Consider the following 56,926-nt stretch of genomic DNA (forward strand, 5'->3'; position numbering starts at 1 on the left):
TAGTCATAAAGTTATGAATGGATTAGAACCCAATTTGGTCCGAAACATCCTTGGGGGAAGGGGAACAGATTTTGCATCAATGGTGGCTCTGACCCCCGAGGGGCCAAAGGGGCAGGGCCAAATATGGAAAATAGAGGTAATTCCTTTGAATCGCTACTGGTCATAAAGTTATGAATGGATCTTAACCAAATTTGGTCAGAAATATCCTTGGGGGAAGGGGAACAGATTTTGCATAAATGGTGACTCTGACCCCAGAGGGGCCAAAGGGGCGGGGCCCAATAGGGAAAATAAAGGTTATTCCTTTAAATCACTGCTAGTCATACAGTTATGAATGGATTTGAACCAAATTTGGTCGGAAACATCCTTGGGGGAAGGGGAACAGATTTTGCATAAATGGTGACTCCGACCCCCGAGGGGCCAAAGGGGCGGGTCCAAATATGGGAAATAGAGGTAATGCCTTTAAATCACTGCTAGTTATAAAGTTATGAATGGATTTGAACCAAATTTGGTCGGAAACATCCTTGGGGGAAGGGGAACAGATTTTGCATAAATGGTGACTCCGACCCCCGAGGGGCCAAAGGGGCGGGTCCAAATATGGGAAATAGAGGTAATGCCTTTAAATCACTGCTAGTTATAAAGTTATGAATGGATTTGAACCGAATTTGGTCAGAAACATCCTTGGGGGAAGGGGAACAGATTTTGCATAAATGGTGATTCTGACCCCCGAGGGGCCAAATATTGAAAATAGAGGTAATTCCTCTAAATCTCTACTAGTCATAAAGTTATGAATGGATTTGAGCCTAATTTGGTCCGAAACATCCTTGGGGAAAGGGGAACAGATTTTGCATAAATGGTGATTCTGACCCCCGAGGGGCCAAAGGGGCATGGACCAGTGGGGGAAATAGAGGTAATTCCTTTGAATCGCTACTAGTCATCATACTATGAATGAATTTGAACCCAATTTGGTCAGAAACATCCTTGTGGAAGGGGAACAGATTTTGCATAAATGGTGGCTCTGACCCCAAAGGGACCAAAGGGGCGGGGCCAAATATGGGAAATAGAGGTAATTCCTTTAAATCACTATTTGTCATCAAATTATGAATGGATTTGAACCAAACTTAGTCAGAAACATCATTGGGGGAAGGGGAACAGATTTTGCTTAAATGGTGATTCTGACCCCCGAGGGGCCCAAGGGGCGGGGCCCAATAGAGGTATTAGAGGTAATTCCTCTAAATCTCTAATAGTCATAAAGTTATGAATGTATTTGAACCCAATTTGGTCAGAAACGACCTTGGGGGAAGGGGAACAGATTTTGCATAAATGGTGATTCTGACCCCCGAGGGGCCCAAGGGGCGGGGCCCAATAGGGGTATTAGAGGCAATTCCTTTGAATCGCTACTTGTCATAAAGTTATGAATGGATTTGAACCAAATTTGGTCGGAAACATCCTTGGGGGAAGGGGAACAGAATTGGCATAAATGGTGATTCTGACCCCCGAGGGGCCCAAGGGGCGGGGCCCAATAGGGGTATTAGAGGTAATTCCTTTAAATCACTACTAGTGTTAGAGTTATGAATGGATTTGAACACAATTTGGTCCGAAACATCCTTGGGGGAAGGGAACAGATTTTGCATAAATGGTGGCTCTGACCCCCGAGGGGCCAAAGGGGTGGGGCCCAATAGGGGTAATAGAGATAATTCCTTTAAATCACTACTAGTCATAAAGTTACGAATGGATTTGAACCCAATTTGGTCCGAAACATCCTTGGGGAAAGGGGAACAGATTTTGCATAAAAGGTGATTCTGACCCCCGAGGGGCCAAAGGGGCGGGCCAAATATGGGAAATAGAGGGCCCAATAGGGGAAATAGAGGTAATTCCTTTAAATCGCTACTTATAAAGTTATAAATGGATTTGAACCCAATTTGGTCAGAAACATCCTCGGGGGAAGGGAAACAGATTTTGCATAAATGGTGACTCTGACCCTAAAGGGCCAAAAGGGCGGGGCCCAGTGGGGGAAGTAGAGGTAATTCCTTTGAATCGCTACTAGTCATAAAGTTATGAATTGATTTGAACCCAATTTGGTCAGAAATATCCTTGGGGGAAGGGGAACAGATTTTGCATAAATGGTGGCTCTGACCCTAAAGGGGCCAAAAGGGCGGGGCCCAGTGGGGGAAATATAGATAATTCCTTTGAATCGTTACTTGTCATCAAGTTATGAATGGATTTGAACCCAATTTGGTCAGAAACAGCGGAAGAGATTTTGCATAAATGGTGACTCTGACCCCCGAACGGCCAAAGGGGTGGGGCCCAATAGGTGAAATAGAGGTAATTCCTTTAAATCGCTACTAGTCATAAAGTGATGAATGCATGTTCTATAAACAATTCTTGAGTTCTTTCAGACCTTAGAGAGTCTGGACTTCATTAATCTTTAGAGCAGTTTGGATTCCCACACTACAACCATATATAGCATTGTTAGAGTTTTACAAATAAACAAAATGAATATGAACATTATTTCGACATTTGGTCTAATCCAACCAGGTGAGCGATACAGGCCCCATGGGCCTCTTGTTTTTCGTTGTGTCTTCTGTAAATAAATGCTAGCATTCCAAAGCTCTCTAAGCCGAAAGTAACTGGCGGCCATTGTTTAACCTACAACACTTGGAGCTGTATTCCTATACTGACCGAATCACTGTAAATTGTAGTATACAGTCTCATGAATACAATTTGGTTTACTAACGACATATAGACAAATGCAACACAGAATGTAATATATATATATTATTAAGATAAAATGCAAAACATGGACAAGGAAGTATAATGCTTTTATTTTCATTACAGAATGGCAGGAACAATACCTTTGGCAAGTGATAAAGTCATTCCAGAGACCAAAGATGATGGAATGGCAGACTCCCCGACTGATCTGGACATTTGTGATGATTTAGAGATGATACCCATAGCTGGAGCTGCAACCATCAACACAACCACTTCCATAACAGGTATTTCGCCAAGTACCAATCTAGTTGATGACCCGCCAGAGAACACAGTTTGTTTGGAAGAAGCTGACAATTCTGTACATCCTAATCCTACCAGTGATGTTCTTAATGACATGGATCCAGTATTTTGCAGTATTTTGATATCAGTACAACTCCTTATAGATCAACGTGCCGATTTCAATGAAACTTCACACAATTATGGAGGACCATGCATGTGTAGATGTACATCTCACTTTCTTTTTCTCAAAATTATGGTTGCTATGGCAACTGGTCACTATATTACCGGTGTAGCATGGTATTTATTAACAGTTCCAATTCATCATTGACTCGTGCAGATTGCAGGGGTATTAGGCAGCCATTCTGGCGACAGTTCTAGTTATTTATAGATTAAACTGATCCATATTCAAAATGATGAATTATTAAATTTATTAAAAATGATTTTTTTTTTATTATTAATTGTCAATCTTTGTAGGTGTTCCTCATGGAGGATGGGTATACTTACATAATACCTGCAGCTTGGACCAGTTCCTTAATGCACTGTACCTGGTATGCCGGTTCACACCAATCCGAAATCAGCTAGAGGACTTAGCACACAGATTCCCTGAACCATACCAAGTATGTATTTTTTCTATAATAAGTTCATAACAAGCTATATTGTATTCTTTAACATTTATGCATTATTTACATGTAAATCTGTATTTTTTTCACTTTTTGTTTTCACAAATTATTCAGATGCAACATATGGTATCCAACAATACGTTTTACAATAATTGCACATTTATAACCCTACTTTATAATAGTTCCATTGTAATATGGCCACTGACCCATATATGATGCAATGTTAACTATTATATGATAAATAAACTGAGTTCATAAAACCCATTTTTATTGAAAGATGTACATGTAAATTGATCTGAAAGCAAAACTTTAAACAGCCAACATATACTGAAACGAAAAAGAAACGCAACATGGGAAATTGTGATTAATTTTGTATTAAATATACATATCTGTATAAAAATCGCGGAAATAAACATGCACCCTGCCTAACACCCATACCAATCTTCAAAATCACCCAAGTGTGACTAGAGACCTATGCACTTCCGGCGCGGTAAAAACATCAAAAACCGTGCCTGTACAAACATATGCGTTCTTTTTTCATTCAAACCAGTATCAATTCATCACTAACATTGAGCCACATCATCGCCAATACTTTTGCAAACAATAATTCCTTTTACAATTATGCCACGGTTATCAAAGGTTGATAGAGGACGTGCTATAGCGATGCTTCTGGCAGGGAACACGCAACTTCACGTCGCTCGACAATTCAGAGTTCACAAATCGACTATTAGTCGATTAGTTTCACGTCTTAACGCAACAGGAAGAGTCGGTGACCAGCCGAGATCAGGACGTCCACGCGTAACGTCGCGACGTCAAGACCGGGTTCTTAGGTTGGCACACCTGCGTAACAGGAGATTAACGGCCGCTGAAACGGCAAGGAATACGATTGGTAATCATAACCGTCGAATTCATCCCCAAACAGTGATCAACAGACTGCGTGAGGCTAATTTGCGTGCAAGGCGACAGTACGTTGGTTTACCACTAACACCGCAACGTCGAGCACGTCGTATGCAATGGGCAACGGCACATATGCCCAGACGTTTTCCTATGAGACGTTGGAGGTCTATGCTCTTCACCGATGAATCTCGATTCACGTTATTTCGAGCAGATGGCCGTCAACGTGTGTACCGGCGTCGAGGCGAACGTTTTGCTGACGCCTGTGTTTTGGAACACGACCGATTTGGGGGTGGATCAGTTATGGTTTGGGCGGGAATCTCCCATGGTTTGAAGACGCCTTTGGTGATAGTCAATGGGAATTTAACGGCCGTACGCTATCGGGATGAGATCCTTAGGCCCCATGTTGTGCCGTTTGTTAGGCAGCATCATCTAACCTTTCAGCAAGATAACGCGAGACCACACGTTGCAAGAGTCTGTAGAGACTTTCTTGCGACACAGAACATTGTTCCTATAGATTGGCCTCCATATAGCCCCGACCTGTCCCCAATCGAGCATTTGTGGGATGAATTAGACAGAAGAATTCGAAATCGCCGTAACCCCCCAAATACCCTCCCTCAGTTAGCAAATGCACTCGTCCAAGAATGGAATAACATTCCAATACGGAAAGTCAATGCCCTGATGAACTCAATGCAACAAAGAATTAGAGATGTGATAACTGTTCGAGGAGGACACACACGATATTAGGGCACGGTTTCAAAACTGCTGCCATTTCAACTTGGATTCACGTAGGGTACTACCAATCATGACCTTCTAGCAAAGTGACCTGTTCTTAAAAATCTCTAAACATTTAAAGGATGTTACATCAATATTCAATATTAACTATTACATATGAAATTTAAACATAATGCTCACAAGTATTATTTTATTAAACCTACAATTTGAAGTTGCGTTTCTTTTTCGTTTCAGTATATATATGTATGCTAACACAATGCATTTCACCAATATTTTGTTTTAAATATCTACCAAAATATCATCAAAGGTTGTTTGAAAGACGAAGATAGTTACTTTAACATTAAATTAAAGATTGTTTAACCGATCATTATAAATGTAACAGGGGATGCTATTTGGTATCCAAGTTATGTCATCAAAATAAACAAAGGCTCTGTATTTAAAACTAACCATTACAATCAAAATTAATTGAAACAATATACATGCACACTGTAACTAATGAGTTTTCCTAGTATCAACATGCAATTAAAGAATGTGTTCGAACTGTAACTTTGACGCAGCTATTTTTTTCTATATTTAGTGTCAAATGGCTGCATTAATTACATCTTTGCTATTATTGTGCACATTTTATGAATATCAAATTTATGTATCACCCAATCTAACTTGAAAGTCTTCCCATTTTTTTGCTCTCTTAAATATGAGTTACATGACTGATGTCAATGTTGTATATATGGATATATACACACAAATAGATCTGATCCTCATACCAACAAGAAAACTTTTCAGTACTGCTTGATTCCTTTTATATATATTTGTGTTTATTGTTTCGTAAATATTTTTTTCATTTGGAAATTGTGGTTGTCATGGTAACAAGGTCACTATACACAGTTTTGTGTAATGTCCAATAGCTCATCTTTTCTTATGTCAGTTTCATTTAAACTTGGTCACATGGTGTAATTTATTATATCTCCCCTTCGAATGAAGGGAGACTTATTGCAGTTGTTCTTCTCTTTCTCTCTCTCATTGGATGATTGCCTCAAGGTCAAAGGTCAAGTAAGTGCAAATTTTGTCTGGGCTATACCTTTTTAACCATTGAGGATATTTTTATGAAACTTGCAGTATATGCTTGTGTCATCTGAAACCGATGTGCAATGCACTATTGTTAGGTTACTTTGATGTCAATCTCAAGGTCAAAGTGCAAATTTTTCTAATGATATCTATCCAGTGATAACTTTTCAACTGTTAAAGAAGTTTTAATAAAAAGTTGCCGTAAACCTTTATCTATCCACTGAAAAACGGCAGTGCCAGCTTGATCTACAGGTCAAAGGTCAATTGATTGCAAAAAGAATCAATGCATAGTAATGAACAACGGGGGACATTCAATTGTTTTTGTTCACCAAAACAATCTCTGGTTCATGCCTATAATTTGATACATCAGTTGTTTCCAGAAACATAATAATGGCAATATAATCGACGGTTTTGATTGATTTGTCAAAATGAAGATATTGTCTTATTCAAAATTGGTATATATGTGTAGTAAAGGCTCTGAGGGATAGAAATACAATGGTACTATTTTCCAAAACAATAGATTTAATTTAGTTGCCATGATTGATAGCCATATTTTGGCTTACAGTTGCAGTTGTCTTTAGTGGAAGTTAGTGATGTAATTTTAGTGATGAGAACTGATTGACATTGTTTTACTTACAGCGTCTTTGGAGAGCACTTCTTCTGTGTGAGGAAGGACAATCCCCCAGTGCAAAGTTTGAGCTAGTGCCTAAGCTCGACTTGTACAATTGTGAAGGTCTTACGATAATGCCATTGATAGAAAGACAGCTACGTCATTGGTTTACATCATTTTGCCAAAGATGTGAAGGTTGGACTGATCCATCACAATATCTCTGTGATGTGCGTCTGTCTGAATTTAATCCGTAAGTTTATATTTATCATGTCATCTCTGCAGCGACATCTAGTGACAATAAGATGTAAATTAGGTATGAACATATTTTGTAATCATGTTTAGATGTTTAGCAGGAAGGAGCAGGTCAGAGGTTAAACAATCTTAATCTTGGTATATTAAACATCAGTATGGAGACAGGATTATGCCAAACTGATGCAAGTTGAAGGCAATCTTATTTTGGCATAAAATAGATTTGGATTTTGGCAAAGTGTAGGAAAATTTTAAGCAGATTATGGCATGCCGTCAGTTCTGCATACACTTTTGATTTCTGGAAATATCTTCCTACATTTTTCAGTCAAAAATCCAAATGGCTCAGCCCAGGTCAGGAGAGGAAGCATTCCTTTCTATAAGGAATGTAGGGAATCTTAAACAAAAATATTTATACAACCAGTGACAAATCTCTAGAGATTCTCAAAGAACCAACTTCCTGCTACATCCATGTATGACATCGATATTGCAATGGTAACATCCCCAGGAGGCTGGGATTCAAATTTATACAAATGATTGGGCTGACACCTCTCCCTTGGGGCTTAGCATCATTTCCCCATCCTTGAATACCCTTTTTTTTTTTTTGATCTGTGAAACCATTCAGATCCCCACCCCATAATCATATATAGCTTTGCTGGGCATCAAGAGATGAACACAATCCTGATGTAAGAATAGACCCAGGGTTCTTTCGCCACCCCAAGGGACTTATAGGTCCTTTAAATACAATCATGTTGAATGTTTACTTTGTTTTTGGGTTATAGCTTTGAAGCAGTTGAGATCCCCACAATATAATCATACATCAACAAATAATGCTATTAGCAAATGGAACATAAACATTATTTTGATGTTTGCTCAAATAAACCAACCAGGTGAGCAATACAGACCCTCTGGGCCTCTTGTTGGACTGTCAAGTTACTGTCTCGTGCACTGTTGACAACTGTCTGCTACTAGAAAACCAAAGTCGAAGTTAACGTTGCCATGTCAAACAATCCTGAATAATACAGTTGTACTTCTCATTGTGATTGCACGACTACATAGTACAGAGTCAGGGGCATGTATCAATCTATGTATTACGTAGATACTACACTTATTTGCTGTTACAAAATACCTACAACCTAATTACTCAAGTTCGAATAGACATAGGGAAATTATGAAGCAAACTGAACCATGATCTTTTGAACCATTATTTTGGTTAGCCGTGGTATTCCTATGGTTCATGTTTATTAGCTCACCTGGCAATAGTCCTGCATCTGTCGTTCTGGGCTGGAGGGGCGGGGCCCAATAAAGGAAATTCAGGTAATTCGTCTTAAATCCCAACTAGTCCTGAATGCCTCAATCAATTTTGATGAAATGGTCTGGAGCATTATTAGGCAAAGGAGATCAAACATTGTATAAACAGAGGGTGTGACTCCCCTGGGGCTGGAGAAGCGGGGCTAAATAGGGGAAGTTGAGTTATATCCTCTAAATCCCCACTTGTCCTCAATACCTGGATGGATTTTGATGAAATTTGGTCTGAAGCATTATTGACCAAATGAAATACATGTTGTATAAATGAAGGATGTGGCACTTTTGGGGTGGGAGACCAATAGGGGAAATATAGAAATATAGAGAATGTGTCAAGAATGACACAATTTGGTGCAAGAATCGGAGATCATAGTGATTACATTGAGGGTGTTGATCTCATTTCCCCTAAACAACACATAGATAATGTTGTCAATGGTTCTGGTGTTAAATTTCTGGATTTTTGTATAGATTGGCATATTTGTGCTCTTAATGGCAGAATTGGTTCAAATGACTACACATGTATCTCTACCAAAGGTAAATCAGTTATTATGAATGAGGAATCGCAAACTCTTTTAGCTCGGTCAATCTTCCTTTTTATGAAAAGGATGACGAGGATGGGGGTTGTGCAACTAGTCGGTAGGGATTGGCCGAACCACTCTTGCACTTCTCCCACCCTCGTATATAGGTTCTATATTTTGCATGTTCATGTACAATAATATGTTCTGGACCTTAAGTGTCTCGTAAGTCAGATTTGGCTGGGCATGTTTTACAAATATGTTTGTTATACCCCCGCAACGAAGTTAGGGGGGTATACTGGAATCAGGTTGTCTGTCCGCCCGTCCGTCCGTCCATCCGTCCATCCGTCCGTCCGTCCGTCTGTCTGTAGACGCATTTTGTCCGGACATCTCCTCCTAAACCAATGGGCCAATTCCGATGAAACTTCACACAAATATTAATGATCATGTGTAGATGTGCATGCCACTTTATTTTTCTCAAAATTATGGTTCCTATAGCAACTGGTCACTATAAACAGGTTTTCCGATAAGAACCATAACTTTAAGTTTGTCCGGACAACTCTTCCTAAACTAAATGAAACTTCACACAAATATAGAGGACCATGTGTAGATGTGCATGCCACTTTTTTTTCAAAATTATGGTTGTTATGGCAACTGGCCACTATATTACTGGGTTATCTTAGTTAGCCTCTAATTAACAGTTCCAATTCACCATTGATTCGTGCAGATTGCAGGGGTATTAGACAGCCATCTTGGCGACAGTTCTAGTTGAGTCCTGTGAAAAACATGTTGTAAAATATGTGTGACACGTAAATAAAACATTTTATTACTACTTATTATTTACTGATATGAGAGTATTTTGCCATGATTACTGAAATATCCAGATAAGCAATGCAGACCCTCTAGGCCTCTTGTTTATTCTGTGGTCAGTGGAATCAAAGGTGACAGTTCCAAGGTGAATTTGATTTTTTTTTCTGTCTCAAACTGGTAGACTTTATAAAGAGAGGGATCAGTACTAAAAACATACATGAAAAGTGTGAAGCATTAGGCATTCCAGACAAGTTTGTTAGTGTAAAATGTCTGTTACTCTGTATGAAAAGTTCCTTGAAAAACTAATTTAGATCTTGTTAAGGCCGTACTTGAATTTGGTTTCACTAGTTAGCTAGGGTATGTTATTGTTTGTGTTATTTTATACTCATTCACTTATTGTTGTGCACCCTGTTATATGATTTATTTTATATATATTTACAGGGAAGAAGGTCTCCAGGAAGCCTTGAGGTCTGCCTTTTCACGTCCAAATAGGACATGCAGTCGACAAAGGTATGTTATTTTTAGCTCAATGTCTCCCTTTAAACAACTTCTTCTCAATGAAGTCCAGAGACCTGATGTTCGGCCTGTAGCATGCTGGGGTGAAGGGCTATCGATTTTGTTCAAATGTACATGGTGTATTTTGAGACTGATCAGTAAAACAAGTCTGAGCTGATATGAGCATGTAATTCTAAGTTTTGAATATAGTGCTTAGTTTAATGTGCCCGCCGTGATGGTATACCCTGCCCTGTCTACATCAGCATTCTACGCCTCCAGAGTCTGTTTATCAGACCCAGGTGTTTTTAACCCACCATCATCAGATGGTGGGCTATTCAAATCGCCCTGCGTCCGTGGTCCGTCCGTCCCTCCATCCGTAAACAATTCTTGTTATCGCTATTTCTCAAAGTACTGAAGGGATCTAAAATTTCATATATAGGTTTCTCTTGGTTTCTAGTTATGCATATTGCATTTTGAGACCAATCGGAAAACAATATGGCCGACAGGCAGCCATCTTAGGTTTTGACAATTGAAGTTTGTTATTGCTATTTCTCAGAAAGCACTGAATTGATCTTTCTCAAATTTCATATGTAGGTTCCTCTTGGTGCTAACATTAGTTATGCATATTGCATTTTGAGACCAATCGGAAATCAAGAAGGCCGACAGGCAGCCATCTTGGATTTTGTCAATTGAAGTTTGTTATCACTATTTCTCAGAAAGTGTTGACGGGATCTTTTTCAAATTTCATAAGTAGGTTCCCCTCGGTGCGTAGTTATGCATATTGCATTTTGAGACTAATCGGAAAACAACATGGCCGACAGGCAGCCATCTTGGATTTGGACAATTGAAGTTTGTTATCGCTATTTCTCAGAAAGTGCTGAAGGGATCTTTCTCAAATTTGATATGTAGGTTCCCCTTGGTGGGTGGTTATGCATATTGCATTTTGAGACCAATCGGAAAACAATATGGCCGACAGACAGCCATCTTAGGTTTTGACAATTGAAGTTTGTTATTGCTATTTCTCAGAAAGCACTGAATTGATCTTTCTCAAATTTCACATGTAGGTTCCTCTTGGTGCTTACATTAGTTATGCATATTGCATTTTGAGACTAATCGGAAAACAACATGGCCGACAGGCAGCCATCTTGGATTTGGACAATTGAAGTTTGTTATCGCTATTTCTCAGAAAGTGCTGAAGGGATCTTTCTCAAATTTGATATGTAGGTTCCCCTTGGTGGGTGGTTATGCATATTGCATTTTGAGACCAATCGGAAAACAATATGGCCGACAGACAGCCATCTTAGGTTTTGACAATTGAAGTTTGTTATTGCTATTTCTCAGAAAGCACTGAATTGATCTTTCTCAAATTTCATATGTAGGTTCCTCTTGGTGCTTACATTAGTTATGCATATTGCATTTTGAGACCAATCGGAAAACAATATGACCGACAGGCAGCCATCTTGGATTTGGACAATTGAAGTTTGTTATTGCTATTTCTCAGAAAGTGCTGAAGGGATCTTTCTCAAATTTTATATGTAGGTTCCCCTCGGTGCCTAGTTATGGATATTGAATTTTGAGACTAATCGGAAAACAACATGGCCGACAGGCAACCATATTGTATTTTGACAATTGAAGTTTGTTATCGCTATTTTACAGAAGGTACTGAAGGGATAGAACAATCTGCCACAAAATATCATTCAAAACCTTGACATAACATCATTCAAACCAGGGCACACACACACGATAAAATCCTAAAACAATCACACAAGTGTTTTTAACCTGAGCTCTCTCTTATCTAAAAGCTGGTAGCTAGATGGGGCGCTACATCAAATGTATAAATATCTTTTCAATGGCTAATGATAATGATAATTTGTGAAGCGCTTATAGGCATGGGATCCTCAAAAGTTTGAAAAGAAAGGCCTCATTAATTTTACAGGTAATCTAGGACCTTCATATTACAGTCAAACCTCGATGATTCGAACTTCGTTGATTCGAATTTCTCGCTGTATCGAACTTTTTGCTTGGTCCCGAATTTTTTCACTATATAACACTACTAACGAAACTATGTATGATTCGAATTTTTATAAATCGAAGTTTTCGATGTATCGAACTTTTTTCATGACCCGTTAGCTATGATATTATAGGTAATTGACATCTCATGATTCGAACAAAAAATTTACCTGTACTGACCACTGGACAGGTGTTTGTCGTGACCCCTGCGGCAAGATTTCACACCTCTCCCCCAAATGCCCTGACTGACAATAGGGATAACGATAGCGTGTGTTGTCACTCTCGGTCATGGAGTTAATTAATAATCAGACCAAATTGATAGATAAAAGGTGTATTTAGAAGCCATGACATTTAATCACTCCGGTAAAACATTTCGGTAGTCGTCTCTGATAATCTCCGCCGCCATTGAAATCAGCGGTCGGTGAGTAAATTTTACGGAACTGTAAAACAACCGGACCAATTTTAAACACAAACAATTAGCGATAGCTTCACTCATATTCAAAGTGTCACGTTTCAAACTTATACATAAATATCCAAGTAAATCGATTATTTGTCATTCAATCATGCATTCTCCAACCGATCGGCATTCCGTATTTTATATGCACATAACGTAAACGCACGTGTCTTTAGCAGAAAAGCCTAATGACTTACGTAAGTGTGCATTGTACTTCTTTTGCTTTATCTGTTAAACGCGATATAACTGTTTTTTAACTGATACATATTTTGTTTAATTAATAAAATGCTTAGGTATAATTACTGATAAGAATTTTTATTTTGTTGTGTTTGAGGTAGATAAATTAACTAAACTTTTCGATGTGAGCCTGACAGGCGACGATCAACACGAAGACACTGAGGACATGTAACTTTAACTGATATGGTCATTATCAAGAAAACATCGATCTATTGTCAACCATGAATAATTCGAAGTCCCGCTGTTTCGAAGTTTTTCTGTTAGTCCCTTGAACTTCGAAACATCGAAGTTTGACTGTACATCTACAACTACGTATACATTAACCCATTGAAGATGTCAAATAAGATTACCTGAGTACCTATTCTGACAATTAGCTGCCAAGACGAACTTGCAATCAAAAGTAGATATGAATTTCTTTTCTTGCCAATATTTTGTCCTAGTCCTAATCGGGTATTGGTGATGTTCCATACAAAGTTGACCATGTCCCCACTAAACAAAAGCAGTTAAAATAATTTGTTTTCGTTTGTGTCTTCAGTACTTTCAGTACTTTGATTGTAAGTATGATATTACTGGTTGAATATGTTTTGTCTTGCTGGGATTATAGGTGTGGAGGTCGTGCAAACACCAGAGTAGAATTTGAATTGAGAAACCCTCCAATGTTCCTCGCCATCAATCTCTACCGTATCCACCACCTCATACCCAACTCAGGAAGCATCAATTTTACTGAGGTTGTGGAGCTGTTTGAAGAAAGGTATGGTTAAAATAAATTGTCATATTGGATTGACGAGGCCATAAGGATGTACTGAAATAGAAAATTGTTTCAGGTTGGTAGAAAATAGGGCAATGCAAGATTTGGGGTTTTCAGGAAAATGAGATCATGGACATTCATATGCTGTCCCTCAGTTGCTCTTGATACCATGGCAACCATCTTGAAAAACACATTTTAAACTTCTTCTCCAGTTCCACTGGTGCCATTGAGCTGGAAATCGGTGAGGATGTTAAGGACGGACAGCCAATAAAGTGTTGTTATTTTTCGGCTTCGTAAAACCTTTGACATGGCAGCCACGGCGGCCATTTTGTAACATGATTGCGCAATCATGGTTCTTCTAAACATCACCTATTTCAAACTTCTTCTCAAATTCCATCAGTGGGATTCAGCTCTAACTTACCAGAAATGATCCTGAGATGGTCCTGACCAAGTGTTGTCATTTTTCAGGTCGGTCAGAAATCCAAGATGGCCGCCATGGCAACCATCTTGAAAAACACATTTTAAACTTCTTCTCCAGTTCCGCTGGTGCCATTGAGCTGGAAATTGGTGAGGATGTTAAGGAAGGAGAGCCAACAAAGTGTTGTTATTTTTTCAGCCTCGTAAAAACTTTGACATGGCAGCCATGGCGGTCATTTTGTAAAATGATTGCGCAATCATGGTTTTTCTCAACAACACCTATTTAAAACTTCTCAAATTCCACCAGTGGGATAGAGGTCTTACTTACCAGAAATGGTCCTGAGATAGTCTTGATCAAGTGTTGTTGATATTTTTCGGGTTGATCACAATTCCAAGATGGCCACCATGGCCCACAGTGCCACTATACCTGCTACAGAGAATGCATACTACAATAGTATAAAGGTCTTTAATTTAGAGTCAGATGACCGTTAAGGCCCCTGGGCCTCTTGTTACATATCATGTCTGATTCTGTACGAATAGAGTGGAGACCATACAATAAAGGTCCTAAAACTGGCAAATATTAGAACCTCCTCATAATGGATGACTTTCTGTTTAAAGGTATATGATATTCCTCTTCACCCTGGCCCAACCAGAAGCCTTGGAAAATGGATTGTTCATCCCAGGTCACTACATGTCCTATGTCTTCCGACCAGAACGAGGTGGAGAATTTGGCAGAGATGGGAGACCAGTAGGAAACTGGTTTTTTTACCCCAATAATTTACATGGGGACATGGAGCCTTGGACACCTGGCCAAGCAGACCCTGCAGGAACCAATCCTAGTTATATTTACCTCATTCGGATTCCTCCTTCCTCTTCTGGAGGAGCCACTTCTGGTCAGGAAGAAGAGGGTCCAACAAGGTACGACAATTGCGAAACAAGTTACGGTAAACATCTGGTTAGTTCGAACAAAATTAAATAAATATTGACGAACCTGTTTGAATTAAGCGCGAGTCGAACTATCGGAGTCGATATCGGCGAAAATCTCGGCAGGGTGAAATCATTAGATACAAACACATCCATTGTAAATCTGATGTGTAAATAAATGTATATAAATATGTATATTTTCACAAAATGATAAGTGACGCTCACTGTGGGCAGAGACAAATATATACGATGGCCGATATCAGCCGTCACGTTACTCGCATTTATGTGATGCGAGTAACCTGACATAGTAAAAATCACATGACGGGTTACTAGCATGTGATGCGAGTAACCTGACATAGAAAAAATCACATGACGGGTTACTCTCATCAGGTAATTGTTCGCAACATTGAAGTAGGCGACAATACACATGCAAACCCATTAACATTCCAGGGTTAACACGTGTTTCACATCAACATAGCAAATTAATACTTACCTTTGATTTATGAATGTGTCAGTGTTTTCGTTGTTTTTTAATCCTACAAGAGAGAACAGACTTTACTTTTCTACAGTCGCCATGATAACCTCTTTTGAAAGGTGTAGTAAAACTATACTCTGGAATGTTAATGGGTTTTGTAAGTGTACAGTCATCTCATTCGCGACTGTGTACAGTTACACGCGTCACATGCTAGTAACATGCCATGTGATTTTTACTATGTCAGGTTACTCGCATCGAATAAATGCGAGTAACGTGACGGCTGATATCGGCCATCGTAAATATACGCCTACCATGTATAAAAACAACTGCCATATACTTAGCTCGACTTCGCTTGGTTGTGTAGGTTCTTTTTTCATCTAAGTTACAGGACGTACGCCGCTAAAGAGTTAGAAATGTCTCTCCAGTTTGTATTGGTATAATGAAAACGGTTTAGTATGATCGAGGTTAAGGGATTGCAAGTTTCTGGTATACTTTGTCCTTCCATTTCCCTCGTCCAAGCCTATTTCCCTCGTTCATACCTATATTTCCCTCTCAATGCTCATTTCCCTCGTTCACGCCATTTCCCTCGTCCATGCCTATTTCCCTCTCAATACCCATTTCCCTCGTCCGTGCTATTTCCCTCGTTCATACCTATTTCCCTCTCAATGCTCATTTCCCTCGTTCACGCCATTTTCCTCGTCCATGCCCATTTCCTCGTCCATGCCTATTTCCTTCGTCCATGCCTATTTCCCTCTCCATGCCTATTTCCTTCGTCCATGCCTATTTCCCTCGTCCATGCACTTCTTTCCTCTCTGTGCCTATTTCCCTCATCATTGCCGATCGACAATGCCTACCATATGAGGAGCGGAGACATGGGTAAAGATAGTAGTCTATGGACTACCACATCTACATTCAGGATAATTATAAACAAGAAATATCTTTAAAAAAGATAAACAGCATAGTTTTAATGCTGGTGGTTATAATGTAAAACTACTGGTGAAATAAACTAACGAACTACATTGTAATTAATAAATGCGCAGTTTCAGCACGGATAACAAAATTATATCAGTTTGAATCATTTTTGGTGATAATAAGACTGCAAATGTGTCATTTGAATAGATGCATCCACTTATTCAGTTCCAGTTCTTTCCAGTTATGTTTCTGTGCTGTCCCAATGTTCACAGCCAATCCCTATTTCCAGCTTGACCACTCGATTTAGTTGGGAATCCCCCTCTAAATTTAGCGCGGAAATTATTTTTAAATCATTACGTGACGGTTTTGAAACCGTGGCAACACAAACACACGATAGTTTACAAGGCGATATCTATATTCCATCTGGGTTAGTTGGATAACAATATTATACAGTGGTTTAAATGTTAAATAACACGTTCTATATATATTACGGCACACATATTTATGTGTAAATAAGTGTAAACACTGTTTGTACTGGTACCGAGTTTGTCTTAATATTACCGAGTTTGTCTTAATATTACAGAGTTTGTGTAAATATCACCGAGACTGTCGTGACCTAATATCAAACAATCAAGCAGAATACGAGCGGCGTCCGTATTACTGCTGTTTTCATGTTTGAACTGTTACAATCTATTGTACTGCTTCCCAAGTTTAATTCTAGGATTGTGTTTGACCCATTTTCTTATTATCCTCTTCATTGCGGAAGCTGTTATCGTTTCAACCGCAGTCGATTTATATTGAAAGCCACTTTTGTTTCCATGTGTTTTAGTTTGTTGTGCGCATGCGTTTATCGTACATGTCACAAAATTTGCATATTCAGAGTGATAACCTTTTAATAATTGATAATTGATGTTTTTATGTACATACATCATCAAATTCGAATGGTTATTGTTCAGAAGGTTATTTTTTTTAAAAGATATAACAAATAATATGATAAAAAATACAAAATAAAGATTGGTTTATCGTGAGGTCCCTTTAACTTTGTTTCGTTTTTAACTGTATATCTGCATTTTGCATTAACCGCTACATTGACCAATCACATACTTCATCTTGACCAGTAACGCCACCTGTCGCGTCATATCCGGGGCCAAAACAAAATTAGATGGATATATGCCGAAAAAGTGACAGTTAAGGGAGCTGACACGGTATAATGTCTATTGTCTTACTTGATTTGTCCATTTACTATACAATTTAGTTTGTCTAATATACACTGCTATTACGCAATGCCCGCCAAGTGTGCAATGTATTGATTGTTATATGTACTGACGAGCTTTGAAACTCAAAGTTAATAACATTCGGTAAAAATGACACCCCCCTGTAACTAATTCTCAAATATCACTCCTAAACGAGCAATGCTAAGAAAACTAATTTTCGATCAGAACAGTATAAGCAATTTGGACTGAACTGCCAGAACATGTAGTGTCAGCAATAAATACTAATTCTTTAAAAGATAAGTTGGACAACCACTGGAAAAATAAAGAATTTTATTTCAATTATACAGCTACAGTCAGAACGTTATATATGGTATCTAATATATTGATTTATTAAGTATCTTTATTTTGAGTCTGATATAAAGGACTTTATGTAATTATCTATATCTGTCAACTTTCAGAAATTGAAATGTGGGAGAAAGTGCGCGAACGACATTTTCGACCCTTCAGCTGACTTGTATATTGTATCGCGTCGCTCATTATTAAAATTAAAGTCTATTGGATAGTATTTTAACATAAAACAAGGACACAACAGTCTCTTAATGATTATAAAGTTTATTTAAAGGTAGATAATATGAAGTCAACACATCAAGAAATACTTGAGCTTATCAATGTATCATACCAATTCTAGATGAATGTCATTCAATAAATAATGAGATTCACATACTAATCAAACTTTAAATAAACTTAATTATGTGTTTCTAAAAACCTTTCTTTAATATGATCCATTATCTCTTTAACTATTGTTGTTCTTTCAAATTCTTACTAAACTTGTAACATTTCCTATCATATAATTATTACTCATATCACATGTACACGTCTCTGTCTCTATGGAATAATGGTGTAAATAGAGTGTCTACACACATTCCATTACGTTCATTTTTTTAACCAAAAATATTGCGAAGTTTACAAAACACCCCAGAAAACTACAACTATTCATTCCTACAGATACAGAGCATAGTTTGATCGTTTTTATATTGTGTCGTTTTTATAATTCACGGAGGAATAATTATATCTTCGATCATCTATGTTTGTTCTTTTAAAATAAACTCGGTTGAACAGATTGATTTGATTTTTATATCGTTATTTTTTGGGTTGAATAGGTCATTATGGTTGAACCATTCTGGAAGCCAGAGACCTATATTTAGTATAGGCCTAAAGGTCTATCTCTGATCACAGGTGCCTGCATGACTCTTTATAAAATATGCACTCTTATACAGTGTATGTTATTAAGGCAGGCCCCTGTGGCTGCATAACCCCTAGCTTGTTCTTCTTTGGCGGGGTAATCATCGTCAATAAACATGAATAGCCGCATAATTAACGTTAAACCTGAATAGCCGCATAATTAACAATAAGCTACATGTATCTTATGACATAACGTACGTACTTCCATTTCTCCGGGTAGCCATATGCATACGTACCTGGCTGTATTTAGTATAGCCTATATTAATACCGGGTATACCCTGTTAATGCCGGAGGTGTTCCGACTGCAAATTAACTTCCCTCGCTGGCCAGCCGCCTTGTAGGTAAAATATACCAGGAGGAATCAAGACCAAGGTAATTAAGATACACAGTGACACATTATCAGGTTGGGAAAACGACCAACTTGTATATTAGCGGTTAAAAACAATACCGAACAGATGCTACTCAGTAGGCCTACAGGAAGTCCATATATATGAATTCTTCTTCATCATTTTCCAATTCCATCAAAAATGACGATTACATTGGCAATCTGTTGGCGAAAAGGCTATAACATATTATCAGGTTGGGAAAACGACCTTCGCTCGTCGTTTTCCAATTCCGTCAAAAATGACGATTACATCACAGGGCATGTCATAGGTATTTCTGACTATTTTTTGTAATATAAAACTAGACATGCCCCTGTGATTACATTGGCAATCTGTTGGCGAAAGGGCTATAACTTTAACTATGTATACAGCGATTTATATATATTATTAAGATAAAATGCAAAACATGGACAAGGAAGTATAATGCTTTTATTTTCATTACAGAATGGCAGGAACAGTACCTTTGGCAAGTGATAATGTCATTCCAGAGACCAAAGATGATAGGATGGAAAATCATGTTCATGAGGGGATGGTAGAGTCCAGCCCACAACGTGAGGGAGTGATAGTAGAGTCCAGCCCACAACGTGAGGGAGGGGTGGTAGAGTCCTGCCCACAATGTGAGGGAGTGGCTCGGCCAGGTTCAGACAAGGAAGATCAATCACTCCTAGAAATCTCCCAGCCAACTTCTGTGAATGGGACAAGCAATAAGGAAAACTACATGGATATCATGTTGAGGCAAAAAAGAAGTCATTCTCCGATTAATAATGAGGATGTCATTCGTATCAGCAGTAATAATTGGATGACCAGCTCGACTGACATGGGCCCAGATAGTGATGAAGCAACATCATCAGAGGGTGAGGAACTCCAGTCAAACATTACATCCCGACCACCTGAAAACCGACCTCAAGGTAAATACAACAATTTTGGCAGTTTTACATTGGTATGATTTCCTTCTAGTGTTGTCTTTTAATATTAGTAATTATTCATAGATCAAACTCGTCTTTAATCAAAATAATAAATGATCAAATTTATTGAAATTGATATTTTGATAATTAATTGTCAATCTTTGTAGGTGTTCCTCATGGAGGACGGGTATACTTACGTAATACCTGCAGCTTGGACCAGTTCCTTAATGGACTGTACCAGGTATGCCAGTTCACACCAATCCGAAATCAGCTAGAGAAGTTAGTACGAAGATTCCCTGACGCATATGAGGTAATTCATGTTCTCGATAATTAGTTATAACAAGCTTATAATTGTGTTCTACGACATTCATACATTTTTTTACATGCAGGTCTTTTTTCTTTCTTTTTCATACTTTTTCATATCGATGTATTCAAAGATGTTAAATGCATTTTAGCAATATATACCCTTTTTTAATATCTAGCACAATATCCTTAAGTAGGGTTGTCCAATTGGATATAAACTACTAACCGGTTGATTGGAGCTTCGGTACAGTGTATGAACGGTTAACTGTTATGCGCAATCAGTATTTCATTCAATATGGAGGCAGAGCGAAATGTAATTTCTTCAGGACGCAAATAATTATTTGACTTTTTTTTTTAATTTTAAAGATAAATAAGAAGATTAAACTCTCAGAGTGTGGTAATAATGTCAAGTGTGTAACTTTTATTCTGAAGAAAAATACAGTTTATTTGTGTTTTTAATTGATACAAAATACTCTCTGTCCTAGGTGTAGCACCTTTAATTACAAACAATTGTGACTATGCCACTTGTAACTAATTCAAAGATTGGAAACGCGCAAGTTTTTATGTGATAGAGTTTAAGTTTATGCTGGGGAACCTCAAATCTTTTGAATAACATGAGATTAAAAACACAGGTAGATTTAGGTTCTGAGACACCCGAAAAAAACAAAACTTCACAGTTCTGGGTACATCAGTTCCGTTATAGAGCTTTTTTTCTGCTGCCGGTCTTATTGTAAACAAACTACGCAATCCTTTTTTCACCAGACCTTGTTGATCACATCATATTTCTAAACAGAAATTACATTCGAAATGGATGAATCATTTGATGATATGATTTTCATTTCGTTTGTTTTGGCAAGCGATACATGTATGGCTCATGCTTTTGAAGTTGAAATTTGAAAAGATGTGAGGTCACCAGTCCAACTACATCATGGGTTTTCCCTTGGTACTCCGGTTTCCTCTCACTGTAAGACCCCTCGCATGCTTCCCTCCTGGCCTATAAGCATGATTAATATTTATAAGTTAATTAATAACTTGTTTCTCAATTGCTATGAAATAAATAAAGTTTACAAATGAATATATCATCTAATTGAACTTAAAAGTTTTTACTTTTTTCACTCTCTTAAATATAGGTTATCAAAAAATGCTTTCAGTACAGCTTGATTCCTATGTTATATAATTGTCAAATCTCACTGTGTTGGATAGTTTGCCCATGTTAGATCGATAGATATATGCAAGAAAAAAATCTTTCTTGCATTAGCATTTCACATGCGTGGAGTATTATACGTTCAAGGAAGATAACTCTTACAACATCTCCTGCTTGTGTTCATATCTGTCAGCCGTCATTGGTGGTGGTGTAAGGTTTGAAATGTTGGACTTAATTGCAATTATATATATGTATTCTGTAAATACATGTATTGTACCAGCAAGATAGGATTTAACGATTGGACATTTAATTTAAGCCAAAATATCACTCCATTTGCTGCACAGGATTATTGTTACTAAACAGTGCAGGTTTGTCATTTGTCATTAAAATAATGGTAAAAACGAACCTCAAATAAAGGAATTAAAAAAAGTAAAATGAAGAAAATTGATGGTTGAGTTAATTGCCAGCAATTCGTTTGTGATATGAGAAAAATAGCCTTTCATGTGTAAATGCCATGGTTAAATGATAGATAGCCGGTGTATTATTTAGCCATTGGTTAACAGTTGCAGCAGGCTTCTGTTGAAGTTATTGATGTAATTTTAGTGATAAGAATTGATTGACATTGATTCACCTTACAGCTTCTTTGGAGAGCACTACTTCTTTGTGAGGAAGAGCGATTCCCTGAAGCAAAGCATGTGCTGGTACCCAGACTTAACATGTACAGCAATGAATATTTACAAATAAGGACATTACTAGAAGGACAGCTACATCATTGGTTTACATCATTATGCTGTGAATGTGAAGATTGGATATCTATATCACAAAATCTCACTGAAATATTGCTGAATGAATTTAATCCGTAAGTTTATATTTATCATGTCATCTCTGCAGCGACATCTAGTGACAATAAGATGTAAAGCTGTGAACATATTTTGTAATCATGTTTAGCAGAAATATACAGATTATAGCTTAAACATTCTTCATCTGGGTGCATAAAAATCAGTGAAAAGACAGGATTAAATTATGTCAAACTTCTTGTAGCTCATTCAAGTCACTTTGGTTTTTTAGCTCACCTGCCCGAAGGTGAAATAACCAAGAGGCCCAGGGACTTGATATTGGGCCTGTAGCATGCTGGGGTGAAGGGCTACAAAGTTTGTTCAAATAAATGACCTTGACCTTCATTCAAGGTCACAGGGATGAAATCGGCTTAAATCTGTAAACAATAATTTTGCGATAGCCAAGAGCCTGCAAGACCTGATATTAGGCCAATAGAATGCTGGAATGTAGGACTAGAAAATTTATTAATACGAATAAAACTAGCTTACTATGATATTTGAATAAAGAGGTAATCAACATAGTAGAGCCAGGTGAGCGATACAGGCCCATCGGGCCTCTTGTTTGGTTTGTTTTTGTTTAATGTCCTATTAACAGCCAGGGTGATTTAAGGACGTGCCAGGTTGTTGAGGAAAGCCGGAGTACCCGAGAAAAACCACCGACCTACAATCAGTACTTGGCAACTGTCCCACGTAGGTTTCGAAATAACAACCCAGAGGTGGAGGGCTAGTGATAAAGTGTCAGGACACTTTAACCAGTAAGCCACCGCAGACAATTATTTCATTCTGACCTATCTGTAACACTACATTCGTAAATGTTAACTTTCAAGTTATGCAATTTCTACATACATTTACATGTATATAAAACATAGAAATTCATTCCATTTATATATCACATCCTGATCAGACAATTCAATATATTAACACAAGAGGCTTAACTACTCCTTACAATGCAATGATCAATCTACAATAAATTAATTTAAACTAATAAAACTTATATTTTCACCGCAGCGATGAGCAGTGAAAATATAAGATTTTGAAGTGGAAATATAAGTTTTGCAGTGAAAATATAAGCTCTCCGTTTTTGACCCATCATAGCGGATCTTTATATTCAACTGGTTGAAACTAGCCGGTTTTTTCCTATCGAAGTGGAGATAGATAAATTGTTATGCATAACTTGCTGTATTTCTGAAATTTTCAGAATAGTTTTTGACTAAATACTCACTTGCAATTGACATAAGCTATTTTTGCACAGATTCTCCTATAACAGTAGAAAACGCTTAAATTGCATTGATCAGTCCTTTCAAAATGGCGCCATCAAATTGACGTGAAGTAACGTCACAAAGAGATGACGTCATTACTGATTCCCGCACTTTTTGACACTTATGATTTTTCGATGTTTTTAATTTTGTTTTGAAGTTATGTAATGCAATAAAAAGAAAATTGAATTGTTTTTCCGTTAAATATAACATATTTTACTTGTATGAGAGAAAATTTCGATATTTTTCACTAGTACTTCCCACTCATGAAAATATTGATATTCTGTCATACTCGTGAAAGATATGTTATATTTAACGGGAAACCATTCAATATCCTCTATATATTATATATCTTTTCAACAGTTCTGCTAAAAACAATATATTGAGTCCACAGTGAGTGCCTCACTTGGATGGTAGAAAGGGGAATTAATTAAAGGTTGGTCATGCAAAATCGAGCCTATACAGTCACAAGCTGTAAATAACTTATACTTATGTATAAACTTTTTGCATGTATTTTAAAAAAAGATGAATGAATTGAATAAATTTTTAGCTCCAGTCGCCATTCTCTTTGAATTAGGAATAGAAAGCCATCCCAGCTCACACCATTCGACGATATACAACTTGTAACAAGTTCTTTGCACCGGTATTGTAATACTGTATCTAGTCAATGGTGGGCACGTACACAATGATGTTCCTAACACCGTTCTTAGAGACATGACCACCATATGTTGTGAACATCACACAAAATCACTGAACCATAACAGATTTTGGTCAAAGCATGGATGATCCTAAGCAGACATCCGACTTCAACATTTGATCCCTCACTTACTACATTTCTCTAAAGCCTGACATAGCTACCAATGTTTTAAACCTTGATAATCTTTCTTTATTTGCCAAGTTTATAAGGTAGGCTATGTTAAACCCAAACTGGCATAATGCAAAAAATTGTCTTTGTGGATGACACATGGTTGTGTTCTGTATAATGCTGATAAAAGTTATATACGTAATAGTATATATACAGTGGAACTTCGTTAACTCGAAGTCGGCGGGACCACGAAAAAACTTCGAGTTATCCGAGTATTCGAATTAAGCGAGTTATCATTTTTGGTTAAAAGTTTGGTCAATATTTGTCAATGTATTATATAATCATTATAACTCCGCTCTGTCGCTCATCAGTTTAGTGTGAAGATTGGTCAATACATGTAAATATATATGTAATGTTTCGTTATGTCACTTGTAATTTGGTGTAGTTTTGCCGATATACAGTCACAATAAAGTTTCTTTCACTTAGTCACTTCAATAACGATCTGATGTGCAAGTCATGTTTGCAAAAGGTAAACGATAAAACGGAATTCGACAAAATAACAAGTTATTCATGTCAAATCAAATAACCGTTTAAGTTTAACACAGATTGCATGCAAAACGTAACCGAACCACTGCATTTTATTGGACATATAAAATACTGTTTGATCGGCCTACTTACTTTTAATTGATAACCACGCCATTTCCATGTGTATTAGCACCGGAAGTTGGGCTGCACATGTGCGTATAAAATGTTACTGTGACTGAGTTGGCGTTTTATCCGATTTAACAGACAGCACTGACCGTTACAATTGTACTCTGAACACCTCGGCAGTAATTACGCTATTGTTTCAGCAGTTTAAAGATTTAATAGGCGCCGGTGACTGTTTCATTTCTACACCTGTAAAAACATCAGCCGGGTAGATCTACCGGTGTGTCAGAGATTAGTTCCGCTTGAGTGAGCGGGTAGATGAGTTGTTGACTATCGTGTGTACTAATATTGGCGACCGCCTTAGGAAATTACATTGTACCTGATGTAAGAAAAGCAGTACTTTTTATCACCAATACTTGTTGTTATAAGATTCAACCGACAATTTCTTTTACGAATTTATGAAACACTTATAATAGCATGTAGGTTAGTAGTGCCGATATGTTCAGTATTACAAACGGAATTTAGCTCTTAAAAAATGTCGGCGTTTACCACCGATCGACGAAAATTATACTTCGAGTTATTCGTTCATTTCAAATAGGATTTTTATTGTTGGGACCGAATTTTCACTTCGTATTATCCGAGTTTTTCGAGTTATCCGAATTCGAGTTTTCCGAGTTTTTTTTACTAAGATAAAGAGAGAATTCGGCTGGGACCGACGATGTACTTCGAGTTAAGCGGGGTATTCAAGTTATCCGAGTTCGAGTTCCACTGTAATGGCAAAGATTTGTTAGCCCACCTGATTATGATGGTGGGCTATTCAAATTGCCCTTCGTCTGTGGTCCTTGGTCCGTCCGTCCGTCCTTAAACAATTCTTGTTATCGCTACTTCTCAGAAAGTACAGAGGGAATCTTTTCAAATTTCATAATATGTAGGTTTCCCTTGGTTCCTAGTTATGCATATTGCATTTTGAGACCAATCGGAAAACAGCATGGCCAACAAGCAGCCATCTTGGATTTTTAGCCCACCATCTGATGATGGTGGGCTATTCAAATCGCCCTGCGTCCGTGGTCCGTCGTCAGTCCGTCCCTCCGTCCCATCCGTCCATAAACAATTCTTGTTATCGCTATTTCTCAGAAAGTGCTGAAGGGATCTTTCTCAAATTTCATATATATGTTCCCCTTAGTTCCTAGTTATGCTGATTGCATTTTGAGACCAATCGGAAAAAAACATGGCCGACAAGCAGCCATCTTGTATTTTGACAATTGAAGTTTGTTATCTCTATTTCTCAGAAAGTGCTGAAACGATCTTTCTCAAATTTCATTTGTAGGTTGCCCTCTGTGCCTAGTTATGCATATTGGATTTTGAGACCAGTCAGAAAACAACCTGGCCAACAGGCAGCCATCTTGTATTTTTAGCCCACCATCATCAGATGGTGGGCTATTCAAACCGCCCTGCGTCCGTGGTCCGTGGTCCGTCTGTCCGTCCGTAAACAATTCTTGTTATCGCTATTTCTGAGAAAGTGCTGATGGGATCTTTCTCAAATTTCATACCTAGGTTCCCCTTGGTGCCTAGTTATGCATATTGCATTTTGGGACCGATCGGAAAACAACATGGCCGACAGGCAGCCATCTTTTCATATGTAGGTTCCCTTTGGTGCCTATAGTTATGCATATTGCATTTTGGGACTGATAGGTAAACAACATGGCCGACAGGCAGCCATCTTGGATTTTGACAATTGAAGTTTGTTATTGCTATTTCTGAGGAAGTACTGAAGGGATCTTTCTCAAATTTCATATGTAGGTTCTCCTTGGTCCATTGTATTGCATTTTTGGACCAATCTGAAAACATTGTCGACAGACAGCCATTATCGCCAAATCTCAAATTTCATAGATAAGTTTCCCTTGTTTCAAAAGCACTGGAGGGATGTTTCTCAATTTATACAGATTAGTAAGAGGAAAGGAGAACACATCGGCCGTGTTTACAAGTTTTCTGTATTTTACTTTTGTCTAGATTTCATATTATAATTTATATGCATGCACATCAGCATTCCTGCATACATATGTAATTCAGATATTGTGGATATTGTATATGCTAGTGATAATTTTGATGTATATCAATAGGGTAATTGACCTTTTTGAATATGTAAATTATTAATTAATTGTTGTACAGTTTATTAGCTCACCTATCCAAAGATCCAGTGAGCTTAAGCTGTGGTACATGGTCCTTGATATTTGAATAAAATTGTTATCAGCATAGTATCTGTAGAAATGACCTCAATCAACTGCAAATTTGCTGTAGAGCCAGGTGAGCGATACAGACCCATTGGGCCTCTTGTTCTCGGGGTACTCCGGCTTTCCACTATGGGCCGCCGTTTTACTATTTATTCCCATTTGGTGATATCCCCTATTCGAATAGGTGATATCACTTAATGAAACGAATAGGTGATATCCCCTATTCGAATAGGTGATATCACTTAAAAAAGTTCTTAAGTGATATCAACTATTCGAATAGGTGATATCACCAAATGGGAATAAATAGTAAAACGGCTCCCCATATCCACCACCTCCAAAACCTGGCATGTCCTTAAATGACCCTGACCGTTTATAGGACGTGAAACAAAATAAACCAAACCTTAATTGAATTTGGTTTGGCTAGTTAGCTAGTGTTGTTTCATACTCATTCACTTATTATTGTGCACCCTGTTATATGATTTTTTTTATATATATTTACAGGGAAGGTCTCCAGGAAGCCTTGAGGTCAATCTATTCACTTCCAAATGGGACATGCAATCAGCCAGGGTATTTTTTTATTTATTTTTCCAGCTTAATTACGCTGTGGTGCGGCATCCGTCGTCTGTCTGTTCAGCTGGAGGGTGTCTGTTTGGCTGTCTGGCATCAACTTTTCCCTTTAAACAACTTCTTCAAAGAAGTTCAGGGACCTGATGTTCTACATGCTCAATTTTGACACTGATCAGGAAAACAAATCAACGTACATGTATAGCCATTTTGAAATTTAACATTCATATTTTGTTATTGCTATTTTCAGAATGTTCTTAGATCTTCATTAAATTTTGCATGTAAGTTGACATAGTATCTCCTCCAGCATGTTAGCCCCAAACCAGGAACTGGGATGGGGAATAAAATGTTTTGTTGTGTTGTGTTCGGCTGTCCTGTCTGTCCTTCCAACTGTACTTCCGTTACCTGGTCCGGACTTTATCTTCTACACTTCTTGCCTCTAGAATCTCAAACTAATAATGGGTCGATCTAAGTGAGGCAGTGTGCTATATATAAAAAGTCACTCATTCATCCTCCTATATTTGGACCTAGCAAATGCAACATTGAATAAAAAGTTTGTCCAGGTTCTATCTCCTACATTTTGATGTATTTTGGGTGTGGTTCCACCTTATTTATTATGAATTTATCATTTTGCATTATTGGTATATATTTCACATCTGGTGTGGGACTGCAATTCATCGTATTGTTTTGTTTTAAAGAGGAAAAGGGAAAGACGGGGAAAAGAAAAGATCAGCCTTACATATAGAACCAATCAATATCATTCAATGTCGGGCACAAGATCCCACTGGGATCTCTTGTTTCAAAATTTGTGTGTATTAAAGTATGATATTACTGGTTGAAGATATTTTGTCTTACTGTGATTTTAGGTGTGGAAGTCGTACAAACATCAGGGTAGAATTTGAATTGGGAAACCCTCCAATGTTCCTCGCCATACATCTTAGACACCTCATTTCCAACTCAGGAAGCATCAATTTTACTGAGGTTGTGGAGCTATTTGGAGAAAGGTATGATTACAGGGTTTTTTTGGGGTTGATTTGGGGCTGAAATTCGGCCGACCAGTTAAAATTCCCAATCGAATGATCTATAAAAAAATGATGTCTTTAAAAATCTGGATGGTGCCGTCCCGTCTACCTTTTATCGGTTATTCTGGCCTGATAAAGGGAGATAATGCTCTAGAGTCTAAATAAATATAGCATAGATCCATATTTGTGTCTACTTGTTTGCTCACCTGGTCCGAAGGACCAAGGTGAGCTTACGCCATACCGTTGCGTCCGTCGTCCGTCCGTCCATCCTTCAACAATTGACTTCTTCATAACCACACATCAGAATTTGACCAAATTTGGTCAGAAGCATTCCTATGGGTAGGGGACTCAGAATTGTACAAATGATGGGGCTGACCCCCTGGGGGCCTCTGGGGCGGGGCCAAAAGGGGTCATTTTTGCGCTATTGATATAAACGACTTCTTCTCTGAAACCAAGCAATGGCTATCACTCATATTTGCCTGGTAGCATCACTATGGGGTGGGGATTCAGAATTGTACAAATGATGGGGCTGACCCCCCAGGGGCCTGAGGGGCGGGGCCAAATGTGGTCAATCTGGCTATATTGATATAAACGACTTCTTCTCTGAAACCAGGCAATGGCCATCGCTCATATTTGCCTGGTAGCATCATTATAGGGTGGGGATTCAAAATTGTACAAATGATGGGGCTGACCCCCCAGGGGCCTGAGGGATGGGGCCGAATGTGGTCAATTTAGCTATATTGATATAAACGACTTCTTCTCTGAAACCAAGCAATGCCTGTCACTCATATTTGCCTGGTAACATCACTATGGGGTTGGGATTTAAAATTGTACAAATGATGGGACTGACCCCCCCCCCCCCCCAGGGGCCTGAGGGGTGGGGCCAAATGTGGTCAATCTGGCTATATTCATATAATTGACTTCTTCTCTGGAACCAATCAATGGATATCTCTCATGTTTTACTGGTAGCATCACCTTGGGGTAGGAATTCGAAATTGTACAAATGACGGGGCTGACCCCCTGGGGTCTGAGGGGCGGGGCCAAAAGGGGTCAGTTTTACAGAATTGATATAAACGACTTCTGCTCTGAAACTAAGCAATGGATATCACTCATATTTACCTGGTAGCATCCCTATGGAGTGAGATTCAAAATTGTACAAATGGTGGGGCTGACCCCCAAGGGGTCTGAGGGGTGGGGCCAAAAGGGGTCAATTTTCCTCTCTTAATATAAACGACTTCTTCTCTGAAACGAAGCGATGGATATCACTCATATTTGCTTGGTAGCATCACTATTGGGTGGGGATTAAAAACTGTACAAATGATGGAGCTGACCCCCTAGGGGCCTGAGGGGCGGGGCCAAATGTGGTCAATTGGTCTATATTGATATTAACGACTTCTTCTCTGAAACCAAGCAATGAATATTGCTCTTATTTGCCTGGTAGCATCACTATTGGGTGGGCATTCAAAATTGTACAAATGGTGAGGCTGACCCCCCGGGGGCCTGAGGGGCGGGGCCAAGAGGGGTCAATTTGGCTGAATTGATATGAACAACTTCTTCTCTGAAACCAAGCAAGGGATATCGCTCATATTTGCCTGGTAGCATCCTTTTGGGTAGGGATTCAAAATTTTATAAAGGAAGGAACTGACCCCCACTCCCCCCGGTGTGCAGAAGGCGGGGTCAAAAGGGGTCAATTGGTTTAAACAACTTCTTTTCTGAAACTAAGCAATGGATATCACTCACATTTGTGTGGTAGCATCCCTATGGGGTTGTGCCAAAAGTTAATTTTATTTCATGGATTAACTCTTTCCGTACCGTTGTCGTATACAGACGACAGAAAAATGTGCTTCCTGGTCCCCGTTGTCGTATACAGACGACAGGAAAATGTGACGTCTCATCCCCGTTGTCGTATACACACGACAAGGGATGTTATGTTATCTAATTTATGATTAGCTGGCTGTAGCAGACGACAGATGAATTATCCAATAAATTTACACAAAAAAATGAATCCCTCGGTTCATAACAAAGATTTTGATAAGCGAAAAGTACACAATTTTCGTCATGTGACCCAATTTGTTCGAATTTCCCGGGAAATGTTATGGAATGTCATCACCAATGTAAACAACATGGCCGCGAGTGCATTGACTGTGAATGCTGATACTGAATCAGACGATGAAGAAGGGGCTGGGACCCAAGAATTAGACAACAATATCGGTGGATCCGATCTGGAATTGTCTGAGCTGGACTCTGAGAGTGATGATGACATTCCACTCGCCGATATCATCCCGCTAGCGGGCCTCGTAGACCGCGGAGGTGGAGATGCTGGACACGCCCACAACGATCGCCGCTGGACAGCTGATCTGAAACCTATACGTGTGAAGGATTTCGAGGATATAGCTGGCCCTACTACCGCACTGGATGCTGAGAAGAAAGAGCTGGATTTCTTTCACCTGATTTTCCCTGAATCCTTGTACGACAAGCTAGCCCAGCAGACCAACACCTATGCTGCTAAGCGGATCCGGGAAAAGGCAGACAGCTCGTGGCAGGCAACTTCGCCCACCGAGATCAAGACCTTCTTGGGGATTGTGATTTTTATGTCACTGCTGGACCTGCCAACTGCAAAGATGTACTGGTCATCTGATTGGATGTTTCAAACATCTTTGCCTACCATAATGACCAGACTCAGGTAAATCAAATTACTTGTATTTAATTTACAAAATGTACAGTACAAATGTAGACTCTACATGTATGACAGTATTTTGTTTTAGTGATGAGCAATATAAACTTCATTGGAGCCCTAATGGTTGAAATTGTGACCATATTTCTTTTCAAGTTAATCATTTAGTTATGTAACTTATGTGGTAAATAGCCTATCCTACTTGAAGTGGAAACAACTTGTAATTATTTCTTGACTAGGATGTTTACAAACAAACATCTAAAATGTTAAAGCAAAGTTATAAAATTCTTATTCAAATTTTAACTTAATTTTGTGAATTTAATCAGTTATAAAAGTAAAATCTATAGGCCTATATGCTGGGTACAGATTTAAATGTGGAAAATGACCAAGTATTTAACACTTGCTGTAATAATTTTTTCGAACTAGATGACAAATGGTGAATTTATCAATTTATAGTATATATTTTGTAGTTTCTTTTATTCTTTTGTTTTTAAACCAAGACATTTCTAAGGTTTGTCCTACAGTTTCGGGTGTCTTGACTTGTAGATTTGAGAAACTCGCACAGTATTTTCATCTGAATGACTCCACGACAAATCCCCCCAAAGGCAGCGACGGTCACGACAAGCTCCATCATGTCAGGCCAGTCTTAGATACCATCCAAGGCACTATAGCATCCCAGTACATGTTACACCAGGACTGTGCTATAGATGAGGCTATGATTGCATACAAGGGGAGGCTTAGTTTTAAGCAGTATATGCCAGCCAAGCCGGTTAAGTTTGGGATCAAGGTGTGGGAGCGGGCGGATTCCACCAATGGCTATGTCGACAAACTCCAGATTTACACCGGAAGAGCAGGTATGTTTATTCAGCATGATGTTCCATGTTGCTCCAGTCCGATAGATATGCCTCTGTTGCATCCATCATAAATAAAACTCCACTTCACTATATTTTGTAATTGTTTAATGACTTAAATCTTAATTATTCAGGAATAAAACATATTGACATATATTGTCTTATACATTGACTCAAGATCATCATGCAAATTAATTTGAGAGTCTTATTATTTTACCAAAATTATATAACACTGAACATTGTCAGTTATAACATAATACCTAGATACATTGTACAGTACAAGTACCATGGTGGTCGGGTGGCTCAGTGGTAACACACTGGCCTTTCACCTATGCGGCCGGGGTTCGATTCCAAGATCAGACGTGAAAAGGTATGGGGTCACCTGCCCGACCACGTGGGTTTTCCCCGGGTACTCCGGTTTCCTCCCACAGTAAGACCCCTCGCGCGCTTCCATCTGGGCCAACAATAGTGATTAATATCAGTTATTAACTTGTTTCGCAATTGTTGTAAAATAAATAAAGTTTATATTATATTATACATGTACCAATAAAGGCATTTTACCAACCATTTTCAGGAAATGAACAAGGCAAGAGAGAAGTTGGACTTGCTGCTCGAGTTGTGACCGATCTGTCCAGAGACATTGTTGGTAGCAGTCGCCACGTATATGTTGACAATTTCTTCTCCAGTCCCCAGCTGTTTTCTGACTTGCTAAAGGATGGTCTCTATGCATGTGGAACATGTCGAATCAATAGAAAGGGGTTCCCGTCTGGTATCAGTAAGGAGAATGTTAAAAAAAAGGGAGACTTCACAATGCTGCAATCAGGTAATTATAAAGTGCCAGGAATATTCAGATTGGTTTCAACTTATTGCTTATTCAATTTGTGTTTGCTCGGATAATAAATATTATTATGTCTGTAAAGTAACTTGTGAAAATGTAGCAAATTAGTACCTACAAGTTAAATACATTATACAGTACTGGGATATATTATCAATATTACTTTATTTAATACAATATCCCTCAGGTTACTGTATTGTGCAAGTTGCATTCATATCATAAACCATACTGTAATCTATTTGAAATTATTCTTGAATAACTTGATTCAAATATATGTACTGCTATATAAATGTAGCGGCAATTTATGTCGGCTGCGTCTATTATAATTGTAATTAATACATTGGTTTATCACTTCATAGTAAAATAATTATTGATAATCTGCTGATGAAGCTAATATACCTCTATTATATAAGTTACATGATGTATGTTGTGTTTACAGGAAACCTGGTGGCCAGTGTCTGGTTTGACAACAAGCCAGTGACATTTCTGTCGACAAATGCAGACCCTACTACACTACATGAGGTGCGTCGCAAAAATAAAGATGGTAGTGAGAGAGTTCAACTGGCCCCTTCTGTTGTGAAAATGTACGGCGACAATATGAATGCTGTGGATAGAGCTGATCAACTCCGTATGCAGTACACCTGTGCCAGAAAGTGCTACAAATGGTGGAAGTATGTTTTCTTCTTCTTGCTTGATACAGCCCTTGTGAATTCTTTCATTCTTATGAAGGAGTCTCCAAGTCACCAGAGGAAAACCAGAACTGGCAGAGTGAAGCATCTTACCCAGCTGGAATTCAGAGAAAGGCTATGTAAACAGTTAATTGGTGATACACGTTCTGTCAGAAAACGACGACGTGTGATACAGCATGATGTGGCAGGTCTTTCCTATTCTCATATGCCAGTTAAGGTAAAGGTGAACAGGTGTCGCCAGTGTGGAAAGGTGAAAATCAGGAAGGAATCGAGTTTTGGATGGCGACAATGTGGGGTAAACCTGTGCGTTTTGTGCTTTGAACCATTTCACAAGGATTTAGTCCCTGTCACACAGGAAGAGTAGACACCAAGACCTGTACTTACATATATATCATATATAATTGAGATTGTTTGTAAATTTATTTTGAAATGTTGGAAATTTGTCACATTCATGATTTTCAATATCAATGACAATATCCAGTATTTATAACTTGTACAGTATTTGAACTGTACTGTAGTTGAATATTTTCATGTTACAGTGGAGACCGCTTATTATGATATTCTATTTTCCAAAGAAAAATATTATAATAAACAGGATATTATAATAACCGAGCAAGCAATTATATACCACTTGAACCAGAAGTTAGGCCAATTTTCATTGTTAAATGTACTTTGAGGTCAATAAGTATAAGGATTTATATCATCACATGTATACAGAGTCATTTTCAATTTTATAAAGTTAACTCTAGATTTAAGTATTTTTTAGAGAATTTTTTCTCCGAAAAATCATATTAAAATAGAGTTTTGCAACATATTAAAATAATTAAACGGAGCGACAAGATTTTTCTTAATTAAAATTTTAATTGATTTAGAAAAATTGTGCAGATTAGATTTAAAGCCATATTGCTACACTCCTGTGATAAGGTGCACACAATAATCCGGTTCATTTTTGAATATTTGCATTGTTTATTTGTTATGTTATTCTTGGATTGTTTATTTGTGGTATTCATCAAATGATACTAACAAAAACATGTTGAATATAAAAGCTTGTTCTGTTATTCCATGGCTTTGTCATTTTTTTGTAATCATAGACTTAGTTAACATACATATTGGTGTATGTTGTAATGATTTACAATCATATCAACAGCTTTGATTTGATGATATAAATTATGACTTCCAGTTTCGAGTTCCAAGAAGAAAGTAAAATTAAATTTTCTGGAGGAAAATCTTCTGAAGCATGCCAGGAGTTGTTACCATACTTAGTAATATGACCAGTTTACATTTGTACCAGGTTTCTTTTCAGAAATTGGCGTACACCTTGGTAGAAATTGAACTCGCAGTCTTGGGTGTCATGCGAATACAAATTTTCTGCAAAAATGAACTTTGAAATGATTTTCCAAGATATTGCACTAACCAATAAGTGCAAACATAAAATATAACTATAAGTGACAAAGTGAAACTTCAAAATAAAACTACTGGAACTTTGAAACTGCTAAAAATGTCTGATGTAGACATTTGTTTGTCAAAATGTCTTATGTCTGGTGCTGGGGTCAGAGGAAACTTGGGGTATTTCCCCAAAGTCACTATTACATCTCACTTTCTCAATGTAGTCTTCCTATAAACCAGAAATCGTAGTTCCAGACATTAAAATAATCACATGTATATTACATTCTGTAGACTGTAATCCGAGTTTCCTCTGACACCTGCTGTATACCAGATGTTTGATGGTTTGATAAACTCATAACTTGTCTGATGTTAAATTGACATCTCTTTGTCAAAATAACTATGTGTGTTGCTTGGACCAGAGAAAACTCTCATTATAAACATGAATGGATGATGTCGGCATTACTATGATGTAGTATTATAAACGAGATCTGACAAATACTTTGGTATTTTTATTGTCGTCAATAATGTGATGTTTTCCTCACATCCATTAAAATTAAAAACAAGAATTAATTCACTGGGTAATGTATATAGGGTCATTCAAAAAGTTTCGTTGAAGGACTAATATTTGATGATCCTTGTTTCTCTCGATTCCTGCTGGGACACTCGTGCCCTGACAGGAATCGAACCTGTGTCTATCTCAATGCAAATTATGACAAAGGGTTATCAACAGTCAATAACATCAAAATGTGAGTGACAGATCTAAGAGTCCCACGTCGTGTAGTTTGTACACATAAATATTTGCTAGGACTCGCAGAATTTATGGAAATACTAAAACTTGGCATTGTTGGACTCGTTATATTCGGCAATACAATTAATAAAATTGAAAAGGATACATAAAAAAATAAATTGTAGGTTTATCAGTGAAAACTGTATTCCTACATGTACTTTTCATGCATGTGTACCGAAAACACTTCTACTATAACTTCTGTAACAGAAAAGGAAACACAATGACCACTTGAGACTGGCGAGCTTGGGATTTGAAAATTCCAGACAAACTTTCTAATTATTGAGTGCGACCTTTCAATGTATCGATGCATTTAATTGAACTTAAAATATACTGTTTGTTTGTGTTACAGTTTGTATACCAATACATGTACAGTATATATATATATATATATATATATATATACAGCACAATAACTGACAATCTGATCACACGAGTCATGAATATTACGTGTAAACATCAGCTTAGTATAGAAACATTTTAAATTTCTTGAAATTGAATCTGACGTCGTGCTGCTTCATTCTTCATATTATTATATGTAATGACCTGTCTGAACAGTACTAAATACTACAAAATTATTAGTGTGTGGTTTTTTTAAACAATCTTAAAATAACATTTTACAGTGTTTCATCATTAAATGCATATACAACATGCTGATATGTGCTGACAACTACACGGGATATTGTGGTATAATGCTTCGAATGTTACTAAAACACGTGCTGACTACATGTGTCCAATTCAAAACCTAGTCGCTCATACGTAATTATTTTCCAGATTTAATACGCCATGACCACCAACAACTATCATATAGAATAAACACAGACACTGAAAGAAGTTGTTCACAGTAAAAAATATATGTATTAAGGAAACCAACCAGCTGTGTAACCATAAAGAATCCTACTTTCCTCCAAATGCTACAAAACGGCCGTATGTAAAAGTTTGGTGAAGACAATAGATCGTAGTTTGTTTACGAAATCATGCCGATTTTTCAGTCGTTAGAAAGCTGTCAGTCAGATATAATGCTGCGAAAATGAAGATATATATCTATTTTAACAATAGACCAACCGATATGCACAATGGTTAACGATTACCTGCATTTTACTGCAGAAGATTCACCTCATCTGAAAAACACACAAGTAATCCGCCATTTTGCACATATGTGCGGGGGTGAGCCTAGTAACGACTTCCGGTACGGAACCCGGACCGGAATTACGGTACGGAAAGAGTTAATGCATTTTTTGACATCAAATCCTCACGTAGCCATATAAAATGCCTATGATATATTGACATAGCAATACCAGTGACAAATATACTTAATCATCTTTTTTGTTTCATATCTCATGAAATCCAGATGAGCGATACAGGCCCTCTGGGCCTCTTGTTATTTTTACCATTATGTCCATTTTTCCCAATTACCTGTTGCCGCGCATTTTTTACCAATCCCAAAGTCATATAGGCCCCATTCCCAAAGTAGTGAAAAAAAGCCCTGGATTAACATAAATTATCATATTGGATTGACAGGGCCATAGTGATGTACTGAAATAGAAAACTGCTTCGGGTTTGGAGAACATGACATTCTGTACATGTATACACCTGTATTTTTCAATGAGGTAGAAACCCAGGGGTTTTCTACAATTTTTCAACTCGGTCCAGGGTCCATTGAATTGGGAATTTCTACACAGCAAAATATATGTTGTGACATTGGGGATTTTAACAAAATACATGTAGTGAAAATATTACAAATCTCAGTTTCTCTTTGATGAATATTGCCTTAATATTATATTTGATTTCATTTTGTTATCTATAGCTATTTTTTATTTTTCAAAAGTAATTTAGTAGAGGTCTTTGTAGATAAAACTAAAACTTACTTAATCATTCAAAGGTGACTTCAAAATTGGGAATTTTTCAATGGCAAATTGGGAATTTTCACAAGAATGTTTTAGGGGAATGGGTCCTTTTAATTGACCCTATTTCTATTGTAGGAAAATCCCTGAAACCAGTTACTAAAAGATCAGACTTTACCTCAAATTCACTCTGTTTATTTAGTGATAAAACCAGCAAACAAACAAACCAGTTGTTCCCTGATCTGTAAGATGACATTTACAAAGCTAACTCTAGAATCATTCAAAAAATGTCACACATTTGGACAAATATTGCCTTTTGCTATAGAACAGTTTTCATTTTCAATACATTCATGTTTTAAGGGTAATTAAAAGTCTGAATCTCTGATTTCAGCATTTCTGGAACATAAATGAAAATTGTGATTCTATAATAATATAGTGGAGACCATAATATATACAATCAGAGACATATATATCTATATATCTATATATGTCTCTGATACAATGTAGATCCTTAAATGACCAAAACTTCAGATGGTTTCATAGCACTAATAATACTTTTTTTAGGACCATTCTGTGGAAATTGTTTGAAAACATTATAGAGTGTAGTCATTGATAGTGTTTAGCCTTCTCATAATGGATGACTTTCTGATTACAGGTACTTCCTGTTTCTCTTCACCATGATAAGACCTCCTTCCTCGGAAGGTGAACTTGGGCATTTTATGTCCTATGTCTTCAGACCAGATGGGGGCACAGAAATAGGCACAGATGGGAGGCCAGTAGGAGCCTGGTATTGGTTTCCCAATGATTTTGATGGGACGCTAGAGCGCAGGACACCTGGCCAAGAAGATCCCGAGGGAACCTTTCCTGTCACTGCTTACTTAGTCCAGATTCCTCCTTCCTCCTCTGGAGAAGCCACTTCTGATCAGGAAGAAGAGGGTCCAATTCAGAAGGGAGATGATAATAAAGAATAGCTAGTTATCCATCCATCAGCATAATATATCAAATTATCCAAAACATATATACAGTTCGTGTATGTCAGATATCTTTACTGTTTTGAATTGTTGATGAACTATAGAACAAATACAACAAAACAAGAGACCCATGGGCCTTAAAGGTCACAATGACATATTTTATCATATCTGACCCCTGTGACCTTGAAAGAAGGTCAAGGTCATCCATTTGAACAAATTAGGTAGCCCTTCATCCCAGCATACTACAGGCCCAATATCAGTACCATCAACTTTCTGGTTATTGAGAAGTCGTGTGAATGTAAAGTTTACACACGGCGGTCTGAAAGTGATCAGAATAGGTCACTTGACCATAGCTCAGGTGACCTAAAAAAGTATTTAGTGTATTAACAATTATTACCTGATGACATTGCTAATGCGTGTTGTGCTAATTTATTTTGATATAAATGTCACTGGGATACAATGTATATATATATAATATAGGTATTAGTTATTTTGTATGGCTAAGTACCTATGTACGTGGTCCAAAGTTTACTGTCAGTGTCTTGTCTGTTTAGTATTCATTACTGTTCGTACGTTGATGTGTATTACCATATACAGTATGTTACCACCTGTCGGTAGTGTCCGTGTGTGTCTATATTTGGTAGTGTTGTGTCCAGGTGTCATAGGTGAGAATGTCGTGCAAAAGTGCGTTTGTATGTTAATAAAACTTGTATACTTTCGCGGTAAAACGTAGTCGGCCGGTAGAGAGCAGCCAAGACCTATCCTCTAGATCTGGGGTCCTTTGCTCATATATATACATACTATATGTGGAGATTTCGACACAACTATAAAGAATATTATGAGTCGCAACTCCTTATTCATGGTATGAACCGTAATACTCGTTATTGTCATTATACCGAGGCCGTTTTTTCTGTATATTTCAGGGTTTTTTTTTATGTGTCTATCTTGTTGTCTCGTCAATGTCGGGGAAAATAAACGGATCAACAGCAGTGAATGCGTATTGTGTTATTCATTTGGCTGTGACATATATATATATGTATGATTATTTATATTTCATGTTTTACATATAAACCATTATTTATGTGTGGTATAGCCTTCTGTATATAAGAACAAGAGTGCCTTTTAGTGAACCATTGGATCTAGTACAGTGTAGTGCAATTTGTATTTATTTATAACGGTAGATATAGAATTTGTTTACGATGTCAGATAACAATAAAATAACTTGATTTTTGTGTCGCCTGAAAAAGGCGACATATAGGTATCACTGTTGGCGGCGCCGGCAGCATCTGCACAATGGTTTCTATGCGATAACTCTAGTTCCCTAGGGCCAATCAAACTCAAACTTTATACAGTGCTTACTTTCCAAAAGTGCTTACTTGGGATTGCTTTTTAGGTTTGAAGGTCAAAGGTCACTAACTGTCAATAGAAAATTGGTTTCCATGGATAACTGGAGTTCCCGTGGGCCAATCAAACTCAAACTTTGTATAGTGCTTCCTTACCAAAAGTGCTTGCTTAGTATTGCTTATCATGTTCGAAGGTCAAAGTTCAAAGTCACTTATTATTAATAGAAAATTGGTTTCAATGCAATAACTGGAGTTCCCGTGGGCCAATCAAAGTCAAACTTTGTAAGTATTTTCTTATCAAAACTCTTTGCTTGGGTTTGCTTTTCAGGTTTGAAGGAAAAATGTCAAGGTCACTGTTATATAAATAGAAATTTGTTTCCATCTGATAACTCGAGTTTTCCTTAGCCAATCAGGCTCAAACTTCATACGGTGCTTCTTTACCAAAAGTGCTTGCTTAGATTGTTTTTCAGGTTCAAAGGTCATTGTTACTATAAATGGAAAATAGGTTTGCTTGCGATAACTTGAGATCCCTTGGAAACGGAAACTTGATGCATTGCTTTCTTACAGGAAGTGCTTACTTTTGATTGCTTTCAGGTTTGATGTTAAAAGGTCAAAGGTCAAGGTTACTAATGCTGTTAATAGAAAATTGATTTCCATGTGTTAACTCGAGTTCCATTGGGCCAATCAAACTCAAACTTTGTGAAGTGCTTCCTTATCAGAAGTGCTTGAATGGAATTGCTTTTCAGGTTCGAAGGTTAAGGTCGCTGTAAATAAATAGAAAATCTGTCTAGTTCCCGTGGGGTCTATTAACCTAAAACATCATATAGCGCTTACTGGTTTCTGTATGAAAACCATGCACTTAAATTTTGCATGAAACTTCTTCTGATTTCAGGAGTAGATCAGTTTGATTGCTGCGCAGGCGACACATCTACTTCCATGGAATTCTTGTTTGTTTTGAGATTTGATGAGAGATACAAAGGTCTCTTAATTACACCAATGAAAACTGTTGTCATCATTATCAACATTCTTTTAGTATATCTACTTTAAATACAATCTGCACTACACTGTACTAGAGTTGGTGGTTTACTACAAATATTTTGTGTTGAGATATGATGAGTGATACAGATTCAGTACACAGGTCTCTAAATTAGGTCTTTGAAAACTCTTGTCATCATTATCAACATTATTTTTGTATAAAAGACATGTTTGGCCTACAAACTGGTAAGAGTTTTGTCAATGGCATTTCTCTAACCTTATATGGCGTATGTCAAAGTGGTCATCTATTATTAAGTGGATCACAAATCCAATATAAGTGCCATGACGTCATACCTAAAAGGTTTAAAATGGCCTTCACTCAAAAAGTATTCATTATACAAAGGTCATGTGATTATGTTATTGGTAGAAAATGTCTGGCGTTAACTTATTCATGTGTACAAGTTTAGGATTACAGGTCAAATGAAAAAGCTTGCCAAGGGGTGAAATTGTCTTTTTTTTTAGAAAATATTCATTTTTTCAACATTTTGGAAAATTCTTTCATAGATCGATGCAATTTTTTTGTTATTCCAATGTTTTTTTCAACATGTTTGGAAAATTATTTCATTGATCGATGCAATAGATCTATATCATTCCAATGTTTTTTCTAACATGTTTGAACAATTCTTTCATAGAATGGAAAATTCTTTCATAAATCGATGCAATATGTCATTCCAATGTTTTTTTTCAACATGTTTGGAAAATTCTTTAGATTGATATAGTCTTCATAATAAGTACATAAAAAAAATATTTGTACAAGTACATGTAAACTTATAGAGTCGGTACCGTAATGTTACCATAGTAAATAGGATTTGTCGTTTTTGCATCAAAACCCAAGTAGAGAATGAGTTCCATTTTATTTTTAACTGTCCACACTGTGTATATCTGCAAGAAGTGTTGCCGGACAAGAACAAAGGACAATCAAAATAAGTCAATTGACACTTCATCAGGTGACCCAAAAATCTTTAACAGATCGTTTATTTACCAGAGTCCATCTATACATAGAATGTTTTACCTGAAGATGTCAGAAATGAAACTTCCATTTTTATGGACTCATATTTTCTTATACTTATGTATGGCAATTTTCTTTTGCGATTCTTTGTGATATGTAAAATTTGTGAATTCTGTATATTTCATGACAACTACTTAACCAAAATTAAGATGATCGAGTCTCTCACTCATTTTGTTATCAAGTATAAATAAAGACTTTTATCATAATTATTATTGTTTATTATGTTTTTAATCAAGAATTTGATACAATTTACCAGTGTGAACTTAAAGGTAGGTCAAGGTTATTCAATTGAACAAACGTTTCAGTCAGTTATTATCTCATCTGCCTTAAGGAAAAATCAGCTTCAGCTGTACGTGTTGCAGTTTCCATCGTCAGTCCTTCCATTTGGCATCAACTTTTTATTCTTTAACAAGAGATCCCAGAGGGATCTTGGCGCCCACCATTGAATGATCTTCATAGGTTCCATGTCAGATTGATCTTTTCTCTGCTTTTCCCTTCATTTTACTAATCTGTGCAAATTGAGACATCCCTCCAGTACTTTTCAAACAAGGGAATCCTAGCTATATAAGAAATTTGAGTTTAACGATAATGGCTGTTTGTTTGCCAGGTTGTTTTCAGGACAGACTGGTCCAAAAATGCAATACAAGGGACCAAGGGGAACCTACTTATGAAATTTAAGAAAGATCCATTCAGTACTTTGAGAAATAGAGATAACAAACTTCAATTGTCAAAATCCAAGATGGCGGTCTGTCGGCCATATTGTTTTCCAATTGATCTCAAAATGCAATAAGCATAACGAGGCACCAAGGGGAACCTCCATTTGAAATTTGAGAAAGATCCCTTCAGTACTTTCTCAGAAATAGCGATAACAAACTTCAATTGTCAAAATCCAAGATGGCTGCCTGTCGGCCATGTTATTTTCAGATTGGTCTCAAAATGCAATAAGCATAACGAGGCACCAAGGGGAACCTCCATTTGAAATTTGAGAAAGATCCATTCAGTACTTTGAGAAATAGAGATAACAAACTTCAATTGTCAAAATCCAAGATGGCGGTCTGTCGGCCATATTGTTTTCCAATTGATCTCAAAATGCAATAAGCATAACGAGGCACCAAGGGGAACCTCCATTTGAAATTTGAGAAAGATCCCTTCAGTACTTTCTCAGAAATAGCGATAACAAACTTCAATTGTCAAAATCCAAGATGGCTGCCTGTCGGCCATGTTATTTTCAGATTGGTCTCAAAATGCAATAAGCATAACGAGGCACCAAGGGGAACCTCCATTTGAAATTTGAGAAAGATCCCTTCAGTACTTTCTCAGAAATAGCGATAACAAACTTCAATTGTCAAAATCCAAGATGGCGGCCTGTCGGCCATGTTATTTTCAGATTGGTCTCAAAATGCAATATGCATAACTAGGCACCAAGGGAAACTTACATATGAAATTTCAGAAAGATCCATTCAGTACTTTCTCAGAAAAAGTGATAACAAACTTCAATTGTCAAAATCCAAGATGGCTGCCTGTCAGCCATGTTGTTTTCTGATTGGTCTCAAAACGCAATATGCATAATTAGGCACCAAGGGAAAAATTACATATGAAATTTGAGAAAGATCCCTTAAATACTTTCTCATAAATAGTGATAACAAACTTCAATTGTCAAAATCCAAGATGGCTGCCTGTCGGCCATGTTGTTTTCAGATTGGTCTCAAAACGCAATATGCATAACTAGGCACCAAGGGGAACCTCCATTTGAAATTTGAGAAAGATCCCTTCAGTACTTTCTCAGAAATAGCGAAAACAAACTTCAATTGTCAAAATCCAAGATGGCTGCCTGTCGGCCATGTTATTTTCAGATTGGTCTCAAAATGCAATAAGCATAACGAGGCACCAAGGGGAACCTCAATTTGAAATTTGAGAAAGATCCCTTCAGTACTTTCTCAGAAATAGCGATAACAAACTTCAATTGTCAAAATCCAAGATGGCTGCCTGTCGGCCATGTTATTTTCAGATTGGTCTCAAAATGCAATATGCATAACTAGGCACCAAGGGAAACTTACATATGAAATTTCAGAAAGATCCATTCAGTACTTTCTCAGAAAAAGTGATAACAAACTTCAATTGTCAAAATCCAAGATGGCTGCCTGTCAGCCATGTTGTTTTCTGATTGGTCTCAAAACGCAATATGCATAATTAGGCACCAAGGGAAAAATTACATATGAAATTTGAGAAAGATCCCTTAAATACTTTCTCATAAATAGTGATAACAAACTTCAATTGTCAAAATCCAAGATGGCTGCCTGTCGGCCATGTTGTTTTCAGATTGGTCTCAAAACGCAGTATGCATAACTAGGCACCAAGGGAAACCTACATATGAAATTTCAGAAAGATCCATTCAGTACTTTCTCAGAAATAGTGATAACAAACTTCAATTGTCAAAATCCAAGATGGCTGCCTGTCGGCCATGTTGTTATCCGATTGGTCTCAAAACGCAATATGCATAACTAGGCACCAAGGGGAACCTACATATGAAATTTGAGAAAGATCCCTTCAATACTTTCTCAGAAATAGCGATAACAAACTTCAATTGTCAAAATCCAATATGGCTGCCTGTCGGCCATGTTGTTTTTAGATTGGTCTCAAAACGCAATATGCATAACTAGGCACCAAGGGAACCTTCATATGAAATTTGAGAAAGATCCCTTCAATACTTTCTCAGAAATAGCGATAACAAACTTCAATTGTCAAAATCCAAGATGGCTGCCTGTCGGCCATGTTATTTTCAGATTGGTCTCAAAATGCAATAAGCATAACGAGGCACCAAGGGGAACCTCCATTTGAAATTTGAGAAAGATCCATTCAGTACTTTGAGAAATAGAGATAACAAACTTCAATTGTCAAAATCCAAGATGGCGGTCTGTCGGCCATATTGTTTTCCAATTGATCTCAAAATGCAATAAGCATAACGAGGCACCAAGGGGAACCTCCATTTGAAATTTGAGAAAGATCCCTTCAGTACTTTCTCAGAAATAGCGATAACAAACTTCAATTGTCAAAATCCAAGATGGCTGCCTGTCGGCCATGTTATTTTCAGATTGGTCTCAAAATGCAATTAGCATAACGAGGCACCAAGGGGAACCTCCATTTGAAATTTGAGAAAGATCCCTTCAGTACTTTCTCAGAAATAGCGATAACAAACTTCAATTGTCAAAATCCAAGATGGCTGCCTGTCGGCCATGTTATTTTCAGATTGGTCTCAAAATGCAATATGCATAACTAGGCACCAAGGGAAACTTACATATGAAATTTCAGAAAGATCCATTCAGTACTTTCTCAGAAAAAGTGATAACAAACTTCAATTGTCAAAATCCAAGATGGCTGCCTGTCAGCCATGTTGTTTTATGATTGGTCTCAAAACGCAATATGCATAATTAGGCACCAAGGGAAAAATTACATGAAATTTGAGAAAGATCCCTTAAATACTTTCTCATAAATAGTGATAACAAACTTCAATTGTCAAAATCCAAGATGGCTGCCTGTCGGCCATGTTGTTTTCAGATTGGTCTCAAAACGCAGTATGCATAACTAGGCACCAAGGGAAACCTACATATGAAATTTCAGAAAGATCCATTGAGCACATTCTCAGAAATAGAGATAACAAACTTCAATTGTCAAAATCCAAGATGGCGGTCTGTCGGCCATGTTGTTTTCCAATTGATCTCAAAATGCAATAAGCATAACGAGGCACCAAGGGGAACCTCCATTTGAAATTTGAGAAAGATCCTTTCAGTACTTTCTCAGAAATAGCGATAACAAACTTCAATTGTCAAAATCCAAGATGGCTGCCTGTCGGCCATGTTATTTTCAGATTGGTCTCAAAATGCAATAAGCATAACGAGGCACCAAGGGGAACCTCAATTTGAAATTTGAGAAAGATCCCTTCAGTACTTTCTCAGAAATAGCGATAACAAACTTCAATTGTCAAAATCCAAGATGGCTGCCTGTCGGCCATGTTATTTTCAGATTGGTCTCAAAATGCAATATGCATAACTAGGCACCAAGGGAAACTTACATATGAAATTTCAGAAAGATCCATTCAGTACTTTCTCAGAAAAAGTGATAACAAACTTCAATTGTCAAAATCCAAGATGGCTGCCTGTCAGCCATGTTGTTTTATGATTGGTCTCAAAACGCAATATGCATAATTAGGCACCAAGGGAAAAATTACATGAAATTTGAGAAAGATCCCTTAAATACTTTCTCATAAATAGTGATAACAAACTTCAATTGTCAAAATCCAAGATGGCTGCCTGTCGGCCATGTTGTTTTCAGATTGGTCTCAAAACGCAGTATGCATAACTAGGCACCAAGGGAAACCTACATATGAAATTTCAGAAAGATCCATTGAGCACATTCTCAGAAATAGAGATAACAAACTTCAATAGTCAAAATCCAAGATGGCGGTCTGTCGGCCATGTTGTTTTCCAATTGATCTCAAAATGCAATAAGCATAACGAGGCACCAAGGGGAACCTCCATTTGAAATTTGAGAAAGATCCTTTCAGTACTTTCTCAGAAATAGCGATAACAAACTTCAATTGTCAAAATCCAAGATGGCTGCCTGTCGGCCATGTTATTTTCAGATTGGTCTCAAAATGCAATAAGCATAACGAGGCACCAAGGGGAACCTCAATTTGAAATTTGAGAAAGATCCCTTCAGTACTTTCTCAGAAATAGCGATAACAAACTTCAATTGTCAAAATCCAAGATGGCTGCCTGTCGGCCATGTTATTTTCAGATTGGTCTCAAAATGCAATATGCATAACTAGGCACCAAGGGAAACTTACATATGAAATTTCAGAAAGATCCATTCAGTACTTTCTCAGAAAAAGTGATAACAAACTTCAATTGTCAAAATCCAAGATGGCTGCCTGTCAGCCATGTTGTTTTCTGATTGGTCTCAAAACGCAATATGCATAATTAGGCACCAAGGGAAAAATTACATATGAAATTTGAGAAAGATCCCTTAAATACTTTCTCATAAATAGTGATAACAAACTTCAATTGTCAAAATCCAAGATGGCTGCCTGTCGGCTATGTTGTTTTCAGATTGGTCTCAAAACGGAGTATGCATAACTAGGCACAAAGGGAAACCTACATATGAAATTTCAGAAAGATCCATTGAGCACATTCTCAGTAATAGCGATAACTTCAATTGTCAAAATCCACGATGGCTGCCTGTCGGCCATGTTGTTTTCGGATTGGTCTCAAAACGCAATATGCATAACCAGGCACCAAGGGAAACCTACATATGAAATTTCAGAAAGATCCATTCAGTACTTTCTCAGAAATAGTGATAACAAACTTCAATTGTCAAAATCCAAGATGGCTGCCTGTCGGCCATATTGTTTTCCGATTGGTCTCAAAACGCAATATGCATAACTAGGCACCAAGGGGAACCTCCATTTGAAATTTGAGAAAGATCCCTTCAGTACTTTCTCAGAAATAGCGATAACAAACTTCAATTGTCAAAATCCAAGATGGCTGCCTGTCGGCCATGTTATTTTCAGATTGGTCTCAAAATGCAATATGCATAACTAGGCACCAAGGGAAACTTACATATGAAATTTCAGAAAGATCCATTCAGTACTTTCTCAGAAAAAGTGATAACAAACTTCAATTGTCAAAATCCAAGATGGCTGCCTGTCAGCCATGTTGTTTTCTGATTGGTCTCAAAACGCAATATGCATAATTAGGCACCAAGGGAAAAATTACATGAAATTTGAGAAAGATCCCTTAAATACTTTCTCATAAATAGTGATAACAAACTTCAATTGTCAAAATCCAAGATGGCTGCCTGTCGGCCATGTTGTTTTCAGATTGGTCTCAAAACGCAGTATGCATAACTAGGCACCAAGGGAAACCTACATATGAAATTTCAGAAAGATCCATTGAGCACATTCTCAGAAATAGAGATAACAAACTTCAATTGTCAAAATCCAAGATGGCGGTCTGTCGGCCATATTGTTTTCCAATTGATCTCAAAATGCAATAAGCATAACGAGGCACCAAGGGGAACCTCCATTTGAAATTTGAGAAAGATCCCTTCAGTACTTTCTCAGAAATAGCGATAACAAACTTCAATTGTCAAAATACAAGATGGCTGCCTGTCGGCCATGTTATTTTCAGATTGGTCTCAAAATGCAATATGCATAACTAGGCACCAAGGGAAACTTACATATGAAATTTGAGAAAGATCCCTTAAATACTTTCTCATAAATAGTGATAACAAACTTCAATTGTCAAAATCCAAGATGGCTGCCTGTCGGCCATGTTGTTTTCAGATTGGTCTCAAAACGGAGTATGCATAACTAGGCACAAAGGGAAACCTACATATGAAATTTCAGAAAGATCCATTGAGCACATTCTCAGTAATAGCGATAACTTCAATTGTCAAAATCCACGATGGCTGCCTGTCGGCCATGTTGTTTTCGGATTGGTCTCAAAACGCAATATGCATAACCAGGCACCAAGGGAAACCTACATATGAAATTTCAGAAAGATCCATTCAGTACTTTCTCAGAAATAGTGATAACAAACTTCAATTGTCAAAATCCAAGATGGCTGCCTGTCGGCCATATTGTTTTCCGATTGGTCTCAAAACGCAATATGCATAACTAGGCACCAAGGGGAACCTCCATTTGAAATTTGAGAAAGATCCCTTAAATACTTTCTCATAAATAGTGATAACAAACTTCAATTGTCAAAATCCAAGATGGCTGCCTGTCGGCCATGTTGTTTTCAGATTGGTCTCAAAACGCAGTATGCATAACTAGGCACCAAGGGAAACCTACATATGAAATTTCAGAAAGATCCATTGAGCACATTCTCAGAAATAGAGATAACAAACTTCAATTGTCAAAATCCAAGATGGCGGTCTGTCGGCCATGTTGTTTTCCAATTGATCTCAAAATGCAATAAGCATAACGAGGCACCAAGGGGAACCTCCATTTGAAATTTGAGAAAGATCCTTTCAGTACTTTCTCAGAAATAGCGATAACAAACTTCAATTGTCAAAATCCAAGATGGCTGCCTGTCGGCCATGTTATTTTCAGATTGGTCTCAAAATGCAATAAGCATAACGAGGCACCAAGGGGAACCTCAATTTGAAATTTGAGAAAGATCCCTTCAGTACTTTCTCAGAAATAGCGATAACAAACTTCAATTGTCAAAATCCAAGATGGCTGCCTGTCGGCCATGTTATTTTCAGATTGGTCTCAAAATGCAATATGCATAACTAGGCACCAAGGGAAACTTACATATGAAATTTCAGAAAGATCCATTCAGTACTTTCTCAGAAAAAGTGATAACAAACTTCAATTGTCAAAATCCAAGATGGCTGCCTGTCAGCCATGTTGTTTTATGATTGGTCTCAAAACGCAATATGCATAATTAGGCACCAAGGGAAAAATTACATATGAAATTTGAGAAAGATCCCTTAAATACTTTCTCATAAATAGTGATAACAAACTTCAATTGTCAAAATCCAAGATGGCTGCCTGTCGGCCATGTTGTTTTCAGATTGGTCTCAAAACGCAGTATGCATAACTAGGCACCAAGGGAAACCTACATATGAAATTTCAGAAAGATCCATTGAGCACATTCTCAGAAATAGAGATAACAAACTTCAATTGTCAAAATCCAAGATGGCGGTCTGTCGGCCATGTTGTTTTCCAATTGATCTCAAAATGCAATAAGCATAACGAGGCACCAAGGGGAACCTCCATTTGAAATTTGAGAAAGATCCTTCAGTACTTTCTCAGAAATAGCGATAACAAACTTCAATTGTCAAAATCCAAGATGGCTGCCTGTCGGCCATGTTATTTTCAGATTGGTCTCAAAATGCAATAAGCATAACGAGGCACCAAGGGGAACCTCAATTTGAAATTTGAGAAAGATCCCTTCAGTACTTTCTCAGAAATAGCGATAACAAACTTCAATTGTCAAAATCCAAGATGGCTGCCTGTCGGCCATGTTATTTTCAGATTGGTCTCAAAATGCAATATGCATAACTAGGCACCAAGGGAAACTTACATATGAAATTTCAGAAAGATCCATTCAGTACTTTCTCAGAAATAGTGATAACAAACTTCAATTGTCAAAATCCAAGATGGCTGCCTGTCAGCCATGTTGTTTTCATGATTGGTCTCAAAACGCAATATGCATAACTAGGCACCAAGGGAAACTTACATATGAAATTTCAGAAAGATCCATTCAGTACTTTCTCAGAAAAGTGATAACAAACTTCAATTGTCAAAATCCAAGATGGCTGCCTGTCAGCCATGTTGTTTTCTGATTGGTCTCAAAACGCAATATGCATAACTAGGCACCAAGGGAAACCTACATATGAAATTTGAGAAAGATCCCTTAAGTACTTTCTCATAAATAGTGATAACAAACTTCAATTGTCAAAATCCAAGATGGCTGCCTGTCGGCCATGTTGTTTTCAGATTGGTCTCAAAACGCAATATGCATAACTAGGCACCAAGGGAAACCTACATATGAAATTTCAGAAAGATCCATTCAGTACTTTCTCAGAAATAGTGATAACAAACTTCAATTGTCAAAATCCAAGATGGCTGCCTGTCGGCCATGTTGTTTTCCGATTGGTCTCAAAACGCAATATGCATAACTAGGCACCAAGGGGAAACCTACATATGAAATTTGAGAAAGATCCCTTCAGTACTTTCTCAGAAATAGCGATAACAAACTTCAATTGTCAAAATCCAAGATGGCTGCCTGTCGGCCATGTTGTTTTCAGATTGGTCTCAAAACGCAATATGCATAACTAGGCACCAAGGGAAACCTTACATATGAAATTTCAGAAAGATCCATTCAGTACTTTCTCAGAAATAGTGATAACAAACTTCAATTGTCAAAATCCAAGATGGCTGCCTGTCGGCCATGTTGTTTTCCGATTGGTCTCAAAACGCAATATGCATAACTAGGCACCAAGGGAACCTTACATATGAAATTTGAGAAAGATCCCTTCAATACTTTCTCAGAAATAGCGATAACAAACTTCAATTGTCAAAATCCAAGATGGCTGCCTGTCGGCCATGTTGTTTTCAGATTGGTCTCAAAACGCAATATGCATAACTAGGCACCAAGGGAAACTTACATATGAAATTTCAGAAAGATCCATTCAGTACTTTCTCAGAAATAGTGATAACAAACTTCAATTGTCAAAATCCAAGATGGCTGCCTGTCGGCCATGTTGTTTTCAGATTGGTCTCAAAACGCAATATGCATAACTAGGCACCAAGGGAAACCTACATATGAAATTTCGAGAAAGATCCATTAAGTACTTTCTCAGAAATAGTGATAACAAACTTCAATTGTCAAAATCCAAGATGGCTGCCTGTCGGCCATGTTGTTTTCAGATTGGTCTCAAAACGCAATATGCATAACTAGGCACCAAGGGAAACCTACATATGAAATTTGAGAAAGATCCATTCAGTACTTTCTCAGAAATAGCGATAACAAACTTCAATTGTCAAAATCCAAGATGGCTGCCTGTCGGCCATGTTGTTTTCAGATTGGTCTCAAAACGCAATATGCATAACTAGGCACCAAGGGAAACCTACATATGAAATTTCAGAAAGATCCATTCAGTACTTTCTCAGAAATAGTGATAACAAACTTCAATTGTCAAAATCCAAGATGGCTGCCTGTCGGCCATGTTGTTTTCAGATTGGTCTCAAAACGCAATATGCATAACTAGGCACCAAGGGGAACCTACATATTGAAATTTGAGAAAGATCCCTTCAGTACTTTCTCAGAAATAGCGATAACAAACTTCAATTGTCAAAATCCAAGATGGCTGCCTGTCGGCCATGTTGTTTTCAGATTGGTCTCAAAATGCAATATGCATAACTAGGCACCAAGGGGAACCTCCATTTGAAATTTGAGAAAGATCCCTTCAGTACTTTCTCAGAAATAGCGATAACAAACTTCAATTGTCAAAATCCAAGATGGCTGCCTGTCGGCCATGTTATTTTCAGATTGGTCTCAAAATGCAATATGCATAACTAGGCACCAAGGGAAACTTACATATGAAATTTCAGAAAGATCCATTCAGTACTTTCTCAGAAAAGTGATAACAAACTTCAATTGTCAAAATCCAAGATGGCTGCCTGTCAGCCATGTTGTTTTCTGATTGGTCTCAAAACGCAATATGCATAATTAGGCACCAAGGGAAAAATTACATATGAAATTTGAGAAAGATCCCTTAAATACTTTCTCATAAATAGTGATAACAAACTTCAATTGTCAAAATCCAAGATGGCTGCCTGTCGGCCATGTTGTTTTCAGATTGGTCTCAAAACGCAGTATGCATAACTAGGCACCAAGGGAAACCTACATATGAAATTTCAGAAAGATCCATTGAGCACATTCTCAGAAATAGCGATAACAAACTTCAATTGTCAAAATCCAAGATGGCTGCCTGTCGGCCATGTTGTTTTCGGATTGGTCTCAAAACGCAATATGCATAACCAGGCACCAAGGGAAACCTACATATGAAATTTCAGAAAGATCCATTCAGTACTTTCTCAGAAATAGTGATAACAAACTTCAATTGTCAAAATCCAAGATGGCTGCCTGTCGGCCATATTGTTTTCCGATTGGTCTCAAAACGCAATATGCATAACTAGGCACCAAGGGGAACCTCCATTTGAAATTTGAGAAAGATCCCTTCAGTACTTTCTCAGAAATAGCGATAACAAACTTCAATTGTCAAAATCCAAGATGGCTGCCTGTCGGCCATGTTATTTTCAGATTGGTCTCAAAATGCAATAAGCATAACGAGGCACCAAGGGAACCTACATATTGAAATTTGAGAAAGATCCTTCAGTACTTTCTCAGAAATAGCGATAACAAACTTCAATTGTCAAAATCCAAGATGGCTGCCTGTCGGCCATGTTATTTTCAGATTGGTCTCAAAATGCAATATGCATAACTAGGCACCAAGGGAAACTTACATATGAAATTTGAGAAAGATCCCTTAAATACTTTCTCATAAATAGTGATAACAAACTTCAATTGTCAAAATCCAAGATGGCTGCCTGTCGGCCATGTTGTTTTCAGATTGGTCTCAAAACGCAGTATGCATAACTAGGCACCAAGGGAAACCTACATATGAAATTTCAGAAAGATCCATTCAGTACTTTCTCAGAAATAGTGATAACAAACTTCAATTGTCAAAATCCAAGATGGCTGCCTGTCGGCCATGTTGTTATCCGATTGGTCTCAAAACGCAATATGCATAACTAGGCACCAAGGGAACCTTCATATGAAATTTGAGAAAGATCCCTTCAATACTTTCTCAGAAATAGCGATAACAAACTTCAATTGTCAAAATCCAAGATGGCTGCCTGTCGGCCATGTTGTTTTAGATTGGTCTCAAAACGCAATATGCATAACTAGGCACCAAGGGGAACCTTCATATGAAATTTGAGAAAGATCCCTTCAATACTTTCTCAGAAATAGTGATAACAAACTTCAATTGTCAAAATCCAAGATGGCTGCCTGTCGGCCATGTTGTTATCCGATTGATCTCAAAACGCAATATGCATAACTAGGCACCAAGGGGAACCTTCATATGAAATTTGAGAAAGATCCCTTCAATACTTTCTCAGAAATAGCGATAACAAACTTCAATTGTCAAAATCCAATATGGCTGCCTGTCGGCCATGTTGTTTTAGATTGGTCTCAAAACGCAATATGCATAACTAGGCACCAAGGGGAACCTACATATGAAATTTGAGAAAGATCCCTTCAGTACTTTCTCAGAAATAGCGATAACAAACTTCAATTGTCAAAATCCAAGATGGCTGCCTGTCGGCCATGTTATTTTCAGATTGGTCTCAAAATGCAATAAGCATAACGAGGCACCAAGGGGAACCTCAATTTGAAATTTGAGAAAGATCCCTTCAGTACTTTCTCAGAAATAGCGATAACAAACTTCAATTGTCAAAATCCAAGATGGCTGCCTGTCGGCCATGTTGTTATCCGATTGATCTCAAAACGCAATATGCATAACTAGGCACCAAGGGGAACCTACATATGAAATTTCAGAAAGATCCATTGAGCACATTCTCAGAAATAGCGATAACAAACTTCAATTGTCAAAATCCAAGATGGCTGCCTGTCGGCCATGTTTTTTTCGGATTGGTCTCAAAACGCAATATGCATAACCAGGCACCAAGGGAAACCTACATATGAAATTTGAGAAAGATCCATTCAGTACTTTCTCAGAAATAGTGATAACAAACTTCAATTGTCAAAATCGAATATGGCTGCCTGTCGGCCATATTGTTTTCCGATTGGTCTCAAAACGCAATATGCATAACTAGGCACCAAGGGGAACCTCCATTTGAAATTTGAGAAAGATCCCTTCAGTACTTTCTCAGAAATAGCGATAACAAACTTCAATTGTCAAAATCCAAGATGGCTGCCTGTCGGCCATGTTATTTTCAGATTGGTCTCAAAATGCAATATGCATAACTAGGCACCAAGGGAAACTTACATATGAAATTTCAGAAAGATCCATTCAGTACTTTCTCAGAAAAAGTGATAACAGACTTCAATTGTCAAAATCCAAGATGGCTGCCTGTCAGCCATGTTGTTTTCTGATTGGTCTCAGAACGCAATATGCATAATTAGGCACCAAGGGAAAAATTACATATGAAATTTGAGAAAGATCCCTTAAATACTTTCTCATAAATAGTGATAACAAACTTCAATTGTCAAAATCCAAGATGGCTGACTGTCGGCCATGTTGTTTTCAGATTGGTCTCAAAACGCAGTATGCATAACTAGGCACCAAGGGAAACCTACATATGAAATTTCAGAAAGATCCATTCAGCACTTTCTCAGAAATAGTGATAACAAACTTCAATTGTCAAAATCCAAGATGGCTGCCTGTCGGCCATGTTGTTATCCGATTGGTCTCAAAACGCAATATGCATAACTAGGCACCAAGGGGAACCTTCATATGAAATTTGAGAAAGATCCCTTCAATACTTTCTCAGAAATAGCGATAACAAACTTCAATTGTCAAAATCGAATATGGCTGCCTGTCGGCCATGTTGTTTTTAGATTGGTCTCAAAACGCAATATGCATAACTAGGCACCAAGGAGAACCTACATATGAAATTTGAGAAAGATCCCTTAAGTACTTTCTGAGAAATAGCGATAACAAGAATTGTTTACGGACGGAGGGACGGACAGACGGACGGACGGACGACGGACGCAGGGCGATTTGAATAGCCGACCATCTGATGATGGTGGGCTAAAAATGTACACCATCTCAATAACCAAGTGGCCCTTGGGACCTGATATTGGGCCAGTACATTTTAGCATGCTGGGGTGAAGGGCTAACAAGTTTGTTTCAATGAATGACCTTGACCTCCATCCAAGGTCATAAGAGTGACATATCTAAAATCTTCCAATGATGACTTCTCAATAACCTCTTATATAGTCTTATACTTCAATACTCTTATAATAATGTTTTAATTAGAGCAGCAAAGTTGCATTGAAGCAAGTGAGAAATACAGGCCCATTAGGCCTCTTGTTAAGAAACTTTAAAGAGTTTAACTTATGTAACATCTATGACCTTGAAAGTACATTCAAGCAGTTTTCTTTGATAGACTTTCATCACGGTATGAAACTGGCCAAATATGTTTGTTGAGAAGTTGTTTAAAGAGTTTAACACAGTTGATCCGTGATACCTTGAAAGTCAAGATCATTCATTTGAACAAACGTTTTACCCCTCCTTCCAGAATATTACTGGCCCAATATCATAACCCTTGGCCCTTGGTTATTGAGAAGGAAAGGCGATTGGAAGTGGTCAAGTGTTGACCATATTATTATTTAGTCAGGGGCCGAGTGGTTTAAGGTGCCCCAACACTTTATCACTAGCCCTCCACCTCTGGGTCACGAGTTCGAAACTCGCATGGGGCAGTTGCTTGGTACTGACTGGGTGCTCGGTGGTTTTTCAAAGGGTACTCCAGCTTTCCTTCACCTTAAAAAGCCTGGTAGTCCTTAAATGACCCTGGCTGTTAATAGGATGTTAAACATAACAAGTGCAATCAATGATTGTGAAAGCTCACCGGTGGTAGCAATCACACTATGCATTCATTTTGACCTCTGACCTCTATACTAGGAGGTGTGACACCCTATACTATATGGATTCTGGTTTGTATTGCCTAGGCCTACATTTAGGTATGTATGTGTGCTCATTGAGTCAGACGTTTTCTTTTCATAAGAGACCCAAAATATTTCCTATACAAATACACTATGTTACCCAATGCAAAACTGTTTGACCTCTGACCCCTATACTAGGAGGTGTGGCACTCGTTACTATATGGATTCTGGTTTGTATTGCCTAGGCCTACATTAGGTGTGTATGTGTGCTCATTGAGTCAGACATTC

General features: G+C 37.7%; 2 protein-coding genes across 3 annotated transcripts; both read left to right on the forward strand.

The window, feature by feature from the left end:
• Positions 1-2,836: 2,836 nt before the first annotated feature.
• LOC117326603 lies at positions 2,837-39,184 on the forward strand. Its single transcript, XM_033883360.1, has 12 exons — positions 2,837-3,122; positions 3,463-3,605; positions 6,942-7,162; positions 10,230-10,298; positions 13,589-13,735; positions 14,768-15,067; positions 19,744-20,207; positions 20,372-20,514; positions 22,290-22,510; positions 27,929-27,994; positions 28,858-28,995; positions 38,732-39,184. The coding sequence occupies exons 1-12, from the start codon at positions 2,837-2,839 to the stop codon at positions 39,045-39,047; spliced, it is 2,514 nt and encodes an 837-aa protein (XP_033739251.1). The 3' UTR covers positions 39,048-39,184.
• Positions 31,122-35,120, forward strand: LOC117326315 (piggyBac transposable element-derived protein 4-like). Of its 2 annotated transcripts, XM_033883012.1 has the most exons (5): positions 31,122-31,696; positions 32,234-32,541; positions 33,113-33,361; positions 33,813-34,047; positions 34,078-35,120. In XM_033883012.1, exons 1-5 carry the CDS (start codon positions 31,137-31,139, stop codon positions 34,424-34,426), a joined length of 1,701 nt encoding a protein of 566 aa, XP_033738903.1. In that variant the 5' UTR covers positions 31,122-31,136; the 3' UTR covers positions 34,427-35,120. The 2 variants fall into 2 exon arrangements, with proteins under 2 accessions (XP_033738903.1, XP_033738901.1); XM_033883010.1 differs by having other exon boundaries at positions 33,813-35,120.
• Positions 39,185-56,926: the final 17,742 nt, after the last annotated feature.

The sequence above is a fragment of the Pecten maximus genome, chromosome 4, assembly GCF_902652985.1.
Source record: "Pecten maximus chromosome 4, xPecMax1.1, whole genome shotgun sequence".
Lineage (NCBI taxonomy): Eukaryota > Metazoa > Mollusca > Bivalvia > Pectinida > Pectinidae > Pecten > Pecten maximus.

Excerpts from the sequence above, each read along its gene's own strand:
- LOC117326603 (XM_033883360.1), top strand. The coding sequence starts at position 2,837 with ATGGCAGGAACAATACCTTTGGCAAGTGATAAAGTCATTCCAGAGACC. Across the intron at positions 3,606-6,941 it reads GATTCCCTGAACCATACCAA|CGTCTTTGGAGAGCACTTCT; the intron begins GTATGTATTTTT and ends TTTTACTTACAG. Across the intron at positions 27,995-28,857 it reads GGGACATGCAATCAGCCAGG|GTGTGGAAGTCGTACAAACA; the intron begins GTATTTTTTTAT and ends CTGTGATTTTAG.
- LOC117326315 (XM_033883010.1), top strand. The coding sequence starts at position 31,137 with ATGGCCGCGAGTGCATTGACTGTGAATGCTGATACTGAATCAGACGAT. Across the intron at positions 32,542-33,112 it reads GATTTACACCGGAAGAGCAG|GAAATGAACAAGGCAAGAGA; the intron begins GTATGTTTATTC and ends AACCATTTTCAG. Across the intron at positions 33,362-33,812 it reads CTTCACAATGCTGCAATCAG|GAAACCTGGTGGCCAGTGTC; the intron begins GTAATTATAAAG and ends TTGTGTTTACAG.